Below are 72,089 nucleotides of genomic sequence, written 5' to 3'. Positions count from 1 at the left end.
AGCTTCACCTGTTTCAGGTCCGAACTTGAAAATTCTAGGCTTTACCCGGACTGGACCGGAAACCCGGAATCATGGATTTTAAAGGACCATAACTGAAACTGAATTCACAGGTCCGGTCCAAACAGGTCCAATTCAGGTCGGTTTTCAGGTCCGGGCCAGTTTGTGTACACCCCTAGGCACGAGCGCCGCCGCTTCCCCTACTCTGACGCCGACGCCGGACACTGACCTTGCCTGCTCCCTCCCCCGCGGTCGGCATCGCAAGCTGTCCCTTGGACCGTTGCCCTCTCCCCCTTCCCTCAAACCACCTCGAAACCCTAAAACCAAAATCTAGGGTTTTGATTTTGGGGTTTTAGGGTTTTGGGATGGTGGTTTAAGGGGGGAGAGTGGGTGGAGATGGTAGGGAGATGGGCGAATTAGCTTCGCCGACGCAAGGGTTGGGGTTAGGGCCCCATCGGGAGAGGAGAGAGATGTTTTTCGAGTGGAGGGAGGGGTTTTAAGGTAGGGGAAAGGTGGTTCTGTGAAGGAGAGGGGCGGCGACAAGGGGAGGGAGGGTGGTCGCCAACGCCGAAGAGCGTGTTGGTCGCTGGTGGGGGTGGGGGGCAAGGGGATGAGCTGACGTGGGGGTGGTGGTCCAGAGTGGCTAGGTTTGGTTTTCTTAAAAAAAATTTGTCAAATAAAATAAGAATAAAAATGAACCAATTAGAATATGCCACATGGCATAATTAGCCTTAATGACTAATGGAGTTGACATTCGTTAGTCATTTGGGCATTTGGTGACATTTTTGTGAAAGTCATGAGTATATGGTGAATTTAAAATAAAATCATGGGTATATGGTAAATAAAAAAATTACTCAGGGGTTCATGGTGAAAAATCCAAATTATATATTACCATTTATTTCTTACCTTTTATTTGAACCGACACTGTTTCGGGGTATTTAACCCCATTTTATAGACAAATGAGAGGCCAACAAGTGGCCCGATTATAAGCCAACACGTGGCATCCAACTCAGCTATAAAAGGCCAATATGAGCATGACACGTGGCCTAAAAAAAGACATTAGATAGTGAAGAGCTCAAAACCCATTAAAGGCAGAATACCTAGCATAAAGCATACCCTTAGACACGTGTCTATCACGTATAGGGCAACCAATCTTCCTAGGTTATGAAACCCTAGGAGCATGATCTCCCATATCCCGATAAATACCCCATAATCCTATGGTGGGACAACAAGTTAACATTTTACCAAAGGCACTCTGCCCAAAATATGCTCTCACTTCTCTTGACTTTCTATCTCTAAAATTCTGTTGCCGGTCACTAACTTTATCGTTGGAGGCGAATCTCCAGTTGCCGGTCACTAATTTTGCAGGTGTTCAGGTCGTACGAGTGTAGCATTCTGGATCTATCTCCCGAGGGAATCCATACCCCCCTTCAGGTAATCCCAAAAATCCTTGAAACACACACTATGACCTTTTCACATCTCTTCATTAAAAATAACAGCTGATTTTAAAAATAGCTCTCGATAATTTAATTACAAACAATATTTTAAAACTTTGTGTAACAAAAAGTGTTCAAATTAATGTGAATGTAAGAGTATTTATTGATGTGTGGCCCGTAATCAAATAGAAGAAAATATGTTGATCTATGGGTAAAATCGACAATTCACACATTTAAATATGGGTAATTTTATAATTGCAACTTCAAAATAAGTTAATATTGTTAAAGCTTGTGGAACGACGTGAATGGAGGATCTTGAATTCGAAGAGATTCAATGGAAATTTCAGAAGCTTCAATGGAGAAATTCATGCTCAAGGGCAACTTCAATGGAGAAACACGTTACCCCTACCTTATGAGCTTGACCATGCCCTTTATTTCTCTCTTTTTCTTAGTTAGCGTTTTTCGTTTAATTCAATAGCAAAGCCGTCGAATTGAAAATGGTGGACGGTGCCGGTAGAAGAAAATGGTGGTGGACAGTTTCGGTGGAAGGTGATGGGGATGAAGAGGATGAAGGTGGAGGAAAGCTTGAGCTCCTTCAATGGAGTTATTGCAAGATAAAGCAGATGGAGTTAATGATGTAATTGATAATCAAATCATTATTAGTTATTAAATTATGTTAATTATGTAATTCCTTGATTTACTCTTTAGATTGATAGTCAAAGATATCCCTAAATCTTAGCTAATGTATCTAGACAATGTACCTAGTCATATTTTATTGTTTACTCTTGCACTATATATACTCTTGTATACTCATTAATATAATTTAAGCTTTCCAACATTCTCTTTCTCATAATTAACTCTATCATGGTATCATGAGCTATTGATCCATTCTTTTCCGCTTCCGCTACTACACCGATCCTCTTTATGGCTACACTATCAAAAAACTTTGTTGATATCAACAAATGATGGTGACCATACTTGTGCTCCTTTCCCGGAAAGCTTCAAACACAAATCAAACTTCTACTCAACTCTACTGACAATCCTTAATTTATCTACCAAGTATTGTCAAACATAAATTCACTTCTCCAAACCCTTATGGAGAAACAATCTCTTTCGGCACCCCGTAGTTCATTTACCAAGTGTTTTCAAACATAAACGAATTCTTTCTCCAAAACCATAATGGAGATACATAAAACTCCCTTCTAAACAATGACCATTAGATTTTTCTATCTTTCCTTCAATGGTTGTGAAGGAACCCCTATATACTTTTTTTCTCCCTACGCTGCAAGCACACGCTAGCTAGCAAAACTCTTCATTTAATTTTGCAATCAATGGTTCACATGTCAGAACAATTGTCCATTAAGAAAAAAAAAATTCAATAATCAAGTAACTCTCTCCAAACCATCTCGGAGAATTACGATACAACTCTTCTCACCTACACTTCACTTCCTACATGAGCAAGGTTTGTGATACTATATCCAAGATCGGTTTCTCATTCCGAACATCCGTCTTGCGGGGGCGTGTAAAGGATAATCAAATCATTATTAGTTATTGTGTTAATTGTGTAATCCCTTGAGTTACTCTTTAGGTTGATAGTCAAAGATATTCCTAACTATTAGCTAATGTATCTAGACAAATTTACCTAGTCATATTTTATTGCTTACTCATGCACTATATATAATTTTGTATACTCATTAATATAATTTAAGCTTTTCAACATTCTCTCATAACTCTATCAAATGATGTCGGTGCGTGTCTTATTAATGTTCCGATCCGATCCATTATTAACTTGCAAATTGCGTTTTTCAATGGAGAAATGGAAAACCAATATTTAGTTAACCAAATCACAAGTACAAATATAACATTAGTTATATCGCTTGATTGCTTGCCCCATTACGTAATCTTTAAGCTAATTAAAGATCAAATTAAACTTACATATTAATATGCCAAAATAATAAACAATATACATAGTGTTATAGTACTCATTCACATCAATCTATCAATCCACGTATAATTGGCATCATAATAATGTCAAGATAAGATAGCTTCGTATATTATACTATATGTCTTAGCTATTTGGTGGAGTAGCTACATGTCCATAAAAAAAACAAAGTAACCAAGCATATTACGATTTCTTTGGTATCAAAATTGGACATGTCTAGCAAATAACCAATTTTTTTTTTTCCTTAGAATAATTAGTGAATGTTATGCTAAAATTAGTCTATATTCTTTTCAAAATGAATGTATCCTTTTTAACATTCAATCATTCATTGTTCTTGCTTACAATTACTACTCATTAACAAATCTTGTTTGGTGAAAGCGGCCTTCTCATGGTGTCATCAAGTTAAAAGTTGATGGTTCATGCAATCATTTATCGACAACTAGTGGTGTTATCATGAGAAATAATGATGGAATCTGTCTCATGATGTCCTTTGTCACAATTTAACTTCATAGTCGTTTGCACATAATTTTAGAAAAATTGAGTGGGCGAAGGTTCAACTTTCTGAGAAAACTTTAAAAGATAACGGTTTTTAAAGAGAAAAATAAAGCAAGTTAATTGGAACAACGACCATTTATATTGTGAAACAAAGTTGAAGGACAATGAATGTTAAGAAGAATTGAACCGTCCTATTAATTCAGAATATTTCATAGGTTAACTCAACCCAAATTAGTGGGTGAGGAAGTGTAAGGGGGATCCCCACCCTTAAAAGTGTCCCTAGTAGTAATTGAACCCCTAATCTGTTAAAAAGTTCATTTCATACTAGTAGGTCAACACATTGTTGGTGAGTCGTTATCTATTTATTTTGTATTAACATAGAATACAAAATTATATTGAGCTTAGGTCGATATTGCCCAATAAAAAAGATATTTTCATCTAACTTGGGCCTAAATAATTTAGAAAAGACCTAAAGTAAGGGTTCGTGCATATCTATAGGGATTATGTGTGATTAGCTAACATGGAATTGGATTGCCTATGCTTTTGGTAAAGGGGGGCAAATCAATTTGATGAGAATAGAAATAACTAATTGCTAATAATTGCAAGAAAACAAAGTGAAACAAAAGTTCTACAAAATTACTTCACATCTGATTTCACAAATATGGTATAGATCATGCATGAATCTAGGACTCTAGATCAAGGCATAAACTCTATCTAACCCAACTTTATTTGGTGGACACAACTTTGTGATCTAATCATCTTGGGAGGAATGAAATACTCAATCTCCTAAATTATTCTTAAGTTTTTATGCATGAGCGGCTGTTAGGATCTTACTCATATAGGGGAGGCTGAATACTAAGGTTAGAGAAATCATCCTTCCCTAAAGATGTTTCAAGAAATCTAAGTTAATGAATTAATAGAAAATAAAACCGTACTCATTAAGGCAAGTAACTTTAGCATGAAGCAAGCTAACCAAAACAAGGAAGAACAAAATATACAATTTAAGTTAAGAAACATATATACACAAGTAGTATCAAACATGGTAATAAAATAAAGTGGATTGCTAAACATCGCCCGCAAATCTCCACATAAAGCCCACAAATCTATATTGAATTTACCTTATTGCCCTAAACCTAAAATAAAAAAATCTAACCCATACCCACACTCTAATCACCCGAAAATACGGCAATGTTGAGGCGGCAAGGCAAGGACTTGGCGGCCACAGCGGCGGAGGGAAGGACGGCTCACGGTGGCAGGGTTTTTTTTTTTAAAAAAAAATTTAAAAAAAACCAGAAGAGGTGGGGCGCCTGGCCAGGACGCCCAGCCCCAGGTGGTGGCGTCTGCTCCGGCCGCCGGAACCAGGGGGCTGGCGTCTGACCAGGACGCCTAGCCACGGTTGTGGCGTTTTCCAGAGGCGCCACCGCCGTGGCTGGGCGTCCAGGTCAGACGCCAGCCCCCTGGTCCCGGCGGCCGGAGTAGACGCCACCACCAGGGGCTGGGCGTCCTGGCCAGGCGCCCAACCACTTTTTTTTTTTTTTTTTTTTTTGTCTAATATTTTTTTTTTGGAAAATCAGAATTCTTTTGTTAATGTTTAATATTTTTGTTTTATGTGTTAATGTTTTTATTTCTAATGTATATATTTTTTTTTAAATCAGAATTTTTTGTGTTAATGTTTAATTAAAAAAAACAAAAACTTTAAATAAAATTTAAAAAAATTACAAAAAGTTTAAATAAAATTACAAAAAAAAAAAGAAAAAAAATAAATAAAAAAATTACAAATTACAAAAAAAAAAAAAAAAAAAAAAAAAAAAAAAAAATTACAAAAAGTACGGGTGGCGTCTGGCCAGGACGCCACAGCCATGGTGGCGGCGTCTGGCCAGGACGCCACAGCCATGGTGGCGGCGTCTGGCCAAGACGCCACAGCCATGGTGGCGGCGTCCTGACCAGACGCCACCCCTACTTTTCGTAATTTTTCCCCCGGATTATCTCGTTTTCCGGCGACGATGACGGCTCTTCGGTGTCCCTCGGCGATCCACTCCAGCTCCACATTCTTCGTGAGAGTGAATTACGGTTTCAGTAAAAATTAGAAAAAGGGCAAAAGAGTCAAAGTAAAAATATTTGTGGGGTTTATGTGGAGATTTGCGGGCGACGTTTAACAAATCCCAAAATAAAACAGATAGGGGTGTTTAACAAGTGGGCACACTAAGCCTTGTTTGGTTGACAACATAAAATGAGGAAAGTGGAAATTCATGGGATTTGATAAATTGAGAAGTTGTTTAGTTGACACAAAAAAACAAAAATGAGGGAAGTGGAAATTCATGGGAATTCCACTTCCCACAAAACAAGGGAAGTAAATAACCTAGCCCCCCCTAGGTCAATCAAAATTCAAGGGATTTCTAAATTCCTACATTGCCGACCAAACAAATTTAAGAAATTCTTAGGAATTTCATTAGGGAAATAACTTCCCATGAAATGCAATTTCCTATGAAAAATTAATTCTCATGTCAATCAAACAAGGCCTAAGGAGTTCTTATAAGTTGGGATAATAACTCTCATTCCCACCCAAACTCCCTCCTACCAAATGCCATAAAAGTGAAAAGAAAAGATAGAAGTAAAACACTAATTATGATTTATATTATAAAATTCAATCTACAATCCTTACCTTATAAATTTCCTACAATTTTGTGCAAGATTTATTGTTGTAATTATTGCGAAATAAAGGGAGTATTTTGGCATAATGTTGAAGAATAGTCTTCCTAGAAAACACATATAAGTGTCACATATTGATAATAGTTGAAAGTGTTAAACACTTTATAAGGCTAAAGAACTACTTCTACCTCTTGTTATCATATGAATTTGGGATGGAATCACCTTGGACTTGTGAAGTGGACTTCTTTTTACGACAAGTGCAACCTAGACACGTTTCAATATCGTCATAATGTTCAACTGTTTCATTTTAATGTAACAATCTTAAGTTCTTAACCATTAAACCAAGAGTCCAAGACCTCATTTTATGTTAATATTTGACATTCTGAGTATGAGACAATGTGAGTTTCATATACACGTGTCACCCAACGAATGAAAAAGCAAGTAACTCATTAATGGTCTTCATAACTTTAATAGCATGCATCATACTAACTTTCTAAGCTATGTACTAAAGTGGAAAACAGTTTAAGTATCAAGGCACCAATAAGGAATTTTCCTTTTAATATTGCATTCTTTACCTGAATATTTGCTCCATATTTGTACCAAAAATAAATACTAATTGACTAATTGTAATTTGCACACATATATATTCGGTCGATATCGAAACATTGTCACTTCTAGAGAAAAGTTGATGGTATGATTTATGTCACTTATTCTATTATGCTGATTTGATCGTACACGTGGCATGGCTATCTTGATGTCGACGTAAAAATGACTCCATTATCCTCCATGAGGTTAAATCCAAATAATAAGGAATAGAAAATCAATATTTTTTTTTCAACAATTGGACAATCATGCGAGTATGCGACTAGGAAGTTGGAATATGACTCGAAAATCAATTGAGATTTGGCATATAAGCTTAATTGATGAATTACTTTCGTTAAACAAGCAAGAATTGAATGGGTCAATTTCGATTGGGAATATTTCACAAACTACTTTGAGTTTTGAGATGATTTAAGTTGGAGGTGAAAGCTTGTTTTAAGAGCTTTTCAACAATAGGTTATAAGCTAAATTGTGATAAGAAACGAGGAGCTTATAGCTATTTTATTATGGGGTATCTGTGCTGACATGCATGAAATGTTAAGGGTATATATATCATTTGGTGTTATTTTGTATTTCATTCACAAATTGAGAGCTAGAGTTCCTGAGTTTGTAATCCTTGTGTTTTAGAGTGAAAATTAGTGAGAGATTAGTCTTGTAAACACTAAGTGAAATCAATACAACTATTCTTCATGCTTTGAGTGGGTTTTATAGTCTTCAAGTAATTTGCTTGAAGGATTTTTCCACCTTCCAATTTATTTTGTCTCTTTTACTATCAAATTTCTTAATTGTCTTTTGCTAATTACTTCAATTATCAACCATTTGCTCTAACAAGCTGTTTATTATTATTACTAGATGGAAGCCCGTGCGATGCACAATTTTTTCATCTAAGATTTTTAATTATTTGATTTATTGTATTTAATAACTTCAAACAAAACTACAAAAGTTCAATATTTATTTTTTTAATATAATTTATAATGAATTTATTAAATATAAATAAATTGTAAATATGATATTTTTTTCCGTTATATAAAATCTTTAATGTGAAATGATAAATTTTTAATAATTTAAATCCTAAATCATTATTCATTGTTTTACCATATCTTTTATTTCGATAGAATCACCAACCTCGTCTACAATCAACCTACTACATCAATGGATAAATTGAACCGTGAAATGTTAGCCAAATTGAAATTGATATAAATTAAATCTTTACATTTATATAAAATAAATCAATATATTTACCAATAAATGAAAAATTGTTACGATATAAAATCAAATCTATACATTGGAAGTTTTTCATCATCTCCAAAAATAACCAAAGCCATCCATATATTAAGTATACAACATCTAGTCGTATGTCATTACATAAACAAATAATCGTTAAGTATCCTAAATAAATACAATGTAACTAATAATTACAAATATAAATTTAGACATAAGATTTTAAAAATTACCCGGACATTGATGACCTAAAACTAACACAAAATTAATAACACAAAATTCGCTTGATGGGGCTTTGTATTGATACGAAATTTTATTTGTGTCGTATGATGTGTTAGATCTGCATGTAAAAAAACATTTAGTAAATAAAATATAAACATATAATCGTTGGGTATCCCAATTAATACAATGTAAATAATAATTAGAAATACTAATTTAAACATAGGATTTTAAAAATTAAGCTTAAAATTACCCGGTCATTAATGACCAAAAATTAACACAACATTACTAACACAAAATTCGCTTGATGGGGTTTTTTTTATTGATACGAAATTTTGTTTGTATCATATGATGTGTCAATTTATAATGGTAGGTATCACAAATTTTAATTTAATTATAATTAACGAACAATTTTTATTTCTTATCATAAATACTATTAAAATTTATCTTATAATGATAGGTATCAAACTTTATTATAAGTATTTATCATTTAAATATTTCTTAGTATATTTTTTTTGAATTTCTTATACTCGTAGTATTGAATTAATAAATTAATCTTTTCCTATATTTTTACTTTATTTTTTTCATTAAAATAATTTAATTCATGGATTATAATCTACGTGGCATTAAAATTTTAGATATATCAAATCTTATTCGTTACTTTTATCTAGGTGGCGACATAATTTTTTAATTCAAAAATAGAATACAAATCTTTCTTCTTATTGGTCGAAATAAGTATATTTCTTACGTGGCGCTTCGAATACTCTCCAAAAATGCCTACTTTATTTATATAATAATACTAATACTAATACTAATAATATATATATATATATATATATATATATATATATATATATATATATATATATATATATATATTATGCTAACCATCTATTAGCTGCAAACAATTAGGATGTGTATTTTCTCGATCTATTTACCTAACATTCATTCATTTGAACTTATCTAATCTTATTTAAACTTATTCAAATTTATTTAACTTGTAATTTGAAATTGGGTAATCTTTATCAGAACTTAAATATATTATTCTTGTTTAACAATTAAAACCTTTTTTTTTTTTTTTTTGAAATAAAAACCTCAAATATTTTATTCTTGTACTTCGCATTAGTTTATCTTATTTCTATCAAAAAAAATTGAAACCTTTTTTTAGTTGGTCAAAATTGCGAGTTACATTCATAATTTAACCAAGACACTTTTTCCTTTTTCTTTTTTCCCAAATGTCCTTATTATGAAACAATACCAACATTAGTGGAATAAAATGCAATTTCACGTTTACATTTCTTTAATCTCCTAAAATTAGAAAAAAAAAAAAAAAAAAAAAAAAAAAAAAAAAAAAAAAAAAAAAAAAAAAAACTTTGGTGAAAAAATATATATTTTTTTTAAAAAAAAACCAAAAATAAAGTAAAAATTACAAGACGTACACGTCATTAATTCCCTTCTATCTCACTCACTCTCTCCCCTATATATAAGCAGCAAAAACCTTATAATTTTTGTCATATTTTTTTTTTTCATTCTAATTCTAATTCATATTTTTCACTCCTGCTTCTTCGGAATACTTCACAGAAAAAAAAAAAAAAAAAAAAAAAAAAAACCCACGAAAAAAAAAAATCTTTGGAAATGAGGAGGGCGTTAATAACCACCGTTAAAAATGGCGGAGGACGTCGTTTTGTTGCCTCTCAGGCGGCAGCAACGGCAAAGGTTGACGTCAGCTCGCCGGGAAATGACGTCATATTGCCAAAGATGCCGGCTTTTGATTATTCACCACCGCCGTACACTGGACCTTCCGCCGCTGAGATCCTTCAGAAGCGCAAGGAGTTTCTTAGTCCATCTATGTTCACCTTCTTTAATGATCCTGTAAGTTTTTTTTCTAATTAATTAATTAATTAATTGATACTATTCATTAGAATTATTTTTATTAAATTGATTGTTAGTAATAATTGTTTTTATTAATGCATTCGTGTTATTCTTAATTTTTATAATCATTGATATAGTTTTATTGTACTACGTAGTGTAAATTAAACTTCCTGAAATTTGAGAGTATGTTGTTCGAGTGAATTGTTCATGTAAAATTATTGTTTGATGTAATTTTCGATGATATATTTTTAAAAACCTTGATTATATGATTTGATATTAATATTACTTAAATTAGGAAATATCAAGGTATGCATTTTATTTATAGGAAGCAAATAATTAAATATCATTGGAAAATCATATCAATCCTTTATTATTAGAGAGATTATGAAAGTATGGTAGTGAATACACTGAATAGTGTGAATAATTGGTTGATTATTTGTTATGATTATGAAATAAAATGTTTATCTGTATTCTGTTACGAAAAAAAAAAAAAAAAAGCATATTATTCGTATTAATTTTATTATAGTTAAAAAAAAATTGTCAAAGATGTCGATTGATCATTTATTCAATCATAGGTGTTGTTTGGGCTAAGGTTCACAGTAAGCTTAATATGCACCTGTTCATGGTCAGTACGTGACTATGTGTTCAAGTGACCAATTTTTAAATGGGAATCTTTTTTTTTTTTTTTTTTTTTTTTTGAAACCTTTAAATGGGAATCTCAAAGTATTAAAATATGGACTAGTAACTTATGTACAAGTACAATACGTGTAGATGTTGTGGACCGGGTTTATATGAGATTTTGTATTGAATATAAGGTGACTATGATTTTTGTTTCCAAGTGTATTAATAATAGAATTTGGCAAGTAGTATATTAGGATTTGGGCAGATGTATCTACTACGGAGTATTTTTTTTATTATTATTAATATTTATGTAATTATTTTGTTTTTTGTTGGTGGGTGTGGCAGCTGAACGTGGTAGATGGGAGGATGCAGTATCTGTATGATGACAAAGGAAGGAGATACTTGGATGCATTCGGGGGGATTGCAACTGTGTGTTGCGGTCATTGCCACCCCGATGTGGTTGAGGCCATTGTGAAACAAACACAGCGTTTACAGCACTCTACAATCTTGTACTTGAATTCTGCAGTTGCTGATTTTGCTGAGGCTTTGGCTTCTAAATTGCCGGGTGATCTTAAAGTACGTCATTTCCTTTTCAACTCTATCAATTCTTGTTAGGTGTTACTCCACTTGTTGGTTTTATGCTTTATTTGAGTACTTATGATTATAGAAAAAGAAAGTGACTTTGTGCTTGTCCTATGTTATAGTCTATTCACTAGTTGTTATTTGTATGGGAAACATTTGTTTGTTATTGGACGTGTAAAGCATACAACAAAAAATCTGTCTCTTAGTTTGGTGGAGATCATTTATTTTTGTTGTTGAATTGGGGACTTGGTGCAACTCTTTTTGGTAACGTTTTTTGTTTTCCAATTTTCTTTTTTATTTTGGATGGGGGAAGGGAATGATATGAAAAAAATTGGACTTACAAGAACCAAGGAACATATCACTTGATAGAATGGTATATAGGGAGAGGATCTTAATGACCACAAGAGAGGTGTTTTTGGTTCATGTAGCCGGCCTCATCATTGGGATTAAGGCTCTGATATTGTTGTTGTGTTTGGATGGTGGAGGGGTTGTGACATAGTTTGACTACCATATTATTTTGCTTGAATTTTTGGACTCTGTAATTATTCTTTTATTATTTATGTACTGATTCTAGCATTTCAATTCTCTCACAAGTCTTCCTCATCTTATAGAAGATTAGAATGTCAGCTATTCATCCTTATCCTTATTCCATAGAATTGCAAATGGCTTTTGTTAGAGCCTTGGGATAAAATGAACAAGATAGTGATAGTGATAGTGATAGTGATAGTGAGACTTTTAGTAATAAATATAAAAAATGGACATAATTTGCTTGCCGGCTTCTGCTTGGCATCTTTCTTACAAAGTAGTTTTCATCTCTATTTCCATGTTAGATATTTATAATATATAGGATGTACGAATTTTTCAGGTTTTCCTAAGTTAGAGGGAACTCTTCCATGTTGCTTCTTATTTGTACACTATATGGTTGCTTTTGTAAAGTGTTTTTTGGGTCTTACTCTTTAACTTATGGATTTAATTTACGTGCTGTAGGTTGTGTTCTTCACAAACTCTGGGACAGAAGCAAATGAGTTGGCTTTGATGATGGCAAGGCTGTACACTGGGTGCCAGGATGTTATCTCCGTGAGAAACGCCTACCATGGAAATGCAGCTGGAACTATGGGTGCAACTGCTCAGTCCAATTGGAAGTTCAATGTCACTCAGGTATAAGGCTCCACTGCTACTTTTTTGCAGCTAAAAAGATTGCTCATGTTCAATTTACTGAGTTCTTTAGCTGATTTTTTGTTGAGCTGATTGCACCATGAATCCTGTTCTTGAGTTTTGACTTGCTTGGATCGTAAAAGGGATTTAGTCTGTCCTGTTCCTGAATGATCTTGATAGCACGAGCACTCTGTTATTAGATACCTGTCAGTTTCTAAGGCTGAGAAAAGTGCTCATAATGGCTGCTCTTTTTGTTGAATTCTACTGAAATATTCACAGAAGTTTGAGCTGGTATCTAGGTATAAAGTGAACTCTTTGGAATTCACAGTAGAAGAGCAGAATTCTCAAACTCAATACAATAGATTGCTATCTAGTGGAAGCATTAGTTGTGTATTTTTCTTGCTAGCTTAGCTTAAAATTGCTGGAGTGCTCAACAATCAGTCAGTGAAAAGCATGTGGGAATGTAGCAGAATTTTGTAGCGGAAGGCTTCTTTGCTTTTGAAGTTTTGATAATGTAGCAAAATTTCCAAAGTAATACTTACAAACAGAACTATCTGACTTTAAGCATTTTTTTTTAGCTATTTACTATCTTCCCTGTATTCTGTTTTTGAATGATATAAGCTTTGTTTCTCTGAGAAAGGAAATCAATTTATTATATTCCTAGGATTCTTCAATGGGATGAAAAAGTTTGCTAATAGCTGATTCTGTTACAGAGTGGAGTCCACCATGCCATGAATCCTGATCCTTATAGAGGTCTGTTTGGAGCAGATGGAGAGATGTATGCAAAAGATGTTCAGGATATCATCCAATTTGGTACATCTGGTCATGTCGCAGCTTTCATCTGCGAAGCTATTCAGGTCGGCATTTTCTTCCATAAGAATGCACAGGGTGTTCTTTTGGGCACATTCATCAGCCGTTCTAATTAATAATGTTATTTATGTGGCAGGGAGTTGGAGGAATCATCGAATTGGCTCCTGGCTACCTTTCTTCTGTGTATGACATTGTAAAGAAAGCTGGAGGTCTTTTTATTGCCGATGAAGTACAAGCTGGATTTGCTCGCACTGGAAGCCACTTTTGGGGTTTTGAGTCTCATGGAGTTATCCCTGACATTGTGACAATGGCAAAGGTTGGTGAATTCCTTTTTACTTGATTACAGCACAGTATATGTGATTTATATTGATGAAAGTTTCGTTCTAGCCACTCAACTAATCTATTAGTAGAGTGCTGCCTAGGAAAGTTAGGCTGTTAGGCGCATGCTTAACATATTTGACTGTTTTTCTAAGTTTATACTTTATTGTATAGTCATGTATGCTTTCATTATACTTTGAAGGTTTGAATTATGGCAGAAGTATTTGGAAATTGAATTATTGAACTATTACATTAAGCAGTTTTTGTTGCTACTTAGAAGGAACTGTGAGAGTGAGGAATACGTTAACCCCTGAATATAAGTGAGCAGATTTGGGATCTTTAGAACACCAGGAACTCTCTATCTTGGGTGGTTGTTAATAGTTCTGAAAAAAGTTTTTTTTGATATATTTCTCTGTTTGTGATTTTTCAGGGTATTGGGAATGGTATCCCCCTTGGTGCAGTAGTTACCACCCCTGAGATTGCGAGTGTCTTAACTCGTCGTAGTTATTTCAACACCTTTGGTGGAAATCCTGTATGCACTTCTGCTGGACATGCTGTTCTCAAAGTGATTGAAAAGGAAAAACTTCAGGAAAATGCTCATGTTGTGGGTACTCATCTCAAGACACGGCTCACTGCGCTGATGGAGAAATATGAGTGTAGGTTTCATGCCTTGATTTTTTTCAAAGTTTTTTTTTTCCTAGATGTGCTGATTTTTTTCTACGTTGCTGTTTTTTATTGTAGTGATTGGTGATGTGAGGGGAAGAGGATTGATGCTAGGGGTAGAACTTGTTAAAGATCGAGAAAAGAAAATTCCAGCGAAGGATGAGGTCTTTCATGTGATGGACCAAATGAAAGGTAAATATTGTGGTCCTCTGTTAAGTTTTCTTTTTTACCTGAAACTTTCTCCTTGTATGCCTTAAACCTGTGCTATAAGCTTTCTTTTGACGGAATATATTCATTTACTTTGAAGAAATGGGAGTATTGGTCGGAAAAGGAGGATTTTATGGCAATGTATTCAGAATCACACCTCCCCTCTGCTTCACCAAGGATGATGCTGGTAAACCTTGCTCACCCTTCTTATAATAATATTGTTGTATAACTTAATATCTTTAAATTTAGGTATGAAAAAGGGCTTTGTATGTCGTTCTGTAGTACGAAAGCTCCAATGTGCAGCAGAATGCGTTCTCCTCGTGACTTTTCCAGTCCATTTGCTTTTTTTTATTTCATCACATGATCAAAGGGAGGTTGTAACATTGACTTAAATTAGAGTAAACACTAGTTAGGGTGTTGTCAATTATAGCTTATTTTTAGCATCGCATAATCTACTGTCTATTTAATAACCCGAAATTTGAGCCAAACCAACCCAAACTTGACTTGCTAAACATTGCTTGAAATTGTGCCTGACCCGAGAACCAACCTACCTGGTTGAGAAACACCTGACCAAGTATGATTGTAAATTTCGAAAGCATGCTGGTTAAAAATGCACTTTTCACCTGAAAACTCACCGTCTGTATTTGTCCGACTAACCTGTTTGACACGACTACTTGACACAACTTTGCTTTCAAAGTCTTTGTTTACTTCGTTTATAATTGAAGTTAATCATCGTATTGTATCTCTTTGATTATTTTTTTTCAGACTTCCTGGTTGACGTGATGGATTGTGTAATGGCTAAGATGTGAGGCCGTCTAACATCAAGCAGCAAAAAAGTGATGCATCAGCCTTAATATCATATGTAAAGTTCATTGCATTTGGTAATGTATTGTATCTATTGCTTGCTTCTTGGTAAAAAAATATAAGCATCCAATTACAGCATGAAGTTCTCTTCTTCTGTGGAGGACGAATATGAACAATGATGAGTCAACACCTCGTTGTCTCTCTATTACTGTCATTTCATATGCATGCTTTGGCTTCTGCTTGATACGAAGATGCAAACGTTTCATTTCATGAAGTTCTCTCTTTTCTACTCAAATCTGTATCTGGAACCAACTTATTTTGTTTTTTGTTCTGTTTCTGAACCTTAGATAGTTTTTTCGGTATTATGTCGGTAATTGTTTTTTTTTTTTTTCCATGTTAGTCGCTGTTGCGATAGTATTAGCCTCTAATAGTAAGAAGTAAGATCACACCTCGATCAAAATTATAAAATGAAGCTTATATCTAGAAAGTAACACCATGTCCGCAATGTTAATGCAATCCTAAAAATATTTTCTGTGATGCAATTGTGTTAGCAATGTTATATGTATAATTTGTGTAACCCTCTTATGTTGTAATGTATATAGACTTGCACGTTTCTTTAACCCGTGAAATAGCATGAAACTAGCTTGACTGGCGGTCATAAATTGGCCTAAAGAACGACTTTGTGAACTACGGAGTACAATTTTAAAACTTTAAGAACGTACCACTCTTCTTTAACATCCTCGTATTCACTTTACATGAATTTGGATATTGAATTTATTTCAACATTTTCTTGAACATCAAAGATTCATGAATAGCAAAGATGAAGGTTATGATCTTTGTCGTTAACATTGTCTTTGAAAATTTGATCTCACCCATGGAAATTGATAATCTACTTGGAAAATCTTGGACACTACTCAGGGTTAAGACATATTTACCGATCGAGAACCAAATAGAGCTCCCAATTAAGTGACAAACGCACTCTATCGAATCACCTTGTAGATAGTTGGACGATAATTCCTCTTACAAGATGGGAATGAACCAAATTAGAAGAAAAAGTAGTGAGAAAAATTTCTTGAAAAGGAAATGATGCAAGTAAATTGGGACTGAGGTAGTAACTCTTACTGTAATCATATATCGCACAAGGTATGAACTCTGATTGGCTGAGCTTATGCGTTTATTCTAAGGAGAGTATAACCATATATAAATCTAGTAGAGTTTCATCTTAAAATCAATTGATGATAGATAGAGTAGTCTACTAATATAATATGCTAGTTATTCCCCTCTATCTTGTAAATGTAGGATAACTATTCTCAACTTAGAAATAGATTATTTTTCAAATAGAGAAAATATTTTAAATCTACAGAACAGTATTTGATTAAGTTGGAAAAAAAAAAATGTAAACTCGACCTATTGAATTATAAAAAAACAAAAAAATAAAAAAATAAAAAAATAATAATGAAGGACACACAAGGAAGCATTCTTGTATCCTGGCTAGGCTCTCATTGCTTCTCAAATTTTGTTGGTAAACAGAAATTATTTGACATTGGTGGAAATTTATAATTCAAATTGGCAAGCTAATTATATCTTAATTTTTTAATGAATCTCAAGTTCATATCTAAGCTTTACATGCTCATCAACTCTACCCAATTCTTAGTAAAGTTTCACTGTTTTAACGACTTTGAGCTTTAAAAAGCCTTAATTATCGATAAATATGAACAAATGTTAACATATGTCAAGTTTCTAAAGAAAGGTTAAGCTTAAATATATAGATCTTGGTCATACACTAGCATGAGCAAAATTGGATGAACCATCTACTCTAAGTAAATCTACCATTATACTAACATCAATTTGAATGCGAAAATCTATAGCTGAACCATATTTATTTGGTGTAAAGAGAACTATAAAGGACATAATATAGACGAGATTTAATACAGGTTTTATGTACCACCTCTAAGACTTTATTCAAGTAAGCTAGTTGACCATACACATTGCTAAATCATATGATTATATATTAGTACAATTGTTCCATTCTATTATAGAACAACAAAATATAATAAATCATTTAAAAAATAAAAAAATAAATAAATAAAACAAAACAAAAAATTCTAATAATTACACTAATTAAACAGCCATTAAATTAGATGTCCCAGAAAACCTTACAGTAATGGAAGAATGATGAACAGCAGATCTACTCGACGACGTCGAAAACTGAAGGAGAGAAGAGAAAAGTGAGACCAGATCATAGAAAATTTGAGCAAGTTCTGAAAACATTAAGAGACTTTTTCTACAAATCACACACACTAATATTGGAGCTGGGTAGCTCATATTATAATTCTTGCTAGCTTAACTTGTTTGATCTCTTCTAATAATTGTGATTATGTTAAGCAACTATAATACATCAAAATGTAGAAATAAGAACAAATAGGAGAGAAAATGAGAGAAATGTATGTTATGTTTAGTCTCAAGTGGTTTATAGTAAAGACTTTGTTGTGGCTAACTTATCAAACACTATAATGGTAGGTCCACATGAATCAAATATCAATTAATATATTTTGCTGTATTTTACAAGTAACTGTAACTGAATGCAATAATTATATAAATTTAATATTTCATCGTCTTTTTTAATTGCAATATTTATTTTTTTACACAATTCATATACTCCCTCAGTGAGGTTCTTGAAAGTTCGACTCACTCTGTATAAATTCAAACCCTAAATGTTGTGTGACATGATCGTGATAAAATGATACATGAAGTACCAATTATTCTTACTTTAGAGTTTTCATAAGCAAGATTAGTTTTTGATTAGATAGAAACTGTTTTTTTTTTTTGGATAAATGATTAGATGCAACTTCATTTGAGGTTATTTTGAATTTATGCTCCCTTTTTATTAAAAAAATAATTGCCAAGTAGTGTTTTAAAAGTTATGGCTAGGTTTCGTGATGTTTATAATATACTCCATAAAACTATATAGAATTCTACTTTTAAAAGTATTCACCCATGAAACGTCTAGCTATTAGTCTTTTATTTTAATATGAAATTCAAATGTCTAGTAGCTATTTGATAGGTATTCTCTCACAAAACCTCTTATCTTACAACTCAAAATCTCAAAACACTATTAAGTGAAAATCAAAACGCTTTTCAAATATATTGTGTAAAACGCTATATTTAACATATGTTTTATTTTGACGAGTTTATGTGGAAAAGAGAAAGAAGGGAAAAAATTAGAGGGATTTATTTTCCTTCCTAACAAACAAAACAAATCATAAAGAGTATTTTATGGAAAAATACAAGTCCGCTCTTTCCTTGATTTTTGTCTATGATCGCTAACCAAACACATGGCTTAAATACAACAAAATTAGTACCCACACCAACACCTCTACATCACAAGGAAAACTGTCCATTTCAACATGATACTTTGTATATAAATTTAAATTTCTCTGAGTAATAAACACATCTTTTCAAATCAATGTTAGCAATTGTAAATACTACGAGTACGTATATTAAAATTATTTTATATTTGTTACATATTGTATTGATAAACTTCAAAGAAAAATGTTGCAATTAAAAATAAAATAAAAAGAAAGTAGTTCATAATAATGAAGGAAGAATTAACAATCAAAAGTAATTCTCAAATGTATTGACTAATCATAAAAAACAAAGTCATTAATGAAAAATTGATTGAAGATTTAAAAATGTGCTACCCACCATAGACTAGGTTTGTGTTATTTGTTCCACATCCAACGGTAGAGAATGTAATAACCTAAGATGAGCACATTATGAAGTCATTTAAATGTTTGATACTTCCGTTACTTGCTTGTATAGCCCACAATAGCATGTTTCTTGCTTCCCTGTTAACGAAATAATGTCGTCATTTTTAGATCTTCAAATTCTGATCTTTCTGCTTTATACAAATCTCCAAAAGTTCAAATAGAACCAAATCATATTATTAATTTTGAGTACAATCATATGATTATACTATGAAATTTATAATACTAGATTTCAGAGTATCCAACTATCCAAGATTTAAATGATGGCTGTTATTAGTTTTAAAAAATAGCATGTACTTCTTTTCATAGGTTAACCGTTAACTTCATCTATTGCATGTCTCTTCCCACTCTTGAACTTTGCAAGTATATATATATATATATATATATATATATATATATATATATATATATATATATATATATATATATATATATATATATATATATATATATATATATATATATATATATATATATATATATATATATATATTAGTTTGGTGTTATACTGTTATGGACTGATAGGTAGAGGTGAAAATAAGGTAGTTTTTCTCGGATTCAAATTGAGTATGTAGGTCAAATCAATTCGAATCATGTTCAAGTAAAGAATTATGGATTTATTACATATTAGGTTTGGTTTAGGTCATTTTTATTTTTATTGCCAATTGGTTCGGGGTGTAGGCACGAGGCATGTGGCATGGGACATGGGCATCGTCTTAGCTCAACGAGAATAGAAATCTCATGTATAATCGAAGGGTAAAAGCTCATCTAATTCTAGATTTCAATACGACTATGAATCGTGAATTGATTTAATATTATAACATTATACTATTACATTATATTGGTGGTGTTTTTCATTCATCATCAATCAATCAATGTTGACTTTGGTTTGATTATTTACATACAATTGTTAATTCAAAATGGAATGGATGAGGGGGATGGAATAAAAGCCTTTTTAATTAAAGACGGATAAGTATCCATAGCCTCCATATTGTAACATTCACAAAATGAAGTCCATAAACATATTAGAGGTGATCATCGACGTTTCACCGGATTTGGACAAGCATAAAAGCACATTTTTAGTTCCCGAAAAAAAAAAAAAAAAAAAAAAAACATTTTGGCCCGACAATCCTGGCATTATTTGCGGGTTTGGGCACATGATTTTTCTCAAAGGCCCAGCCCAATTTTGATCCTCTATAATGTATACATATAGTTGTGGTGGCTTGGTATCAATTACCTTTGTTTCAAAAAAAAAGAAAAAAAGTATCAATTACCTTAACTACAAATTCCATTGAAAAGCTACAATAGTTGCAATATTTTAGCCAAGTTCCGTTGAAAATAACTCAAATTTTGTGACATTATTTGAGTAAAATTCAGTGAAAATTAAAGAGGGACAAAATTTTGACAAGGAAGAGAGCTTATTAGAAGACAAGGAATTCTGAAGGATAATGATACACGCTGATTACAATTAAGTGAATCACAATTTCAACAAATTCTATGTACAAGATTAAATGATGGATATCAAGAATCTACCTCTACCACTAGAGCACTCGTTAATCAGCTAATACATGCATAAATATGCACCAACATCCCTCTGTCGCCTAAACCGTTAGGGTCAATCACCCAAATTCAGTGTCTAATATGAACGCTTGCTTGTAATATGCTACAAATTTGAAACAAATGGAAAAGAAAAACATTACAAAACCCCTCCCACTACAGAAATTTATAAAAAAAAAGACATAATAACAAATGGTGAACAAAGACGCAAGGCATTTATATATTTACACTGTCAATACCTATATTGCAAGCTTATTAGCAGAAGCCTCCCTGGAATGAATGGATTCTTTTCCATCTGGCTCGAAATTTACATGGGGGCTACTGAATGTGCAGCAGAAAAACCTAAATCCCAACCTCCACAACTCCATTACACTCGGTATGAGAACGTAGTGACACGACTGGTGCATCATCATTCCCAAAACCTCCCAGAAAACAATTCTCTGGAAAATCCCAAATCATTGTAACTTCAACATAGACCTCAATCATGTCACCATGTTTTGTCTTAAACAATGCCATAGCCTTCGGCTTTGGCTAGTACACATGTTCATCTTGTGGGATTATTGTCATCGGCATATAAGGTAACAAAGGGATCGGCAGCACCAGCAGCAAGTAGCACTTGATAGGGATGGAAAGTGAGGCAACTTACAGGTCCAATCTTCTGAGCCATGAATGTTGGGTGATATCGAATGGTGCCTAGTTGCTCACCTTCTAAACTGAAGACTTTAATAAGCTGCTTTGCAGAACCACTGGCTATAATTGGAGCATGCCGATGAACAGCTAAAGCTGTTAGAGAGCCCCTGTGGGCATCAATTGTGAGGTATGCATCACTGTGATTTCTAATATCTAGGAACTGAATGTCACCAGCCTGAGATGCACTGACAATCTGGAGATAAAAGAGTAAAACAAATATGTGGTTAGGCAGTGCTGTGCAACCCAATTTACAGAGTTATTTTCCCAAAAAAGTCGGATTTACAAGAGCATCTGAACATGTATGACCTCCGTTCCTTTCTGTTCTTTACACTTTTACTTTATACCTGATTTGGCAATGATATTTATTCTAGTATACTTCCTTACCCAACACAAAAACCTCACTTGTTCAATCACTTGTTATTTATAGGCCAAATTTCATGCTATGCCACATGTTGCCCACATCCTCTCTTCTGAACTTAATTTTAGTGCAAATATTTATTGTAAAAAATATTTAAAAATGGAGGTTATACTTGTCATCAATTTTATCTGATTTTTCTATCAAGTGCTGCTGCTATAAGCAATTATTTGGCAAGTACTCACCTTAGCCACATCTAGCCCTGGTTGAAAGCCGATTCCTACAACTCTTTCAATTCTCTGGATATGCGGGCGGGTAGCACAAACAAGCCTAAAGAGAATAAGAACATTCAGAAAAAGTCAAAGATGGTTACAGATATAGTAAGCCCTGAGAAGACTAAAAATCTCACTAAACATATACAGTTTAAAATATCGAGAGCAGAAGTAATGAGAAAACTGTTGTATATTCTCATGCTTGAAAATTATACTTAGCTTTTAATGTAATGTTTCATTTCATCATTCTATCTGATTTAACAGTTGACATCGTAAGGAAAAGCTTTATAATTTATAAAAAAAAAATCGATAACTAGATTATATCCAGCCAGTTCCTTCCATCAGATCTAGCCAATATCCTAAACTTGGATGTACTCGTTTTCTCACTATGAAACTCCTGCAATGTCATTTATACAGACCTTTTTAGTTCTTAACACATGTATTGTGGCAACTTCCCAATGGTAAATAATGGCATTAGTCATAGTAAAAACATTATACTGTTATCCAAACTAAATTCCAACGGCCAATCTGCAAATAGTTTCATTTGAGTCCTTCACAAAGAGCAACATTATTGACATGTCAGTGCAATCAAGAAAATTCAAACCCAAAAAAAGCACCAAGCATGTGACAGGGCAAGCTAGGATGTACAACTTTGACAACATACAATGCAATTCAAAAGTAATAAAAGACAAAAGAAGACCCAAAGTCAGCTCACATTTCAGGTGTTCTAATGTCATAGAGTCTGACAGAACCATCAACAAACCCAGCAGCAAACTGACCTCCATGAACTTGAGAAGCAGCCTAGAAATCCAATTTACAGCGTTAACCAGACACAAAAAGTTGATGAAACAAAGAACAAAAGGATTGCAACTAATCATAAAGAGTAGACCTAGCAAACGGGTCGTGTCGTGTTCGTTTCCGGGTCAATTATTAACGGGTTGGGAATCCCTTAACACGAACACGACTCGTTTAATAAACGGGTCAGAAAGGCAAAACACGAACACGACCTGTTAATTAAACAGGTAACACACACCTAACACGTGTAACCCGTTTAGTTAAATGGGTCGTGTTCGTGTCCAACAAACTTGACCTATTGAGTTAGTTCGTAGTTTAAGCAAAATGAACCCAAAAAAAAATCAACCAAAGTTTACCCACCTTAAGTTTGCTCAAAAATATTATAGACCATATATGAGTAACAAATCTATTAAAAAAAACCATAAAAGAGATTATAATTAAACTATATAACCAAGTTGAAAGAAAGAACAGTTATAAATGATCTTAAAGTGAGAATTGAAAAGAGATTAATGTGAGTTTAGACCTTATCAAGCTACGAAGTACTGACTATGGCTGCTATTTTTATGAGAGTATTATAGAGAAAGAGTGAAGTGAGAGAATGAGAAAGAGTTATTTTTGCTTATATATGACGGCCTAGTGATTCTAGTGAATGAGAATAGGTTAAATATGAAGGGAGTGACTCATTGAAATGACGACTGTAGTATTAATCCGTAGGTTTTGGGCCATTATCATTTTTCGGGCCATAGTGTAATAAAAGATTTTTTATTAAATCTTAAGCAGGTAAATGGATAAACGGGTTAACCTAAACACGACACGCCTATTAAACGGGTTGGGTCGTGTTACTTCCGTGTTACATCAAACAACACTAACCCGACCCGTTTAACTAGTCGTGTCGTGTCGTGTCGACCCATTTAACTAAACGGGTCGAAAACCCTCAACACTAACCCGCCTTTTTCGTGTCCGGTTTGTGTCGTGTTAGCTTTTGCCACTTCTAATAAAGAGTATGATAGCTAATCACAAAGAAGATGTAGCTATGTACTAAACTACTAACAATTAAACTAAAAACAAAGACTGACCCCCTTGGGAATTTATTGCACATGTGTTCACTTAAATTTCCCCTTTAGTGAGGTTCAAGATAGAGTATGGTTCTCACATTAGTTTTTAGGAAGATGTTTGGTGAGGAGGAGCGCAACCTGTTGGTGTTATGTTCAATCGATCATTCCAATTGTCTTCTCGGCATAACTCCCCAGAGTCTTTATTTATCATGAAGATGAGTAGAATTTACTTTTCCAAAGGCCTCCATGTGAGATGGAGATTGAGGAGCCTCCTTTAATTGAGGTTCTCAAACTTCAATTGAATACAGTAAAGGATCCAACATGGGACTCTTTAGGAACTTTTCATGTGTATAAATTCTCTGTTGTTTGACCCAGCCCCCTCAATTTCCACTTATCCTGATAACGAATTTGATTTGAAAGGGCACAAAGTCCCTATAAAGGTGAGAGATTTTTTTGGACGTTAGAATTAGGTAATATTACTTTAAATGACAAGCTTCAAAGGCCTAGGCTGGGGCTAATTCATTCAGATATTTGCTTCCAGTGTCAAAAGTGCTAGCGAGTCATATTCATATGTTTTCCTTCATCATGAAATGGCAAATTAGCATTGATAGAGATTGTTTGCTTTGTAACAAGAAACTTGGGTTTGATGGTTGATTGCTTACAAATTTGTTCTCCAGGGTTTGGTAAGGACAAAGAGAGCACAGTGCATTTTTAAGGCAACTTTGTGGCATTTTTGGTTTGAGAAGGATTCCCAGGAGCTTCTTTATCTTCTGATTAGGTCTGGTACAAATTAACTTATCTTGCGTCTTTTGGGGCTAAGGCTGCAGGGGCATTAAAGGGATATTTGATTGGAGAGGTTCAGAGAAATTACCCATTTTATTCAGCAAATAATTACTCCCTCAATTTCATTTTAATGGACACACTTTCCATATTTGGATGTTTAAAAAATGATTGCACTTTACCTTTTTAACACATCCTTAACTCTTTTGGGTCCACTATTACTTTCTTTTTTACTATTGATTCTCTTTCCAGATTCCATTTTTTTTCATAATTCTCTCATAGTCTTCAGTGATTTCCTTGGTCTAAAAAGCAAGGAATAACCATTAAAATGAGATGGGGGGAGCATAATTTTTTTATCCAAAATAAAAAAAATAAAAAAATCATAAGAGTAAAACATAAATTGAAAAAATAAATGAAACATTAGATACTGGATCTCAAAAATCAACACAAATGCAACAGGTAACTAGATTATTGAGGTAGGGATTAAAAGAGATACCAGTGCTGATATGCTGCTATCGGGGGATGAAGGAATGGAATGCACAAGTTGTTCTTTGTCCAGATCCCAAACCTTGATTGACGGTACATCCCCAGCCACAAACTAAAGTAGAAGGAAATATTTTAGAATAATTTTCAAATTATATGAAGTTCAGATGGCTAACAAAACAAGTGCTGCTTACTAGGCATCCAGATTGTTGTTGCCAATCCACAACAGCATTCAAATTTCGAGTAGTAGGTCCCTGAACAGACAGAGAAGAGAAAGCAGACACAAGCTTCTGTTTCCCCCTTTGCATGTAGTCTTTCCATATCCGAACATTTCCATCACCTTCATGAAGAAAAAAATAAGTTTAATTCACCCTTGGTTCTAATAATTTAGGTATCAATATACGTAGTATTACTTAATGCATGAGAATTCTCACACTCATAGCATAAAATATAAAGAAACATAGACGAGGAAACTTTACCAGAAGCAACAAGAAGTAAACTATCATCAAGTTCATTTAAAAGGCAGAGTTTAGAAATTCCTTTGTCAGGAAATTCATGATTGTCAAAACTATTCAAAAGGGCTGGTTCCTCGTAGTTCCAAACCCTGAGAGAAATACAAAGCACATGAATGTGAGCAACGAAAATTAATATAGTGAAAGTAATAAAGATCAGCTACTGTTGTTCAGCTGATAAAATAATAATAAAAGTGGTACCAAAAAAAATGCAGATATGCAATTAAAACTTGTATCTATACTAAAAAATAAATAATAATAAGCAAAAATAAATAACTGCTGGAATTAACAGGTAATATGATACCTACTTTGTTAAAATGAGCCAAGAATTACCAATTAACTAGTATAATTTGCCTTTTTTGGCTGGCGGTTAGCGAGGGGGATGGGCAAATTATGTAACCCCAATTCAAATTTGCCCACACCCTTCCCAATTTTTCCCCACACCCCAGTTCAAAATTTTTCGCCCAGTTGCCCACACCCCTCCCAAATTTTGCAAAATTTTCCCAAATTATGTAACACAACATGTGCAAGCCACTAAGTCAACTGCATAAACTATGGCCTAAAGATACAAAGTGATACACACACCAATAGTAGAAAAGGAAATTGCCATGAACAAGAGTAGAAAATGTATCGGCTGTTGAAACCTTAATGCTTCAGCTTCTACCTTAAATCACAATACCCAAAAGAATATGTACAATGGTGTATTTGACATCAAAACACCAGATGTAAGCAAAACAGGAACCACTTACAAAACCATTAAGCCAAGTTTCCCACTATGTGCTGTATAAACCCACTAAAGATTATAGCCTATTGAACCCCAACACATCAATCATCAAAATTTAAGCACAAGCCCAAAAAAGGAATTTCAGTAAATAGATAGGCACATTCTGCAAATAAACATCTAGAAATCAATGACGTCATTACTCATATAAGAAAGGTCACTCGCTTACTAAGCTTTCAAATTAAAACATCACATCTGTATTGACAGTATACATACGTGTATACAGAACTACATCATACAGAGAAGGGCAGCAAGGGCCAACAACAAAAGTGCACAAAAAATAATACATCACAATATCCATGAACTTCAATATTGCCAACTCTTTTGTCCATAATCTTCCAGAAAGAAGAGTATCAAATTTTCCAATATCTAGAAGTCCATTTGATGATATGCAGGTGAGAAGCACACCACAAAAAATTTCCCACATAAACCTCTTCAATAATCAATATCATTATGAAAATGGAAACTAATTACAAACTTTTCACATTAAAAAGTCTAACCAATGGCACTTACAACAGATATTTCATTACTAAACATTCTTAATAGCCAGGACTTGACCAAAAATCAAACTAAATGCCAAATTCTACAAATTAATATTCTTCTAGATGCTCATCTTAAGGTTTTTAAAAAGAAACATCATCAGATACTTAATTCTTCAAGAATCAACAAAAATATTGGAAGATAAATAAATTAACGAACGTTTTCTTACCTAATCCTTTCCTTTTCATCTGCTGCAATTACAACAGGAGAGAATGGTTGTAACAAGGTAGTTTTTGTACCAGTCTCAAATCTGGTATCCCAGCTTGCAATCTGATTATTTAGCTTGCTAACAGCTACAAAAACATTTTTAAAAAGATCAGGATACAATAGAAGCATTACAGATAATGATTAACATAAAACAAAGCCAACTTACAATAATGCTGACATTTTACTATGAGGTCCAACGTTGATCTTTCCTTTGCTTCCCTCTTTGCTATTAATTCTTCACTATCATCTGTTGATGTAAGAAGAGGTTTTGAGAAGTGCCCACAACTCCAATTATATATTGTTGATCGTGGAAGAAGACTACGCTCGGTATTAGCATTAGACCCGCCATAACCTAGCAGTGGATCTGCTAACCCTGAATCTGGAGAGCTGAGCAAATGTGGTCGAAACTCCAAGGAAGAAACTCTTCTTATTCCTGTCAAGTAACTCGCTCTGGGAGGACTAACAGGAGGAGTTCTAAATGTCAATGGGAGATGACCTGTTAAACCACCCCAAAATAACATTTCAGCATAGAAATCTTAGCTAAGAATCAACTAAATCTAAATACAGCAACTTGTCTGAGGAAAATACGACATTGTAGCATCAGATAACACAGCCAACGATACAATCAATCAAAAGCACCAATTACTGTAACTAATGCATTAGTTAGATTTATCAGGCTGCTTGTCAGCACATCAGGGAGTCATACCTGAACTCATATCAAACCACGATGATGATCGAGCTAGTCCAGAAAGCCTCGCACCAGCAGAAGTGGTAGGCTCACCTGGCCGAACACTGCCAGTGGAGGGCCTTATGGGTCTTGCAACAACCTGCTCAATTCCAATAATAGAGAGAACTCTCCGCCCAAGTCTTGCAATGCGAGGAGATGGGTCCTTTGCTAATGTACACATGGAAAAAATACAATCCAAATAAAGACTATTATCAAGAGGTCTGGGTCTAGCATGATTAATTATTCCATTGCCAACAGCATCATTTGATGCACCAGAATCAGAATGTTGAGATGAATCATCTGAAAGAGGAGACCCGTGCATTATTCCAGCAGTAGCCAGTGGACTACTCGTGGAGACTCTCCCATCCCGAACAATTGGAGTGCTGTCACCCCCAATCCTTAACAGAGGACCAATGTGTGAAGTAATGATACTTCCCGGAGTACTGAGCCCAGTGTTTGGCTGGGATCTCCAATATGTGGCAGCAACAGATTTGAGATGCTTGTTATGGCCAAAAGCAAACCGAGCTAAAGCTGTTCAAATATCATAAGGAAATTGTTAAAAGCAATCTAAATGAAACGGGATAAAATATTTTATGAGGATGCACAAGTGGCAAGGTAGACACAGATTTCATTAAAATGAATATTCCAGATACATCAAAATATGATTCCATCAATCAGTAGCGTATCAGACTAATTAAATCTTTGAATCTGATCTTATACAATACGGCATAGAACTTTGTGTTCCTATGCCGCACCTAGCTAATGTATTTTCACCTCGCATAACCATGAACTTCAATAAATTAAGAACGTGTAAAACGTTAGCAAAGCAAAAAGATAGAAAATCAGATTCAGTGGTGTTAACATCAACACAAAAATCATTAGTTCACATCTTTGTGAAGCAAATAACTGAACATCCAAACACCATGGACCACGACATTACTCCCCCAAAGTAACATTATTTTAAAGGAAATTCTCAATGATGGCCATTAACTTTTGCACATTACATGCGGTAAAAATTCCTATGGTAGCCTCCATATGCTGTTTTGTACTTAATGTGACCATATTAGTTTGACAGTAATATAGGTTGATTTAGTGTTAAAAATTTAATTACAGTTAAAAGCCCAAGAATAATTGTTCACTACAATATTAACAGGGTTTCCCTCCAACTTTAGCTTATAAAATCAATTCATCCTCTATCCTCTTTCACAGCTCATCTCATCTGTTTGGTTAGTACTATCCTCTTTAATTTAATTATTTTGTTTCTCAAAGGAGCAATGGAAGGGAAGTGGGTCGACCTCAATGCTTGTTGGTATAACTTTTATCCTAGAAAATGAGATGATACATATTTTTCAGTACAAAGAGCAGCCATGGAAGGGCATATTACAAGTGCAACATTTGCAGGTTGTTCATGAGGTTACTAAAGCTGGATACTTTATTGTAGGTTTGAGCAAGAGTAAATTTTTACGACAATTTTCAGAGAAAGACCGATGAACACTTAAGAGAGGGATAGAAAGAAAGTTAAATTGGGTAGAGAACTAGAGATAAATCCTGCGAGGGTAGAACTTAGAGGCGTTTTAGTAAATCTTCCACCAACCCAAAGTTAACCTTGAATATTATAATGACATAATTACTTTTTGATCAAGATTAAAGCCGTGTTAGGGAATAAATTGCAATTAAAGGCTACAATGAGAGTTCCAAAACTTTTAGCTCCTATATATAATGTTCAAAAGTTTAAGGCTGACATTAGAGCTGGAAAAAGTTGACTTGATACAACAAAAGTGACACAAAATGTCGGTAAGTGTAGGGCCTTTATGACCCGTTTACATAAGTGGGTAATCACGAGTTTTACTATATAATAAATGGGTTGGGTTAGTGTAGAAATTTTCAACCAGAAACTAACACGAATTTACCTGCTATTCTCAAGTATACATAAAATTTAAATGATTTAGCACATTTTATGGCAATGAGCTAACACAATCAATCAAAGCTTTAATCCCATAAGTGAGGTCGGCTATATGAACCAAATTTGATTATTCCGTGTAATCATCGACAAAGATCCTCCTCCTCCATCCCTTACGATCCAATGTCTTCTCCTCATGCAAATCCATATACTTCATATCCTTCCTAACTCCTTCCAACCAAGTCATTTTCGGTCTCCCTCTCCCTTGTTTAACCCCTCCACGATCCCACTCCTCCACTCTTCGTGCCAGTGCACCCTGGTCTCCGTCTTACATGCCCAAACCAACGCACACGATTCTCTCTTAGTTTGTCTGCAATGCCTGCCAAACCTACCTTCTTACGAATAACCTCATTTCTGATTCTATCTCTTAGAGTGTTCTCGCACATCCACCTTAACATTCGCATTTTCGTAACCTCTATCTTTTTAATGTGCTCCTTCTTAGAAGCCTAAGATTCTGTACCATAGAGCAACACTGGTCTTATGGCCTGTAGAATTTTCCCTTTAACTGTAAGGAAATGCTTCGGTCACATAACACTCCCGTGGCCGCTCTCCACTTAAGCCACCCTGACTTAATCCTGTGGGCCACATGTTAATCAATGTCACCAATTTTCTGGATGATCGACCCAAAATATTTAAAACATTCGCTCATGGTCAAGTCCTTTCCATCCAAACTCACCACCTCATTGCTTGTCCCCCTCTAAGTACTAAAGCGGCATACCAATATTCAGTCTTACTCCGACTTAGCTTAAACCCTCTAGAATCCAATCTTTGCCTCCATTGCTCCAACTTGGCATTGACCCCATCTTTAGCTTCATCCACCAAAACGATATCATCCGCAAACAGCATACACCATGGGACTTCCCCTTGAATTGGTCTAGTTACTTCATTTAGAACCGTTGCAAAAAGAAAAGGGCTTAATGCAGACCCTTGATGCAATCCAATTGTAATAGGAAAATCTTTTGTTAACCCTCCACATGTCCTCACATTTGTTGACACATCCCGATACATATCCTTAACCAAGTCCACGTACCTTCGTGGGATACCTTTCTTCAATATTGCCCACCAAAATACCTCTCTTGGCACCTTGTCATATGACTTCTCTAAATCAATAAAGACCATATGCACGTCCTTCTACTTTACCCTATAAAATTTCATCATCTGTCTAATCAAATGTATTGCTTCCATAGTGGATTTCCCTGGCATAAAACCAAATTGGTTATCCGAAATGCTTGTGCATGCCCTCAACCTATGTTCAATTACTCTTTCCCACAGCTTCATAGTGTGGCTCATAAGCTTGACCCCTCGATAGCTAAAACAAACTTAAGCGTCTCCTTTGTTTTTATAGACCAGGACCAAGGTGCTCTTCCTCCAATCTTGCGGGATCCTTGTAGCTCTTCATATCTTGTTAAAGAGTTCTGTTAACCAATCAATACCAATCTTACCCAAACACCTCCACACCTCTATTGGTATACCGTCATGCCCAACCGCCTTCTTAGGCTTCATCTTCCGTGCAATCTCCACCTCTACTCTCCTAATCCTCCGCACATACTCCATCTTCTTCTTAACCAATCAATGAGCTGACACACTTTGAATTAAAATTTTCAAATACTTAAAATATTAGCAAATTAAGGGTTAGCTACACATGAGTTTATATAATATAACAAATCAGGCATAAAAATAATTTCTTGTTTTCCATGAAAATTTAACTTAAAAAGGGTTAAATGGGTTCGCACGCCCGAGTAGAAGTGTTTTGTTTAATTAGTTAAATGGGTTAGGTTAGTGTCAAGAAGGATTTTCATCATGTTTATTGACTTGCACAACACAAATTTGGCATGACACAAACTTTTTAAGAATTTGCCAAAATTTATACTTCCTCCGATCTTATATAATTGCACTATTCATCACTTAGACATTTACACTATTCTCACACTCCCTTTGACAATGTTTAGTAAATTATACATAAAGAACTAGCCATGTTAGTTCTTTACAGATTCCTCACTACACATACTACAAATTACAAAATATCTAAAAGGTAATTAAAGGTAGTAGTTTTATAAAGTTGAACTATGGCAAGCATGAAATTCCAAATTGTGTATATTAAAGAGCAGAAAGGTATATGAGAAAGAGTCTCTTACCTACTGCAACCTCAGCCCTGACAAGAGGACTTCCATCTGAAACAACACTTAAAAGATTTTTAATAATACTAATTTCAGCTTTTAGCTTTTCATCATCATCACACTCTTCATCTCCTCCATCTCCTGAAGAGTCAAATCCAACACCAAGCAAAGTTCCCAATGCAAAGACAGCAGAGGCTCTAACCTGAAAAATAGTCATCGTTGTCTTTCTTTATACATGAGTGAAGATAATAATTTTTTTTTAAAGATGACAGCACATCAATTGCTATGATGTATAATAGGCAAACCTCAGGTTGGGGCTCAGACAATAGAGACGCTGATATTACAGCAGCACCTGCCTGTAAACCTACAATCTGAGCCTCCGTAAAATCTTCCCACATCTTTCCTAGACAGAGACAAAGCCATTGGAGAAATAAAGGTTCAGACTGAGCATCACTTGGAATTGAATCTTGAAGGTACTTAAGGCACACATCAAGTAAACCAGCTTCTATACAAGCCTCTTGTCCCCGTTTATGCCCATCTACAATGACGGCTAATACAAATGCAGCCATAGCACGCTGCTCAGGAAAGGCTTCCGAGCTCTCAAGAAATCTAATAAAATATGTATGACCTCCATCCTTCACTAGATCAACCTGACATGACTGACATTCCAGCAAAAAACATCTTTAGAAAGAATCCAATAAATGTATGAAGAGGAAAGAAAATTGAGAGGGGGGGGGGGGGGGGAAGGGGGGGGGGATGTTAGAAAGTTCTTAGATACTATATTTCATAATAACCTTATCAAGAGCAAGAATCTTTGTCCAAATGAAAACAAGAATTTGCCGCAGTTCAGGTGTTGTAGTTTGCAACAGCTTAAGCACATATGGGAATATACCAACAGACAAAGCCTAAAATAAGCACAAACTCATTGTTAATGCCAAAAATGCTGTGAGCATAAGAGGAGCAACAGGTTCCAAAATATGAATCAGTAAAAGGAGATAAAGAAGCAAATATTCTCAATCTCAAATAACTACCAAGTCAACAGCCCAGGGACCCATATCAAGGAATCTCCCAAGAAGCACCAGCGCCCGGAAACGATGACATTGACTAAGTAGGACCTACATCACAAGAGAAAAATAAAAAATAAAATCAGCTATGTAGCATCAATATGGATACATATACAAAAATGAGGACAGGACAGGGACTGAAAATAGCAAAATCAAAACTATAAATAATAAAAATGAAATTACATAATCCTTCCATTTCTGAGAGTTCGACTCATTACTGTAGATTCTTGATTCTAGGCATGCATGGAAAAAGTGAATGGGAGTAAGATAAAAGTGAAAGAAGTACTCCCTCTGTTTTTTTAGTTGACATAGTAGCTTTAGTGCGGAGTTTTAGGAGAAATACATAGGGTGTAAAATAGGGTAATTTGTTGGATATTTCAATACTAGGATGTGAGATGAGAGAAATAATAAAAAATGTAGGAGTGGGGACCATGAGGGAGAAAATCAATTTAGAATGTAGTAGTGGGGACCAAAAAAATAGATATAATTCTAAACAGTAGAATGTTTCTAAAAAGGGAAAGTGTGTCACTTAAAAAGAACGGAGTAAAAGAGAAGGGGAAAAAAGATGGTGTTAGAAAAAGATGGATGAAGTAAAAGAGAGTAAAAACATGTAAATATTATGGGTAGGAGCGATAAGATAGTAAAAAGGGTTTTCCAAAAAAAAAAAAAGAATAAAGTATAAGTGAGTTGAACTTTTTGAAACGGCTCAAAATGGAAAGCAAGTCGAAATTTTGGGAACAAAGGGGGTGTAATATTTCCTTGTTAATAAAAAAAGTAAAATAAGTCGTAGAACAAGTCATAAAGTGGAAGTAATAGAGAATAAAGACCTTTAGAGAGTTTAAACAAAAATATCCATATTTATTAGACTTGTCACATGGGAAATTTAAGGGGGGAAAATGGCTTAAATAAGAGTGAAGAGTATGCTTGCCAGGAGAGAGAGAGAGGGTAACATATTTCTACACCTGAAGAACAATAGGCAACTGCTCTGGTGGCTTCTTTTGCTCAGATCCATGGTCAAGCCATACTTCAAATGCTGTCAATTGCTCAGTAAAGAAGGGGCTAGGCTGACAGAGAAAAAAGAATAAAAAAAAAAAACACATTATTACACATGAAAACAGATCCCCGGAGTCCTTCCAAAAAATTAGGGGCATGGTTCTAAACATTGTTCAACTCAACTTACAGTGAGAAATCCTTATTAAATGGCACAATAAGCATAAAAGGCACACCTGAAACTCTGCAGTTGGATCATTAACGAGTGATGGAAGCTGAGAAAGACAGATTTCAGCAGCCATGTCCCATGCATCCCTATAATCAAAATATTTAAACAAATTGACGCAATGAAATAGAACAGCTCAAGCATGGGTTGCAATTACTTAATAAATGCCAATTCAATTTGTACATTTTTAACATACAAAATTGTTTAAGAAAAAGTAAGCAATAATAGGCAACATCAGTAACAGCTTTTTATGAAAAGATTGCCTTATACTCCCTCTGCTCCTAAAAAATTGCTCCATTTGAATTCTCACGGACTTCAAGCTACATCTTAATTCATCAATATCTCCATAACAAGTTTATATGCTAGAAGTATACTCCCTTTGTTCTTAAAAGATTGTCTTGTTATATTTTGCATGGTTTCCAAAGCAATATAATAATAAAAATATCTCAAGTTATACATTACAAAAATTTATGAAAGTACATGTTTCAAAACTAAAGATTGAGAAGAATCTAACAAGATCCCGCTTGACTATATTTAGAAATATACATTTATCTTATTGGAATCTTTCCAAAGAGAGGAATGTACGAGTACATTGTATTGATCTAACAAGACCCCACTCAACTATAATATTTCTATAGATTAGTGATTTTTTTTTTTAAATTCCCAATTAAAGGATTACATAAATTAGCAAATGAAAAAAGCAAGTGCCAATCAACAATTTAGACTTCACAATAGAGATAGTAGTCCTTTATATACTTAAAACACCATGGCGTTCATTGGTAGGGGGTTTTTGGAAAGAGAGAGAATCAAAAGCCTTAATCCTTGTACTACTTGTTTGGTTTCCGTATGTACCTTTTGCTTTAATGAGTTCCACCCAAATCACCCCCTCTCAATGATTTCAATATCCTCAAACTAATCTACACCTCAAATCCAATACAATCCACCCCTTTACAATCAAAACCATCCTCACCATCCCAAACTCCCAAAGCTATCCGAACCGAATACCAACACATGAATGCTACTACCATTGTTGCAAGCAATACCGTCACGACCCACCAAAATCCAACCATCTCTTTTACCAAGATCGACCACCACCTCACAATTAAAACGCCTCACCCTCCACCATAACTCTCATGGCAACCATCAACCCTCTGGAAACAATCAGCTACCATCATTCCCCCCTTTTCATAAGCTCAAAACACTGAGATGACCATACTTGGCTCTCAAACTAGTCACAACAAATACATTGGAATGAAGTTGAAAGTAGCACTACCTTTTATAAATTTCGTCTAATTAGAATCGATGGCTAATATTGTGTATTTGTGTGATGCTACACAACATGGAAGGGAGTTACGATGCTATAGCTACAATGAAGCTAAACATAGTGGTGGTGTTGGTTAAAGGTGAATTGAAATCCTTTCTTCTCTTTTTGAATCCAAGCACGATGTAAGAGAAATTGTTTCTATTCTATTCTTAAACCATACATTACATTTACACTCCCCCCTTATTTTTTTTTAGCTATATTCCTCTCATTTACCTTTCTTACTTCTTTTCCATTTCCCTTGCGTAAACCAAACATCCCCTAAACCTATATTAAAAGTCTACTCATCTACTCAGTAGCTCTAATAGAGAATCTAAACAAAACTTCTCTAGGTTGTTCAGGAAATGGTAATGGAATCAACAAAGATGATGACCTTAGTTGTTTAATATGTTAATTTAATCATTCCCTTTTCCCACTCAATTACCCCAAAGTCCTCTACACTCGATACCCACCCCCCTTAAGGTTTCATTTACCCTTTCTCTCTCCACTATACCCACACACCCCACCATTCACCTAATCACCAACCGCCTTACGCAAACACTTGAAACCTGCCACCACCACCACAAAAACCACCTATAACCATCAAAACACATCACCACCCATCTAAAACCTACTAAACACCACGAAATAGCCTCCAACCAAAACCAAATCCCACCACCCCGTAAACCACCACCACCATCATGAAAACCACCTCTAACCACCGAAACTCATCCCCATCCACCTAATACTCACACAAACCACTATGGAATCAGCCTTCAAACAACCAAAACCCACCCCACCACCCTTAGAACCACCACTAACCACCCGTTATACTCCACACACACTTAAAACACATGCATCAATTCAACCCAAAATCGGCTCTACAGCCTTACTAACCAAAAGAATCCACCATCATCCACCATAAAAACAACCCAACTACTAGATTTAGAAAAGAAATCTTACTTTGAACAGAAGGGTTTAGCAACAAACAAAGTAAAAGGCAGCGGCAACAGTGGTTTAAGTTAAGAAGGGGGTAGTGTGAAGGGTGGTGGTGGTTATTGTAGAAAAATAGAAGGGGAAGATTGGTTGTGGTTGTGGAAGAGTAGGAGGGAAAGGATAGTATTAAAATATAGAGTGATTTCCTTGGATTTAAAACAAACAAGAAGATATATTAGAAACCTAACCTTTCCTAAATGTTTTCCTTTCCCCTTCGTCACCGAAAAGCCCCCTCAGAAACTTAGCAAAAACAATCCTATTTCTACAGCACCACCTAGAATAGATTGTTAATGTGAAAAGCATTAAGTATAAATCAATATAATATCCTAATATCGTATTCTTTCTGACCAATCTCATTTCTTGCTGAATTTCGGCACCAACTCCCATTATATCCCTACCTTTTGAATAGTGTGAATAGTTTGAGGACAAATATATCCTTAAAATGTTTGTTTACCTATATGCCTCTATTGATATGATGTTAATTGTCACTAAGTTTTTCCTTGTGTGTTTTAATGATTTAAGTATTATGAAGTGTTTTGACAATTATACCCTCTAAAATGTTTATTTACTTATTTGCCCACATTAATGTTAATTGCCTTTTTTAACTCTTAAAAAAAATGTGCGGACGTTATACCCTAAAAATATGTGTTTACATATGTTCCCTCATTAATGTTACCAGCAACAGAACCAGAAATGGCTAGCTATGGTGTGCACGATCCAATTCCTTGGAAGTTTCAACAGTTGCAAACCCTTTCTAAACAGCTTTATAAAATAAGCAATTAATATTTATGGTGAAAGTCTCATCTTCCACTACACATAAGTGGCAAACAGTATTACAGTTAATAATTTGATATGTTGTTTAGACAATCTAGTGGTAGGAAGATGATCTTGTACAACCAACCACAGTATACAAACAAAACACTCCTGGGATTGTCTTGTTGTTACAAATAAGCTTCCTCCAGGGAAATTGTTCATGAAAGCCTCTTTCTATTCACTAGCCAATCCTCCAAATTGATCAATGCAAGTTCTGCATTGCAAAAACCTTCTTTAACACCCAGGAGCAAGTACTTGGGATATTAAAGGGAACCGGATCCCTTCCATTAATGTAGTAAGAGTTAACCGGGTTAGGAAGAATTTGAGGTGGAAAATTTTAAGTTTGACCTTCAACTGCAAAGGGGTAATCTTCTGGGGACATAGTAAATAATGCATATAATATAAGTGTAACATGAAGCCATCAAAAGAATAACACGACACCAAAAAACTCATATTTTCTTCAGCTCTTTAACCTTTGCAGCTTTGTATTTCTTCATAATTTCAAGGAATAATAGGGTTTTAGGAAATTGATTGAACCATTCGGGCAAATTCCTTCTTTTTTCACAATTATCTCATCAAAATTTTCAATGTAACTTCTTATGCATCTGCATCATCCTAGAGACAAAATTATTAAGTACACCGTATAAAAAAGCAACCTCGCCAATGTCTGTCTAGCCAAACTACTCGAAATTGTCATATATATAATTTTGCCAAGATTTAGATGAAAACCTCTGTATCCACTACATACATCAGATGTACACAGGCGGACATGCGGCACTCTGAACCTCCTACAAAGCATATTACCAAACTAATTTTCATGCAAAAAAGTATTTTATGTTCCCTTGTGTATTCCCTGCATCATCTATGTAAAATTTTGCAAACACAAGTCGTGTGCGGTCAGTAGTAATCAATTTTCTACATCAGCTAATCTCCCTTTCTCCTTTTTCTTATAGCATGAACATTTTCAGTATGTGAAGTCATGAATTCCTTATACTGCCCTATCTTAGATCCAGACCAAAGGCTCAACATCTCAACTCATAGTCTATACCCCCTGTTGCTTGGATGAAGATTTGACCTAAGGCAAGCCCATTGGAAAAGTGGGAATCCAATACATGGCTACTACCTCCAATTCTCATGGCATCAACATCAAACACTTCCAGATGACAAATTTCAATTCTGCAAATCCTAAACAAACATGTATTGTTGCAATTCTTAGAGCAATGAGTCAATGACCACTTAGCAAGGTGGCAAGTAACCTCGATAATTTTTTTTTATAAAAGATAATCGAATGTTACTTATTTTATAAAGATAAGTTAGCCTTGCTAAAAGAATAAATGGTAACAACATTGTAACAAATTGAATGAGTAAATTCTACGATAATTGATAGATGCCAGAATGCCACCCCAACACTAAGCCTTTTTGAAGGGATGGTACTATACGAAAGCCATTAAGAGACATTGCTAAAGTTATATGGAGTTGCAACTACAAATAGTCAATGGTTACAGTATCAATAATATTGTAAACTAAGCTAATTAACGTCATCATCAACCATCTAACATTGCTTGGCTTATTGTCTTGTTAAGAAGAGAAACATTCTTGCTAATGTAATGCAAAACATACTGAAAATGAAAGAGAAGCACATAAAAGATGAGTGCTGCTGAAAAATGCGCTCAAGTTTCATACATACCACATATGATGCTGATGGGTTGGCGGCAACATTGGGTACGAAATCGGAGAGCAGTTGGCTGAACGCATTATTCTCTCCGCTAGTAAAAAGTTGCGGAACAGACTGGCAACTAACAGATCTTGTCTGAATAACCTCTGAAAAAGATCTGACACATGGAAAACATATCAAACACCCCAAATTCAAGGAGAACTGTAAGCCAAAGTTCAAAACACGCACACACACACACACACACACATAAAAATAAAATAAAATAAAATAAAAACCAGCTTTACCATGTGGAAGAACATTCCAAGCAATCGTGTCTGTCACTGCTGTAAAAATCCAATTAAGTTCACCAAGAAGTGTTTTACGATCATTTGGACGACCAGGAATTTTGTCTATGAGTGAATGATCAAGAGATTCACGAAGCAAGGACCGTTTGCAGAACCTGATAAATACACTCATACAAAACAAATGAGAAACTATAGAAATGTGACATAACAAGCAAGAATTAGAATATTATTAGGATTAAAGCATGAAACACTCTAGAGGCATCTTTATTATCCCAATTATGAATTATGACCAGAAAATCAATTGGAGATACATATAAACTTATGAAGTTTGTCAGCTCTACATTTAAAAGCACATGAACTTTACATCAGATCATCTAGACACAGACAGCATACAAAATATGAAGTTATGTGCCACCCGTGATCCATCTTCCAATTACTTGCTCCTCCATAAGCAGTCTTTTCTTCACCAGTCTTATTGACGACATTGACACATCTAGCTTTCACAAAGTTTAGTGTAGCAAAATTATTAAAACCTTCACCTTATACCCAGCACTAACGCTGTTCTCACACTGTCACACACATAAGCCACTGACAGAGAAAGTTAAAAAATAAATAAATAAGAGGAAAGGAAATTTTTTTTAAAAAAAAAAAGCCATAAAAAAACTTCAAATAGCATGAAAAGATTTAATGTTCGAAATCATATTCAGGTTTAAGAATCAGACAAGGGAAATTCTATATTTAAGAACACATGGAAACATTTTAAAATGTCCATAATTTTAGATATGAGCTGGAAATGAGAGCAATTTATATTGTTAATAAATTATCTGTTCTAATCCATCGGATTTTACCATATAAATCTTCTTTAAAGTTTATTTAAAAATAATTCTTATTGACAACCTTCTTTCTTATTTAAAGAAAGTAAACAACTAAAGATATTAAAAGAGAAGAAAAGAAAAACAGAAAGTAAGAAACATTTAGTAAAAGTAACTCAGGCCCTTGATAGTCAACCCTCCTCTCTAAAATGTTAAACACCCCTCCCCCATTATTACAACGTATACATATTATGGGTAACACAGCAAAGGAGCAGAGATGCAGAGCTACAGCCACCACCCATCAAATCAATCACCTCTCTGATTGTTCTCAGGCAACCACCCACCATAAGGATACCACGATGAGGTTTGCCTCTCACCAGTGTTTTATACCATTTCCATGCATAATAATGACTCAAGATATAGGACTAAGGCTTTCAATTTCTAATCTGGAAGAATTTGTTAATTTTGCATTTGGCTGAAATCATAATGTTGAAACAGAAAGCACGAAGGAGCTGAATCCTCCCAGATCTCTGTATTACGTGTCCACACAGGTCAAGTTGCACTGTCATACAATGAATCCGAGCAGAGATGCAGACCTACAGCCACCACCCATCAACGATCAACCACTTCTCTGATTGTTATCAGGCAGCCATCCACCAGCAATAAGGACACCAGAATGAGGTTTGCCTCTCACCATTGTTTCATTCCATTTCCATGCATAGTTAAGGCTCAAGATATATGTCTAGGGTTTTAATGTAATTTCTAATCTGGAAGAAATTGTTGATTTTGCATTCAGCTGAAATCATAATGTTGAAACAGAGAACACGGAGGAGCTCAGTACTCCCAGATCTCTGTATTACATGTCCACAGTCCACACCCAGGTGAAGTTGCAAAGAATCACAAAAGGGCAAATTTGGCTTATAGCACTGCAAGCGAGCCCAGTAGGTTGAAATATTCTTTCACACAAATTTAAACATTAGCGAAAAAACCAAGAGGCACTGCCAAGTAAATCATTCTCAAGAAAGCAAATTTGGTGTTTTTTAAGTGAATCAATTTAATCCACAAAAACATGTCTAATGGATAAACAGGCAGCTCGTTGGCAACCTTGACTATATTTCATAATTACTGTCAAAAGGATAGTGGGAGAGATTAAACAGAGGAAAACCCTATTCCGGATACTTGTTTGGAAGAGCAAGTTAAAGGAGCGGACAAATTCCCTATTCCGGATGAAATGATCGATATTGGCAACACTGAATCAGAAGTCAGTTAAAACAGTAGCTGCATCATAAAAATTATTTGTGAAAAAGTAATTATTACCATCTCAAGGCCATCTGGATAGGCGTTGTGAGGCAAGAAGTGAAAACATCAGCAGGAAACTCAGCACTCTGAGGAAGGGTCTCATGAGCTTCACAAGCTGCAAGCAAGATGCAATCCTTTACAGCACCAGAGGAAACAGAAGCATCGATAAGCTGTCAAAAATCAGAACTAACCATATCATCCACCACCATATTATCCATAGGGTCATAGGAAAAGGGGCTTTTAAGCACCAGCAAAAAAGGTCTATACCTCTATGAAAGCATTAAGTATATTTCCGGCAGCAGAACAATCAAACACATAGATTGACGGTGATTTTAGCCAGGAATCCAACTCAGTGACTGGCAAGGGGATATACTGTGTATAACTCTGCATAAGCGCATATTGAAGCAAACAGTCAGCTCCATGAGGTAATACTAAAAGGGAAGTGATATAGTTTAAAAAGCAACTTACCCTATTAAAAAGCCAGATTTCACCATTGGTTGTTGGTTTTGGTACTCCATGTCCATTGTAGTGAAATAAAACTCTCTCTGTCTTTGCAAATCTACGACAAGTATTACATAATCTCTTCACTTCTTCTACAGTTGGATCAAGCTGGTACTTATACCGAGCCTGTGAAGATACCAAAAAACTAATAAGGAGCAACACCATTTCGAGAACCAGCCAAACGAGGGAATATGAACATGATGAAAAACAGAAGTGTGTTACAGAAAGGATAAAAGTAGTCACCTTGGGTTGCCATCTTTCATACTGCAAACTAAGGGCCTTTCCAATTGCTTCCAGTGCTTTTTGAGGTGCCATGGCCAATGGGTCTGACACCATGGAGCACAGCTAAGGATAAGTACAAGTGCTATACTTATAACCAAGCAGGCAACCAAGCAACAGTAACAGAAAGGGTATAGAAGCTTCAAAATAATGCAGCTAAAGATCACACTAAAGAACATAAAAGAGATCAGGATGAATATGAAAGAACCTACTCAAGGAATAAATTCGTCAAGAAAAAATAACCCATCCACTAAAAACACCCCCAACAACCTTCCAAAAAAGAAACAAGGAGAGAAAAACAAGAGCTAGCAGAAACAAAAATAAAGAAAAAAAAAAGTGAAAAAAAATGATGATGATGAAAATACAATAAAAGAAGCCCCCTTCCCCCACAAAAAAAAATAAAAAATAAAAAAAAAAAATCTGAAAATGCTGGTCAAACCATTGCTATTAACTCATTTTTTTTAATGCTGTAAATAACTCCTTGGCAAGCAGTTTTGGTGAAAAGAATAGGTAAGCAAATGGACAACTTTTTCTTTAAAAAAAAAAAAAAAAAAAAAAAAAAAAAAAAAAAAAAAAAAAAAAGATATAAAACTTGATAACCCAATCATTCCCTCTTAGTCTCTTACCAGTGTTTTAAGTAATTTTATTTTTATTGGTTTACGTTCTCTAATTTTCATAAATGTGCCAAGGGCTACGCTGAAAAAATATTAACAAAAGTAAATCATTAGTTTTGCCGTCTCTATTTCATCATACATTAGTTATGCCCACCACATATTTCTACAACATCAAAATTCTCCACTATTAGGTATGTCCAAAAGGCAGAATTTGAGATCAGACAAAACATCTGTCATAGACCCATTCATTGTTTTTGAAGATTCTCCTTCCCCCATCGTTAAGCACCATATATTAGTAAAATGACCTTTTCAAAGTTTCATTGCTTTCACAAATGGTATCGTGTTGGTTCAGCCACTTCAACAGCTTAACATCAATCAAACTTTTCAGACATCTTTTTTCTAACTATTGTCTATTTAAATTCATCAATTGTTTCAATGGATATATTCATACTGCCATTATTGTTTAAAACCCACAATTAATAAATCAATACTGTGTCATCATCAATGTCACCTTTTCAGAGGTTGCTAACCAATTTACATCTACATAGTAATTATTTCTCACATTAAAATTAAAATACATAAAAAATTACCATAGAGATACTAAACAAGCTTGCTTGACCCTAAAGGCGATCCAAAAACTTTTCATCTCACAACTTGCTCTTTCATGTTATTATGAGAAGATATTTAGCGATCATACTTTCTTAACCCTAAAGGGCTCTTTAACAAAATTATAAGAAACAAGTTTATTTTCCAGCACAACAGCAATGAGAGTAGTTCTCTTGCCAAAAAATATGAAAGTAATGGACAACTTAAAACACAAACATTAGGAACATCTCATCTCTAACTCAGTTGAATCTTCATCATTAAAAAAGGGAACCCATTAACTTGAACCATCAGTTGTTACAATCCACGTTATTGTGACTCTTTATTTCACCTTAAGTACCCATATTGGATATCCAACAATCAGACATTGGTATGAAACTTAGATACTTCATTTTAAGCAAATTTGCAAAACTCTTATAGCATTATCGATTTGACACTTGGACACATACTTTTGTCTCACACTTCTACCCAAGTCTAAGCAACATAGGTCACAATTAAATGAACAAAAAAGAAGTCGGACGAACCTATCCAGCACTCCAACCGCGCACAAGGAGATATTTTAATAACATCAGGTGGGTCACAACTGATATTTAAACACAGAACAAGAGCTACCATTCCTGTCTTCATCTGCAAAAATATATCTTGGGTTAGAAGTGACGGTTCTAGCTTAGTGGTAAGCATTAAAAACAACCTAACTCATAGTGAAACAATAGAAGGAAAAATGACAGCAGTGCACATCAAAAGCCCAAATATATGTGTATCCGATTCGAATCAATTTCTAAGAAAATTCTGCACATCATAATTTTTTTTTCAAAAAAAAGGTAATTTCTTTAGTTAACATTTAACAGCCTACCCGGTAATTGACAACTATGATCAATTCAAAGTAATTAACTAGCTGAATGTGTATTATGGTGGAATAAACTTCTATTTCAATACTTCAAGAATCACATAATATCTAAGCCATCTTAGAACAAGCCAAACCCCTTGTCCCTAAAAATCTTAGTCAGTAATTAAGGTCAGCCATCCTTATCCTGCCTCTTCCTTTACTTCTATCCATAAAAGCCATATGCATATAAACTCAAAAGCTAGCTTTTTCATTAAAATTTCCCCCTAAATGATTTCTGCTTTCCAGAAGATATCTCCCAAAAAGGCCAAAGCACCAGCGAAACACCTATTCTCCAAATCTTCACCCAATCTCTCAAGTCCTTGGTTTTAAAAAGCGCAAGGCGCACCGTGGCGCAAAGGGTCTTTGGAGCCTAGGCGCAAGGTGAAAGCGACCGCCCTTTGTATACGAGGCACAGCTATATTATCTTGAAGGCAAAAAAGGCAATTCTTTCCAACCCATGGAACCAATTATCCTAGGAAACTACTAAGCAAGGACGAATGAGCTACTGCTCCCATAATCTTGTAAACAAACAGTTCCAGAGTGCAATTCCAAAGCTGATTTGAGCCTAAACAACAGGAGAGCTCAAAGAGTTTTCTGACTAGTAAATACTTTGGAGTATTTCAAATCTCTTTCTACACAAAAGTATCACTTTCTAATGTCTTAACAAACCTTGTAAACAACAAAATATAGACACCTAAGTAACTATTGTGTCGATATCATTTGACAATCTGTTGGTTTAAGAAGAGTTCTATCTCTCTATTGGTTAATACCATTAGTCAAACTAGCTTGTAGAGCATTGTAGAATTCCCCAGCATTGCATTGCATCCTCAACAAAGTAATATGGAATAAAAGATAATCTCAGCACAAGTAAGGTTCACCCTTCATAAATATGATACATGGACTCCTAACAGTATCACACACAAGAGTACATCTTGTAGTCCTCTATTTCAGAAAATTAGCACAATCGCAGCCTAACCTGAACAACATATACCTAAAACCCAAAAGAAATATACTCAAATTCTTCCCAGCTATTAAAATAAAATCAGCATAAGAAAACTTATAGATTTTTCATACATTACACATTTCCCAAGTCCATATATAGTTCTATTAACACAATATGAAACAACAACAACCAAAACAAAGCTACTTCAAGAATAAAAAGGAATCTTACTCGATCCCTAGGCCGCCATTTCGACACCAACCCGCTCTCAGCAGGCCCAGTGGGAACAGAATCCTCAAAACCCTCGTGACGGAGCTCACAAAACACAATAGTTTGGGGGAAATACATCGTACTTGTAGTAGTAGAAGTATTTCCTGCAGCAGTAGACACCACAGTGATAGCATTTTCGAAGACATTGCCACCACCGCCACTCGTGCTGGCAGTCTCAATAACCTCCCGGGCACGATACAACTCGACATCATCACGATTCACATACTCATCCAAGCAAGCCCGTCCCTGAGCCAAGGAATGAGGGGCGGCCACCCTAGGCCCAGGGAGTAAAGGTCCATTTTCATAGTTCCCTCCTAACATTAAAGGGTTGTACTTGTATAAACAAAATCCTGCAACACATTAACAACCAAATTTGATTCAATCATCAAAATAAGCTCAAAAAATCACATTAAATTATTCTCCGGTAAACACTATGAATATCAAAATCCCAGCAACAAAATCGCTCATTATAATCATTCACAACTTCAATAATTACAACCAATAGTTCAATAATCTACCTAAGAAGAACCCTAAATTGAATATAGTGAAATTAAATTAACGATTAACACTAGATTGTGAAATTGATATTCGATTATTTATACAAAAATAAAAAGCAAAAAAACATCTTTACCTCAGAAGGTGCTTCAATGGAGGAGAGAAAGCCGAGAAGCTGCTTCAATGGAGAATTAAGAGTAGGCTTCAATGGAGGAGAGAGAGAAGAAGAGAAGCAGCGTAAACGTGAAAAAGCTCCAAAGGGGAAAAAAATTAACATAGGAGAAAATGGGAAAAGCTCTAAGATTTGTTGGCCAATTAATCTTATTGGTGTAAAAATTAAAAATAAATTAATTAAATAAATTAAATTAAAAACGTGTTTAGTTATTGGTATAAAATTTTTTTATATATAATTTTTAGTTATTACAATAAAAAATCATGATTATTGATACACTAATTTTCATAGTGAATACTATGAGTAAACGGAGTAAGTAACAAAATAGCATAAAATTTAGGTTTGTGTGAGACAAGTGTATAAATTTTATGTTCGTGTGAAAAATAAATAAAACAAAAATTAAAAAATTAATTTTTTAAGGGAAGAAAATTAAGTTAATCTCTAACTAAGAGACAATTGACTCATTCTTGTAAATAATTAAAGAAAAACATTAATCTACAATTTAATTAAAGCAAAAGATTAGGTTTGTTATCATGCCCTCATTTCTTAGCTATTCACTTGCATTTTTTAGCTCTTAAGATGTATTTGACTTTTGTAGGAATCTAGAAGTTTTCGATCATTTTCTCCTTAAAAAAGAGGTCATGAGAGATTGCATAAGTCAGTGAATGAAAGTTCTCGTCCAACAAAGTTTTAATTTGGACATGATCAAGCGAGGTTTGGGAAGCCATATGGAAGTAATACTTTTATATCCAACCTCCACCGTGTCGATTGAGTGGGTTGCGTGGGTATCTAGACGTAGGATGCAGACATGCAGTGGAGCATTAGAGTTTTATCATCAACACATTGCATGCCCGTCCGATCTAAAGCCAATTTCCTTTGGCACAACAACTTTTAAAATACTTTCAACCCTCTTCTCGCATGTGAGGTTGCGTGGTCTCTGGAGTGAGGTTTTGCAATCTATTTTCTTAGTTTATGGATTTCAAGTTCTTAGACTATAAGTACTTTTTGTAAAGCTCAACTAAGCATTACTTAGATAATTATGATTAGTTTTCTAATTTGCTTACTAGAACCCTAATTTTTTTATTTTTTTTAATTAATTACTTCAAGTTCAAGCTTTCCTCTTCATAGGCACTTTGACACATTGTTCCATCAAATCAGCTTGCTTTTACTTGCTTCTTTGAATATTTTGTTCTTCAAAGATATTCAAAGGAGGTATTGTATTCCTCGATTATGTGAGGATTTTTAAAGGGATCATTTATAATAAGAATAATTAGATTGTCACTTTTCAATGGAACTTGATTCATATTTTCCAATTCATTGGGATTCTATTGTGAAGAGTTATTGACATTGCAAAAAAGGAGTCAACCTCAAAAGTATTGCATGCAAGAAGAGTCAAGTTTACCTTAATCCCATCAAATGAATCCAATAATAACCAAGTCATTCTTAAATAAGCCATCGAATTTAGTAAAGTATTGAGGAAACGAATTCTAAAATTAAAGATCAATATTTGAGTGCCTTTACGACAGGATATGATTTGACATTTAATGACATCGCCAAGGTACCTCTTACATGTTAATGGAGTTTTATGATGTAACACATTATAATATCTAGTAAGAGTAAGTTGACCATTGTGAAAAAAAAAGAAGATATAATTATGTGTTATACATAAAATAATAAAAAATCAAATGAATTATTCGAACACTCAAATGCACTTTCAAGCTATTTGCAAATTAGATGGTGCACTCAAGAGTTTTATGCTCATGATACACTTGGTTAAAATGACAATCTATGTTCTTGATTTTTAGTAGATTAAACGTGCTATTTCAGGTTTGAAAAATACATTTTATAATTAATTTTTGTTTTTGGTTTTTAATGTATATGTTCAATGAAGTATATTTATTATATCTTACATCCTTCTATGTGTTCTTTAGTCCATGTTCTTTAGAATTTGCCCTTTTATTTTGTGAGTAAGACCTTGCTTGGTGGTAGCGTTTGAAGTAGCGATTACTGTTTTGACCAAATTAAGAGTGTTTTGTAAGGTAGTGGTTTGATAGAGGTTAGCGTTAGAGGTAAATGTTTTGGTAAGTTTTCTCAAATGTTAAAATAGTAGCGTTTCAAAGATAGCAGGTAGCGTTTGTCAAATTTTGGTTACTTTTTAAAACAATACTTTAATTAGTATTTCAACTGCTACATTTGCCAAACACTCACACCGCTAGTTGGAGGTTACCTTACTACTCCATATGTCTCTTTTTTTTTTTGCCCCATTGGACTTTGCACAGTCTCTGAAACACGTCTTGTAATGTAAATAACTTTATTTCTTTACGCGTAAAAATAATAAAAACTTGATAATAGAATATACAATGAGATGAATCCAACAAGACCTCACATGACTTTATTACCTCTTAGGGAGTACTTACTATTAACTGATAGCTACTCGTTATATTACTTGGTTGCTAAAAGTTACCGCTACCGCAAGTTACGCCGAACAGGGCCATAGTTAGAGGTGTGTCGATTCAGATAACCGGATGGAGTATGGGTTGATCCATGACAAGTCGGGTCTGTTCGGGTTGGGTATATTCGGTTCACAATTACCCTTTTGACTTGGTCGGATCGGGTCGAGTCACTTTTAGGTCGGGTCAAATTTGGGTCAAGATCTGTCGGGTCCTGACTGGGTTTGGGTCGGGTCAACTTTAGATTGATTCATATTCAGTTCGGATAAATTCTGATCGGGTTCAAAACGAGTTTGACTGGGTTGCGGGTCGGATGACTTAGGATCGGGTTGGTTCCGATTCGGTTGATTTCGGTTCTGTTAAATTCAGTTTGATTAACAAGGTTGATTCAGTATTTGGTCCATTATGATACAAATACTTTTTGTGTTTGGCTGAATTTTGGTTGGGTTGATCAAATTTAATATCCAAATAAGTACATTTTTAAAACTAGAGTATTTATTGAGTTTTTTTTTTTTTCATCTTTTATTTGGTCGATATCAAGTCATTCATGTGTCACTTTTCCTGCCCTAATTGTGTCATTAATATATGTTTAAGTAAAAAAAAAGGTAAATAATGGGTTGGGTTTAAAATTATGGTTAGTTTGAAATCATGTCTAGTCAAAATCAATTCGGGTTAAAATCGGGTCGGGTTAATATCAGTTCGGATTAAAAACAGATCGGATTGAATCGAGTATTTGTTGGGTCAATTTCGGTTCGGATTGAGTTCAGGTCGAGTCAAATCGGTTCAGTTTGAGTTCAAGTCGGGTCAAATCGGTTTCAGGTTGAGTTCAAGTCGGATAAAATCGGTGTCGGGTTAAGTTCAAATCGGGTCAAATTCGGATTCAGGTTGAGTTAAGTTCGGTTACAGATCGAATTTGAGTCTTGAATTTCTCTGATCAAATCGGATCGATTACAGTTCGAAACGGATGGTTTTTTTTCGAATCGGTTCGGTTTTGACACCTCTAGCCGTATAGTAGTGTGACTATGCACGTTTAATGTTGCGGAGTAATTGTGGCTGCATAAACAGGCATTTTGTACATGTCCAAAGTAAACAACCGTCGGTCCGTCGCTAGTCCCCCTTCTCTTTGCTGTGAACCACCAGTTCGACAGTTCTCATTAAAGGCAGCACATCAACAACAAAAGAGGGATTAGGGGTTTCAAGAAGGTGTAATGTCGATGAATCCTTCAAATTCCAACTTCTTGATTCCTCTCAATGTCTACATTGCGATGTTCTTCCTTCCAAAGATATGGTAAACATAAATATTAATAATAAAAAAACAGTTTAATTCTTTTTCGGTTTGTTTTTTTTATCAAATAATTACTTGTATTAGTTTTCACTTTTCAATTGAATTTTTTTGGGAAAAATACAGTAAACTAGCCGTTGGATTGTACCCTGTATTGCTTTCAAAATATAGACATGCACATTACTTTCAAAATTTTAATTAAATATTTTTAAAATTTCCTTTATTTAGTAATTGATTCTTTTAATTTTAGCTTTATCTTTGAATTTAATTAAATGGTTCAATATCTGCCTTAATTTTGTAAATAATTTCACTATTTCAGGTTGATCTGCTGTTGGTGGCACAACAAGTGCGTTATGCATTAATTATGGTAAAATGCCTTTGCTTTATTTTAATTTGCTTGAATTTTGATGTTTGTTATGTGATGATGTAACTGAAAATGAACATGTATTGACTAAAATATGAATTTGTTATATTGGTATGGATTTTTTGCTCTGAAACTGAAAATGTAGCTCCAATTGAACATTCATTATTGACAAAGACTAAAGGATGGTATGATTGATTTGGGTTATAAAATATACGAAGTAAATGAGATCACTTAAAGTTTATTAACTTGAAATTGTCTGTTTGCTGGTCAGAAGTACAAATAAATTGACCTGGAATTTTAAGTTTCGAGCTTCAGCTTATGACACACATGATCCAAACCAATCAAATTGTCCTGTTTATAGGTCTAACCGCAATTTCTTTTTGTTTTTTGTATTGGGAATATGGAGTTGGGTGCTTTGCATTTTGTGATATAAAGGCAAAGAGGCTGAATACTAGTGGGCTTTAGGCAGCATGCTATACTTAATTTTTTGTTTTGTCGGGCTGTTATTGTATGTTTCCAAGAATGACAACTTTTTATGTAGGGGTGTTTGTGTGAATGCCAGTCTTGTTAGACTTTCAAAGTGATACTTTTTTTTGTTGCTAACCCAATTAGCTAAACCATAGGTTAATAACCCTCTTCCGAGTATCAATGGCTTCCCTAATGTGCAATCACACCTAATATCATGAACTCAATGAACTTCTTAGAATGGGTTGGAATTCATTTAGAATCCATTCCATGGTTTCATTTGTTTGGTTGGGCTATTTAAGTATGGAATCTCATGCTTGGGGGGTTCTAACTCCATCTCATTCCCTTGGAATCTCATACCCACCTCCCAAGGATTCATAATCCATACTACCACTCAAGTATGAGAATCTATTCCATGATTAAACCAAACAACTTTAGATTGGTATGGGATATAGAATCTATACCACTTTAGTATGAGAATCCATACCAATCTTTTCCAGCTTAGTGAACCAACGACCCCTAAGATTTTAAGTATAGCACTTTATTTTTCTTTCAATCTACTTTGCTGTTTTCTTATTTCCACAGGGGTTGTTTGTTTAGGGAGATAAGGGATGAGAGTTAAGGATAAGGAAGTGGTAAAAGAATAAGGCCTTGGTATTTTGGACTTATTTTTTAATTTTCTTTTCTTTTTCAGTTCAATTCAATCTAGTCTAGTTAGTTTTCTATTTGAAATTTAATTCCATTCAGTTAAATTCAAATTCATCCTGTTCAAAAGAATAAGGCCTAAGTGTTTGTGTTATATTATGGAGGGTGGGAATTATAGAGGATAGGGTTAGGGATAAAACCTCCTCTTATACCTAGGGAGGGGGGTGCTATAAGGGGAAGAAGTATAAAAAGGCAATGTTATTAAGGGTATATTTATGAAAAGGAAGGAAGAAAGAGAGATGGGTAGTGTTATTAAGGATATATTTATAATCTTGTTACTTATCCATCCTTATTACCAACTTATACAATCAAAGGAAAACACTTATTGTATCATTCAATCTATCAATTTCCTATCCTTATCACTCGTTTGCATCCCTGTTAGCCCCTTCTGTCATACCCAATGCCCCGAAAGATGTGTGTGTGTGTGTGTGTGTGTGTGTGTGTGTGTGTTTGTGTGTGTGTGTGCGTATACAGTATATATAATATATACATACATATATATATATATATATATTATAATTCAACACATTCCATCTAGATACAATTCTTATTTTAATATAGACATAAAGATTCATTTCCATATTAATTATATCCAATCTAGTATTCAAAATACAAACAATTTAAATAAGCAGGAACATTAAATCTAATAAATTTATATATTCAGTAATTCATGCAATTAAATCAATAGTTAGGGTTAGCCAAACCCTAGATTAATAAATCACTCTAGCATAGTTAAAGATGTTAAACAAGGCGTAAAAGTAAACATCATAAAAATAAAGCAAGAAAAGAGAGAGAGAGAGAGAGAATAACAAATTTAGTTAATTGTAGAGTATCTTAAAGAACAAATAAATCATCCAAATTCAGTCCCAAAACTTAAGCATAAAGTATTAAATGAGAAGGAAAATTTAACGGTTGTCCTCTAAAATTGGGTAAGGAAGTATTTACAGGTCTTTAGAATGTATATACCAACTTAGCAATGCTGTAAACAAGGATTGAGTTCGGCACGTATGGCACAGTTGTGCAAGGTGGTCTGGATGCAACTAGGAAATGCATGGTTGTTCACGTTGCCCATAACTTTTGAATTAAAGCTTTGTTTGAGACGCTTAGACTAAAGTTTATCATTGGAAAGCTGTTAAGCTAAACTTTTCACCCTAATTGGCCTTACAGCAAGATCATTTGTAATTATAAAGATAGGGACAAAATAGTGTAACATTTGTAGTTTCTGTTTATCTTTTGTTACCACTTTATTCCTTGATTTTAACGTGTTTTGGGTCTATTATATGTCATGTGAAAAGTGCCAAGTACCGTGATTCTTGTATTCATCTATAGGTGCTTAAAAATATCTAGATCACAGAATAATCTATGAAAGTGACATTGTACACAAGTAAGAATCAAACTATATGAGATTCAAGTGATTGCTCTAATATTACATGCAATTGCATCTCAATATTCAACTAAATGATGTTAAATTATGGGCTAATCAAAAGGCGTTGAAGGATCTTGATTGCCTCAGTGCACCTCAAGCCTTTTGATACGTCAGACAAACCCAAATAAAAAAACCAAGTAGAGTGTTTTCTCTGCTGCTTTCCCTTTGATAATTCTAATTGCCATTTTCCATTTACTCTCCTAGCTATAGGCTAGCCCTGAAATCCCGATCCAGTGCAATATCTTACACCAGATTCCTTCAACAAAACAACATACTAAAAACTACAAGTAGTAATCATGCACTTGAGGAAAAGAAGACAAAGATATAAAATAGTAGTTCTGCACTTGATAAAAAGGATTCAATTCGGACCTTTTCTAGATTTTGTTGCAAGTTGAAAACACACATTGGAAGTTGGTTGATAATTTGCTTGTAATTTAGCTGATTTGAGTGCCATATGACAGTTGTATTATTCTGAATCTTGTTGGTATGCTCAGCCCTTGCCCTTTTGATAATGGTTGTATTGATTTCTGGTGGCTGGTGGCTGGTGGCTGGTGGCTGGTGATTAGTGGCTTTAGGTTCATACCTGCTTTGTCCTAACATATTAAACCTTGGTAACTTGGTTATGCAATTGGTTGTTTTTCTGTTTGTGTTCATCCTTGAGTTGTTACTCTTGCACTTGGTGCCTTCATTTGTCTTTAATTTTTTCCTTAATCTTAACTTGAGAAACTTTGATTTTCCATTTACTAGGCGGTGCAGTTCCAGCCTTGGCTTAGCTTGGGTCTTCCATCATATAATGTCGCAGGTTATTTTCATCACATTCTTCTCAGGGTGACTGGTAGACACAATTCTTGGACATCCTCAACTTATTAATGTACAGATGGTAGATAAAAAGGTATAAGTTTGATGCTATTGCCAATTGGGGACTGAACATGTGATTGTGTACCAAGACTTCATGATCTTGCTCAAGTCAAATTATGGGTTATGCTCATTTTAGTAGGGTTCTCTATCATGCTTCATTGCTTTACTAATGAGTCACTTTCCTTACCATATGTATACGCATAATTGATATCTTGAGGGCCTAAGTCCACAAAGAGGGCCTGCTATTCCTCTATTTGTTTTCTTTGGCAAAGAAATTCCTTCACTTTGTGCCCCAGACTGTTCAAACAAGGAAAAAGATCACTCAACTATCTCTTCCCATTGCTCAGTGTCACAATCCCGTTCTTAAGTCTTTTGCTGTTGTTCGGTCTGCAGATACCGTTGCCTGCTTGGAAGGTAGGTATCATTGATTCATTTCTTTCCATTTCCTTAGTTACCAATCTACACACTTTCTGCTTCACATTTGGAGTGGCTGCAGGAAATAGAGAGTAAGGTTGCCATCATGGTTTGTCTTGGAGAAGTCTTTCTTGTAGAAGTTTTGATTTGATATTATACGTAATATGTACAAAACTTTCATGGAAGCTGGAAACACTAGGGAAGGGAAGACTGAAATGCTTAGAAAGAAAGACAAAGTGGACATGTAGAGAGACCCTTTGATAGATCATAAAAAGAATGTAAATTCCTATATTTGGTTTGAGTAGTGCGCCAAAGCAATTGAGCCTGTGTATCAGAAATTCATTGCCATTGAACTCAAACTCACATACTTGTGACCTTGACAATACATGCTTGTCACTTGGCTAGGTCCTCTGTGTGTATTAGGACTTAGGAGTGATGCTGAATCAAATCAACTTGTTTTTTTATTTTTATTTTTAAAGGTATTTGATTCAATAAATAGAGTAATTAATCCCGTCATTAGCATGCAGCCAGCTTAAATGCTTGACAATCACAATTGTCGACTATGATATATTGAGAGGCTTATGCATTCTAGCATTATTCCCCTGAGCCTTTTTTTTCCCTTCTTCCTGGCTGAAAAATGGACAAGTTGGTCAGCAGCACATAATATCTGCTTCGCATTACTTAGAAATAAAACACTCAGCATTGTATGTAGGTGTATGCTAAGACTCAATATTATAGCAGCTGATAAGCCACACTTTGTCTTGTTTTGTTGACAGGAGAAGTGTATTGAGAAATAGTTAACAAGCTCTTTGATCCATGTCAATCGATTTTAGTTTTGTAAGCATAAGAAAATTCTGAGATTGAATGGTTATATTCACCTTCAGTGCTAATATATAACCACGAAATCTAGCTAGGTGCGGCGAAAATTTAAAGACTTACAAAATTCTTAAAAGTTTCAAAAAACTATTTTTTCCGGGTGTAGAAATATCTTACATACCTCTGAGCTGAGGTTGCTGGTTGAAGGCAGCGATATACCATGCCTATTAAGAGCGTACGTCATCAAGTTTAGACTCCATTTATACCCAACATCGCTATGCATATGTTGAACATGAGCACTTTGTGCTAGCAAAATCTGGCAAATTTGTGTTTTATAGCTCTGATTTAATTCTATCAGAATCGCAGCATCCAAATGATGCGTACTATCTGCAGTAATCAGTTATAATCATATATGTAGGATTTTCTTTCCTTCTGATCTTGACCTGTAGATTGATACTGTTAGTAGGGACTTGTTTGGTCAATGATATTGTCATTTAGCACTAATGTTGAGATTAAGATGTTTATTAACCATTATGCCAGTATCGACGATCACCATCTGATATGACAAGTTGGTTAGTAGGAAAGTGTCAAGAACATCAGCTAGGAACTGTCTGTTACATGGATTTGAGATGACATTTCATGGCTACATACGGTCTCTTTCCCGAGTGTCTTAGTAGTGTTGGACCTGTTGGTATGTAGTGTATTTGACAGTAAAAATTTTCGTAGAGTAAAACTGCTATTCTAATTGTATTCTTTCTGACTTGAGTAAAACTAGATTGCAGAAATCTGAAAGTTGGGGTTATCAATCAGAACTAAAAGGATGTAAATTTGTGTTCTGATGATAATATCCATACCTTCATATATAGGACCTAACTTCTATCATTATATATGGTGTTATCAGTTTATAAAATTGAAATAGATATATGTCCCTTATACATCAGTTTATTGCAGCAACTGGATTTTATGCTCCATGCCATTACTGCACTCTTAGTGTTTGATGGACAGCCTATGTTATTCATTATTTTTCAGAGATAACGATCAAATCTTAGTGTCATACTACAGATCTAGGAGCAGCTTCTGTTTTTGCTGTAAATTGGAGTTCCCAAATATCAAAATGTATGCCAAATTTGTAAAGGTTAGAGCTTGGCCTCCTATCTTCTTCATGCTTGAAATCTGAATTGTTTGTGTCAGATCTATTTCAGGAACAAGTGGGTTTCAGAACTGTTTGAACTTTTCTTAACAGGATTAAGCATAAGGACTAAAACTTTTAAACCTTTCAACGAGTTGAAAAATGAAACTAACTTGGATGACAACTTTCTTAGTTGATGGAATTGAAGGTGGACAGAAATTAGGTCTGTCTACATCATTGTCCTTTACGGCTCTTTAGCTGATTCCCTAGACACCCAAAGAATGACAACCAACAACTTTAGTCCTCTAATTTTAAAAAGGCTCATGTTCTTGCGTGCAATAACAGGAAGATTGCTTTTGAACAACACATTTTGCATATAGGTGTATTTGCAATTTTGCATGCATTACATGTGTCATTTCGGGTTTTATAAAGTCGTCAGTTTGTAGAGTTGACTTTTATGTGATTTGAATTACTAAGTTGGTTGTATGTAAATTTTCTGGATCCATTCAACTTAATTGAATTTCTCTTACCTACTGTAGGCAAGGCAAGTTTATCAAGATCAACACACAAATCCACAACCCAATTCCTCCTCATTGAACCATATCAAACAGCTGATGGCTCAAAGAATGGTTAGTCTCATTCCTTATTGCAATGAGTCACACTGAATTTCTCGAAGGATCACTTTTTTATTTTCCGACATTTTGACCATTTCAAAAATTCAAGATCACATAAAACACGAGTCATACATTATGAAGTATTCCGTATTATCAACACAGTATAATTATATGTACAAAATTCATACTCTCCTCTGTCTCACATTTATCTTTACACTTTGACTTTAATGTCAAAGATCCTCCGTCTCATATTTTCCTTTACACATTGACTTCAATGTCAAAGACAGGTTTGACTATTACCTACGATACTATAAGAAAAAACGTTTACATACAAGATCTTATAGATTTGTAATTCTCTCAATAAGTACGATTGAATTATTAATAAGTTTTAATAACAATAATTCAAACATACAAGTACATAATAATGGCCAAATAAATGTAGGGCCAAAATGATTTGAGGATTTTTTTGGTGATTAATTAGTTCACAATCTCTCCAGTAAAGCAGCAATGACACTGAAAATAATTGCTTAATATCATTCTAAAGAAAAAAAAACAGGTAAATTTTATGCCTAAATTTGTGTACCCTCAACTATTTACTTGACCAATAAATAAGCGTACTAACTCCAGCAATATGGGGGTACATCATCTTTCGTAAACATCTTCATCATTAGTTGTAAAATTGAAGAAGATGATAACAGTTGGAACAAGTATTACTCTCTTTAATTCTTTGGACAACTATCAGCTAGTTGCCCACACTGTCTTAATATGTCCAACCTGTACCCATAAAATCATATGCCCCCACCAAACGAGTAAAACCCTCTATGTGACATTACAAGGGGATCAGGGGATGAATCCCGAAATTCCGAAATATTGACAGGATAGGTTACAATCAAATTTGACTTACTCTGTACTTTTTATCTTTTACAGATTATAGTTTTTTAGTTGCAACGGTTTGACTTTTACTTTATTTAAGCTTTTTTATTGTACAAAATAATGATTTTCAAAACTTGATCATTATAGAAAAAAAATATTATCTAAAGCGTGTTCTATTATCTTGAATTTCATTAACCTGAACTAATCTAAACTTATTTAGCCTGACATACCCTATTTTAGTTGTAATTGAGCTTGTGTAGCCCTTATTGACCTCTAATCTCTATTAAAACTTGTTTTTCCTAAAGTTATTAATTCTGAACTTATCTTAACTTGTTACTCTGTAATTTTTATTTGGAACTTATTTTTTCTAAAAACTAGTGAAAGTAAGTAAAGAGAACAGAGCCTTAGAGAGCAGTTTTTTTTTTTTTTTTTTTTTAAAAAAAAAAACAGCCATTTTTGAGAGATAAATGTGAGTATGTGACATCCTAACTAGTTAATCCAACATGTGTCACAGTTATTGTAATAAAATCCACTGATAGTAAAAGTTTGAGAAAAAAACAAAAAAAAAAAGCGCGATTTGTTGGAGTAGGAATACCCTAGTGTGAACTCAATAATGTTAAAAAGGTCAAGACACACAAGAGTGTAAAATTTGATTCATCACTAAGACGTGTTGTAAATTAAATTTGCCAGTCAAAAAATAATGGCTCAATCATCATAAATTATGCAATTGGAGAAAATAAAAACAAACTTGTATAATATTAATTGCATAAAACCTGCCATTTCCCTGCTGAACGCCTACCCAAATTAAATTAAATTGTTTGTTACATAATTTCCCATCTCATGCCATAAACCAAAGAATTATTTAAAGGCGCGCATTCAATTAAAAGTTCGTTGGGGTAGTTGGTATAGTTGTATCCATCACTCTTAATAACCTCATCTTTTCTCTTTTTTCCCACGTTATATTCTCTTTTTCGTTGGTCTACTTTGTATCTTCTTACATACTTTCTTTTCCCTATAAATTACCTTACTCTTTTGCCTCTTTCCCTCCATCCCAAAATTTTTGGAAGTTTTTATTCTTTTACATAACATTCTCTCAAAAAATGGCACAAGAAATGAGTCCAAACACGGAAGCCAATGGTGCTAGGGGTGACAAGATGAGTGGTAACGATAATAATCATAACAATTATAAGCTTCCGAACTTCAATCAATCGGTCCGATTGAAGTATGTTAAGCTAGGGTATCATTATTTAATCTCGAATTTCTTGTATCTAATGTTAGTGCCTCTAATGCTTACGGTCTTAAGTAGTGTACACGTTTCAGTACATTCGCTCCAAGGGTTGGTTCAGTTGTCACTAGACCTTGTTAAGTATAATATGGTCACGGTGTTTATGTGCATGGCCTTGTTGGTCTTTCTTGGTACTCTATACTTCATGAGTCGACCTAGAAAGATATACTTGGTTAACTTCGCGTGTTACAAGCCCGATCCATCTAGGAAAGTTAGTAGGGAAATTTTCATGGATCGTACCTATAGAGTCGGGGCTTTCACACAAGAAAACATAGATTTTCAAAAGAAGATCTTAGAAAGGTCGGGTTTAGGTCAAGATACGTACTTCCCCGACGCTTTGATCAACGTTCCACACAACCCGTGCATGGACTTGGCTCGAAAGGAGGCCGAGTTAGTGATGTTTGGAGCCATTGATGAATTGTTGGCTAAGACTAAGGTGAAGGCTAAAGATATAGGGATTTTGGTTGTGAATTGTAGTTTGTTTAACCCGACACCGTCTTTGTCCGCTATGATTGTCAACCATTACAAGCTTAGAGGCAACATTTTGAGCTACAATCTTGGTGGTATGGGTTGCAGTGCTGGCCTCATTTCCATTGATCTTGCCAAGGAACTTCTACAGGTATTTATTTATTTATTTTAAATATATGATCATATCATTAACATAATAACATGCTTAATTAATCTAAATCAAAATTCTAAACAATAATGTTCTTGATATATAGGAATATGACACTACCCTTGATTTTGTTGGTGAGAATCATTAAGTATTGTAGAATAATGTAGCACAAATTTGGGCAGTTTCTTGTGAAGTGATTAGGATTCCCTTAAAAGTGAGGAATAAAATTGCTCACTTTTTTTGTTGTCATTTAAAAAATGTCCCCTTTTTCATAAGTCTTTCTAACTTTCTATATATGTCAAAAGCTACTAAAATTTTATAAGATAGACTAAAAGATAAATCACAATATTACTCTTTTATCATTTCTTTTTCCTCGTGTAAATAATGGTAAAATGGATGTTTACATACAACCAGAGTAATAAATACATGAATTACACATGTTTGACTTTTAAGGACATTTTTGGAATTTTGAATTATATGCCAGCATAATTTAGATTCTAGGATTCACTCTCTAAGATCCGTATAGTTTCCGCTTTAAATTTACGTGTAGTGATAACTTGTTACACTTTGGATAAAGAAATGTCTGTAATAAGATCATTAAATTAAGTGTGCAGCTGTTAATATTGATAACAAGAAAGCATGAAGGGTAGGTCAGTTAGGTCAAGTACAACGACAACTACTACTATATCTTATTCTTTAATTAATAATTTAATTCCATTGTTCTTATTGGACGTACATACATATATGTATGTCCAATTGTCCATGAATAAAATTATACTAGTCCTTAAATCCTATGTTGATTATGATTTCTCTAAGAAAGTTGTTAAATTAATTATTTTATAGCGATATTCATTGCTTAATTTTTTTTTTCCTTAGAAGATTTAGTAATTAATTACTCTTTGTACGCAAATGTAGGTACATGGCAACACCTATGCTTTGGTAGTGAGCACGGAGAACATCACACAAAATTGGTACAAGGGAAATGATCGATCGATGTTGTTATCAAATTGCCTCTTCCGTAAGGGAGGAGCTGCCATCCTTCTCTCGAATCGACCAACTGATCGACGTCGTTCTAAGTACCAACTTGTACACACAGTTCGTACCCATAAGGGTGCCGATGACAAAAGTTACTCTTGTGTATACCAAAAAGAAGACGAAGATATGAAAATTGGAGTTTCTCTCTCTAAAGACCTAATGGCCGTAGCAGGGGAAGCGTTAAAGGCTAACATTACAACCCTAGGGCCATTAGTCCTTCCCGTGTCTGAACAACTATTATTTTTTGTCACATTAGTCGCGAGGAAAGCATTCAAAATGAAAATTAAGCCGTACATTCCCGATTTTAAGTTGGCTATTGAGCATTTTTGCATTCATGCTGGTGGAAGGGCGGTGTTGGACGAGTTAGAGAAGAATCTCGATCTTTCATCGTGGCATATGGAGCCGTCTAGGATGACACTTTATAGGTTCGGTAACACGTCTAGTAGCTCATTGTGGTACGAATTGGCTTACGCCGAAGCTAAGGGAAGGATCAAGAAAGGCCATAGGACATGGCAAATTGCATTTGGGTCAGGATTCAAGTGTAATAGCGCGGTTTGGCAAGCATTGAAGACCATTAATCCAGCTAAGGAGCAAAACCCTTGGATTGATGAGATTGATAATTTCCCAGTTCATGTTCCAAGATTATCTCCTGTTAATACTTCCTAATTATTCTCATTATTATTCTTATTAATTTGTCGCTTTCTTTTCTAGTAAATGTGAAATATAAGTATTAGTTCATCTTATATTCCACAAGAAACTTGAACAGATATCTTATTTAAGCTATATTATGTAGTTTGATTGTTGTAGTTCACAGAAAAAAAGAGCTTTGGAAGAGATTAAATTTGTAATATTTTTTGTTAATTCTTTTGTTACGAATGCGAGCTAATGATAATCAAAGTGTGATTTTAATCTTGTATCCACCAATTTCGTATCGTTGTCCTTATGTTTTATTTAATGTATGATAACCACAAAGAGCACTGATGTAGACTATAAAAACGTGTTCCCAAGTAGTGAGAACTTTGCAACTCGAATTTTCTTTACAACTAAGTTGTACTCTTGTACATACGTTCGAACTCTGCGAAGTGGTGTGTGTGGTAGCAAGCATATGAGGTGCACACTCCTCTATCTTTTGGTGTACGATCAAATAATTCATTAAATACAACCGTCAATTAAACTTTGATTTTCACATCTTATGTTAAATTATAGTAACAACGTGTTGAGTAATCACAAAACCCTTCAATGAACTATCATAATTAATATTAAAAGACGTTGTAACCACTAGGCACTAGGTTGGCGTGACAACAAAAAATACGACGTCTTTTTCTCTTTGCGCTCTCCCAAATACAAAACCCTATACTCTTTCACACATAAGTACAAAACCAGAACCACCCCAGTTACTTGATCGAGCTTGATTCAACAGTTGTCACCGCCATTTTGCAACACCTCTAGATCAACTCTTTCCCTCGACAAAGAAGTTGATGAGCTAGAATTCAACACTCCTTTGATTTGCTCCGCTACTTAGAGTCGTTCTTCTATAAATTGAGTGCAGTGATAGGGTATATAAACCGATCCTGAGCTTCAACCACCAACTTAAATTTTTATTTGAGATGATTCTCTAACATAGTATTAAGAGCCAACATGACACAAAAGTCATGGGTTTGAATCTCATCCACCACTCCTTTAAAAGTGGAATATTAAGTGCCAGAATTGGTTTATATACTCTATCACGCCTCCTCCCATGAGAGCCCGTTAGGATTGAAATGTTGATGCAGCATGGGCCCCTCCATACCCAACGCATAATATTGCAAAGGAAAATTTAACAAGAATAATCCAACATTTGTTCCATTCTCCCAAAATGCACCAATCTTTAAATTGCCCAAAATAAGCCTAAGTTTGTATTTTTTTCTCTGTTAGTAAACCCAAATGACCTGTGACCTGAACAACTGGTTATTTTTTTTATTTTTCTTTGATTATCTTTTTAAAATTAAATTAAAAAATTAAAAAAAAAACTTAAACCACCCCCACTGCTAGCGGCCCCTCCTCCCTCCCCTTACCGGCGGCCGGCGCCCAACCCACCCCCGACGCTGCCGACACCACCCTTCCCCCCTACCGGATACAACCCTCCTTCTCTTGCCCACCCAAAATCGTTGCCTCGAACCCAAAACCACCCTAAATGGGTAAAAAGAAACCCTAAAACCCATTTTGATGGTTTTCAGGGTGATTATTTAGGGCTAGAAGCGGTGTTTTTGAGTGGGGGAACGGGGAGGAAGGGTCAATTTGAGGTGGGGGAAGGGGAGGGGGTCGATTCGAGGTAGGGGAAGGGGGGGTCGATTCGAGGTGGGGAAGGGGAGGGTGCCGTTTTTCGGTTGGGGGAAAGGGGGGGTGGTGTCGGGGGCAGCGGGATTGCGGAAAGGGGAAAGGTGGGCTGGGCTGCCGTGGGTGGGGGAAAGGGAGGGGGTGGGGTCGCCGGTGTCGGGGGAATGGGTTGGGCGCCGGCCGCCGGCAAGGAGGGGGCCTGACAGTGGTGGGGAAAAGGGAGGGTTTTTTTTTTTTTTTTTTTAAATTATCAGAATTTTAAAATAAAAATAAATATTTTTTTTATTATCAGAATTTTTAAAAATAAAAATAAATTAATAAAAAAATTAATCAATGAGGACATGACACATAGATTGCAACCTGGTATTAAATTATAGGTCAAGTGACTTGCTAGGGTTGCTACGGGAGAAAAATTACAAATTTAGGTTTATTTTGGACAGATTTAAAGGTTGGTGCATTTTGGGAGAATGGAGCAAAAATTAAATTATTCTTGTTAAATTTTACTTTTCCAAAAGCTTTTGGTATGAGAGGTTAGTTTCACATCAGTAAATTCTACAGTTTTTTCCATAGTCCGCTAAAATGCTCGTACAACAAATTAAGGATTAAAATGTAGCCTACAAATCAAATACCTTAAACAGTTGACAATTTGACATATATACCGGCTGGTAATTGAAGTCTTTAACCATGTTTTTTAATGGATGTATCAAAGTATCTATAACTCCCTAGAAATTCCTTTCTTTTAAAATACCTATTTTGCTCTTTTTAAAATACGAAATAGGAAAATTTAAAACATTACTGTCACCGTGAAAACGGCTAAGGCAATTATTAAAGACACACAACGGAAGACTCACTTTAAAAACCATTCAAAACAAGTCAACTTAAAAAGTCAAACCAAACGAAAGTAAAGTCAAACCGAAATCAAACGAAGTCGATCAAATAAAGTCAACCTACAACTTGGAACCATTGTAGGCCCTTATTAAAACCCAAAACAAATATTAAAACCTTTGTGTTAGTCTCACAAGCAAATATATAATAATCAAAGCAAATAAAACACATCATATTCTTATGGAAACTAAACAGGATTCGTTCTTCACTCATGCTCATCATGAATATGCTTCATCACCTAAAAAGCTTCTCTTTACTTTGTCCCCACTACTCGCCATAAGAAATGGGTCGTCGTAGGGCCAAGATAAAGACAAGGCCAAACAAACATACAAACACCCAATCAGCAATGTTGAGTACATAAAGGTAAACAATACACACTAACATGCTTTCATCCTATCAACACACCACTTACCTTGTTGCACCTGTTTACAAGCATACAAAAAACAACACAATCAACCAATAAAATAAATAGATTGCTTATTTAGCTTGATTAAGCATCAAACGGGTTTCCCCCTAACTTGCCTCAATAAAGGGGTACTAACACGGGAGCTAACCGTGCCAGTATAAAAGAACCATTCGTAAGTAGTGGCGGAATTTTTGCGCATAATAAAAAAGGAAAATACAACGTCATGTGTTCCCAGAATTTATGGTCAAATATAAAGTCTCATAACCCCCCCATATGTTCGTACTCGAGCACTACTAGAAATAGGTCGATTTTTGACGGACAGTTTTCGACGGACACGTATTTCCGTCGAAAATATCAGAAATTCCGACGGATTTTTTTCTGTAGGAATTCCGTAGGAAATTTCCGACGGAATATAAATCCGTGGGAAAATATAGGTTTTTCGACGGAATTTTCCGTCGGAACATTAAACTTCCAACGGATATAAAATCCGTCGGAAAGCCTGTATTTTCCGACGGATTTTATTTCGTCGGAAATTTCCGACGAAATTCATGGGCATTCCGACGGATTTCAAGTATTAAAAAAAAAAAAGAAAAGAAAAAAATCCCATATAATTTCAGAACCCTACCCCTCTCCTTCATTTCTCTTTTCTCTCTCCTCTCTGCCGCCCCTCTTCTCTTCTATTCTCTTTCTCTCTCCTCTCCTCTTTCCTCTCATTTTTCCCCTTCTCCTTCCTTTTCCTTTTCCTTCTCATTCTCCTTCCTTCTCCTTCGTCCTTCCTTTTCTTTCGTCCTTTCTCTTCCTTTTCCTTCTCTTCGACACAACCACCACCAAGTATCAAATCCAGCTTCTTCTTCACGTTTTCTGGATAACAATGGAGAATTTTCATCAGGGATTTGCTTCGATTTCTTTGGGTGTTTCACTGTTCAAAACTTCGATTTACTTATAAAAAGAAACAACTTCGATTTTGATTATTTCAAAGGTTAATTAGGCCAAATTCGATCAATAAAAGCCTAGATCTAGGCCTTTCATGGCCGAATTTGGCCTTGTTAAACCGTTTTCGTGGTGAAATTCGAAGCCCATTTCAATTCAAGATCTGTTTATTTTTTAATTTTTTGGTTTTTTTTCTTTTTTTTTTTGAAATTTTTGAGCCTATGAGTTGTAGTGTGTGTGTATGACGTGTGGGCTGGTGGTGGGTGGCGATGTGGGAAATTTTGGGTGGTTTGGTGGGGTTTGGTGGCGTGGGTTAGGGTTAGTTAGGGTTGTGGGTGGTTTCATGGGTTTGGTGGCGTGGTTGTGGGTTTGGTACGGTGGTGTGAGTCTGGGTTATGATGGTCGTGGTGGGTTAGGGGGTGGGTTAAGGGTGTGTGGTGGGGTTACGGTGGTGGGGTTAGGGGGTGGGGGTGAGGTGGGTTGGGGTTAAGGTTGTGGGTTGGGGTTAAGGTTGTGGGTGGGGTTAAGGGTGTGGGTGGATTACGGTGGTGGGGGTTGGTTAATGTGGGCAGTGGTGGGTGGTGGGTTAGGGGGTGGGCAGTGGGTTAGGGGTAGGCGGGGCAGTGGGTTAGGGGTAGGTGGGGCTTTTTATTTATTTTTTATTTTTTTTATTAAACTTTCCGACGGAAATTCCGTCGGAAGCATAGTTGTTTCCGTCGGAAGGTTGTAATACGACGGAATTCAGTTCGTCCGAATGTTGCGACGGACTTCCCAATTAAGTCAAACTTGACTTCGACAAAACAAAATCCGTCGGAATAGACCTTTCCGACGGAATTTCCCTCAAATATCGCGAAATTCCTACAAACAGTAATGCGACGACGCCTTCCGACGGAATTATGGGCATTTCCGACGGATTAATTCCGTCGTTGATTGGCTGTTTTCTAGTAGTGGAGGTATATACGTTCCAAGAGTTTTGGTGCGTAATCTCTTTCACTTTACGTAGTTTACATATTTTTAGACTTGGTGATGACTCTCAATCCACAACACAAACAATCATCATAAATCATTCAAGCAATCAACCATACCAATTTATTTAATTCTTGAATAATTAATGACCACATTTAATTTAATGTTGAATCCTTTTGAAACTATCTCGACGTTAAATAACACCTTAAGCGCATAATGCACCACAAATCCTATCTCTCGGTGTTTAAAACACCTTAAGTGCACTTAGGTACGAAAATATATAAATTAATGCTCGTGTACATAGACACTTAAATAGCTCCTTTCCCATACTTATAGCATCAATAAAAATTATATGAACTATACTAAAATTCCCTTTCAATATTCCAAACCAAATTAAACATTTAGTTCAATTAAACATGCTCTCAATCATGTCAATAATAAAAGTGTGGTTCATAATCAACATGCCAACGTAATCAATTCCAATCAATAATTCACCTCAAATAATTTATACTTCACAAATCAACCACCAAAGTCAATCCAATCAACAATTCCAACCAATACCCATCAAGATACGACCTTGGAATTAATTAAACAAAGCCTAGCATGCTACTACACACTTAAATAATTACCTAGTACGCGAACGTACCTCGAATATAATCTTAAAATTGCCACGGCTACAAAAAATCACTCACTTGAAAATCTCCTACAGCCCAAAATTACAAAGAGACATTAATACATATTCATAATAAATTTCAAGCAATATATACACCATTTAAAACACTTTTAAACCTTCTAAAACAAGCTGAAAATTAATTTAAACCACCTACTTTAATTTTATTCCCAATTAATGGGTAATTAAAAATCCTATCAAGAAATATAATTCTAGCGTTTATATAAAAATTCCAGCATTACAAAAACTTATAAACTTGCTGTAATTTTGTTTAAAAACATTAATTTAGAAACCTAGGGTTTTCAATTTGAGGCTTGTAAATTCAAAAACCAAATCTGAAAATTATATACATATTAATCATGATTTAAACATCATAAAATCATCACACACACCCAAAATCAATAATTAAGTAAAGTTGGATTAATTTAAAACAAAAGAGAGAGAAATTTTTTTTTTAATTAACACAACCGCACGCACGGGGAGGGGCTGCTGCTGCCCTCCACGCTAGCGGCTGCTGCTGCTGATTGTTGCTAGCGGTGGTGGCCGGCCGGTGGGAAGTGGTGGTGGTGGCGGCTGGCCACCTTGGTGTGCGTGTGTGTGAGTGTTTGTGAGGGAGAGGGGAAAATTAAGGAGAGAGAGAAAATAAGAGGAGAGAGAAAGAGAATTTACCTTTGGATATTCTCCACCTTGGGCAAAGTCTAATTTGTTCATAAGATGGATATTTATACCCTCTCTCAAAACCCTCCTAACTTAAATTCCCTTTCTACCCTTAATGACTCCTTCTCCTATTCAAAATAGTTATTGACTTTCTTTAACACTCCATTGACCTTAAAACTTCCTTTTATAAAATAATTATACCCCAAAGTTTACAAATAATAAAATAAATATTTTCAAAGCAATTAAATAAATAAAAATGGACTTTTAATTAAAATAAACCTTTTTAAATTATTAAAATACCATAAATTATTCATTTCGAATTATTTAATTAAATGCTTCATAAAATAAAGTTTTAAATTAATATACATATAAAAATACGAGGTATTACAGTATCATCCCATCTCAACTATTAGGTAATGAGTCTCATATTTTGGTTCTTAGAATTTGGGTGACGTGTCTCGAATTTTGGGCACCAATTAAGTTTTAACTTTTAAATCTCAATATTTAAGGCACTCTGATTTTGAATCTCACATTACAAATTATAAACACATGGTGAACCCTTTTCACCCAATACTTTTACTTCACGTTAATTCATTGTCATTGTGCTGTGAACAACTTAAAATTAGCTTCAAAATCTAAGCAACTTAAGCTGAGTATACTTCAACAATGCCTAACATAATACAATCACAAGGATTTTTTAAGTAGTTTTAATTTGTTTTTTTTGAAAGAAATTTATAAGTACTTAGAGGTTAGAAATAGAAAACAACATTTATTGGTAAGGTGTGGGTCGTACTCAAATGCTCAAAAGTAGCCAGAAGCTGATGAATATACCACAAAATATTGCTGACGCTCAAGGATAAACCTGGGCACGGGCCGGGTTGGCCCGCGTGCCGCCTGGCACGGCCCGCCGTTCAACCGGCACGGCCCGAACTCCAGCACGGCACGTAAGTTGAACTTCGTGCCACGGGTCGTGCCACGGACAGGGTTATGAATTCCCAGGAACGGCCCGGCACGAGCACGGCCAGGGCCCTCCGTGCTGGCACGCAGGCACGGCCCGCAGGCACGACCCGCAGGCACGGCCCGGCACGGCCTGCGGGCCAAGGGTCATATAACCGTTTAAAAGCAACGGCTAGTTGCATAATTAGCCAAAAAAACGGCTACTTAACGGCTATATTTTTGCCAATTTGCTCCCCAAAAATTCTATAAATACCCACCTCCATTTCATTCCCAAATCACAAAATCACAATCTCTTCTTCTTATCTCTTATATTCTCTAAATCTCTAATAATCCTTATTTTCTTAAATTCTCTTAAATTCTCTAATTATTTTCCTAATATCGGAAAAAATTAAAAAGTTCGTAATCGTAATTAGTGGAGCGTTGAAGCACGGTTGTAAGATCTAAACTAATCTTAAATTTATTATTGTTTTATTGTTATTATTAGAATAATCTTGTTTAATTATTATTGTTGTTAATTGTTATTATTGTTGTTATAATTGTTGTTATTAATTATTATTATTGTTACAATTGTTGTTATTATTTATTTTTGTTGTTATTGTTATTGTTATAGTTGTTGTTATTAATTATTATTATTGATGTTTTTATTGTTAAAATTGTTGTTATTAATTATTATTATTATAGTTAACCACTTTTTATTAAAAAATTAATTGTTAATTATGGCATCGAACAACCCATCATCTAGGTCTAGGGCGAAAGACCGACTTACCCGTAGTAGTAGTTCTAGGGAACCACCAAATACAACGAGCCCCCAAATTTCGAGTCAAACCAATGACCCCATTTACTTCCCCCCGGGCTATGAGCCATAAAATATGTCGGGATTTCCAGCACCACCACTAAACCAATTTCCACCACCACCAAACCAATTTCCACCACCACCACCACCAAACCAATTTCCACCATCAAACCAATATCAAAATCCACAACAATTCCCACAATTCGGTGAATTCCCACCTAATTATATCGGTGATCAACAAAACTATTGTTCTAGCCAAGGTAGCCAAGAAAGTACCCGAATTCCCTCCGGTTCTACCCCTTCTACTGCCACTACTAACGCAGACACACATCATGAATGGTTAACCGAAAGTGAGATGGTACTTTTGAAAAATCGAAGGAGTGAGGTATGGCGTTATTTTGTCCTAGATAAAGAGGGTCAATAATATGCAAAATGTAAAACATGTAATGGTGTATTCACGACATTTACCAAAAACGGGACGGGACACTTAACTAGACACATGAAAGCTTGTGCAAAACCAGCTAGTGATCCAACCCAGCCCAAAATTTCCCAATTCCATCCATACGGCTTTACATACAACTATGAGGGGGATAGGGATGAACTAGGAAAAATGATAGTACACGCCGAACAACCTTTTCTTTACTCGGAAAGTGACGCATTCAACACCTACATTAACAAAGCACTACAACCCCAACATACAAGAATCTCTAGGAAAACCGTTCGTTCCGCCGCAATGAAAAATTTCCTAGAGTACAAAGTCCGGTTACAAGCCGAATTGAGTAACCTTAACTGTAGAGTATCTTTAACAGCCGATTCTTGGGATAGTGGTTATAAATATCACTATTTATGTGTGACTTGCCATTGGGTAAATGATCAATGGTTGTTACAAAAAAGAATAATACATTTCAAAATGCTGGAATACCCACACACCGGCATTAACATTGCTCACCATTTAATGCAAGCAATAGACGAATACAACCTTCGAGATAAAATGATGTCTATGACTTTTGATAATGAAACCTCTATGACATACACAGCTAATCTTATCAAACAAAACTTAACCGATGTACTATTAGACGGTGAAGCTCTTCATACTAGATGTGTTTGCCATGTACTTAACTTATGTGTACAGGATGGAGTTCGGGCAATTGGCCCATACTACAGCAAAATCAGAGATGCTATTATGTCTATTAATAGCTCTAACATGAGATACCAAGAATGGAAGAGTTTTTTAAAACAACAAAAGATAAGGGTAATAAAAATTAGAACTGATTGCCCAACTAGGTGGAATTCCACCTATGACATGTTAACAAAGGCAATTGAGTACAAGGGCCCGTTAACATTATTTTACAACCAAAAATTTCCACAAAATGCTTTGTATGATGATGATTGGAATAACTGTGAAAGATATATGCAATTTTTACAGTTATTATATAACATGACGTATTGTTTTTCTACTGTTTACAATCCTTGTGCTCAAAACTTTCTTTCTAATGCATGCTTACTCGCCCAACTTTTCGCTGATCATCGCCATCAAAGTGATTATGATCAGTATCTTCCAGCAATGGAAACAAAGAGGCGTAAATATTATAGTGAAATTCCTTTGATTTATATTTTTGCTTCCATATTAGATCCAAGGTAAAAGTATGAAAACACATTTATGTTAGTTGACATTTACTTTCAATGCATGTTTCTTGACGATGATGTAGAAAACTATAAGACTAATGTGAAGGATCAGTTTTTTGCTTTATATAGAGTCTATGAAGCCAAATATGGCACCGTTCCTCGCTCAAGGCCTTCCCAACCATCCAAAAACGTACGTAAGAAGGCCAAACATTTATTTTCACAAGCTACTAACTTGATTTCAAGGTTTTCAGGTGATTCATCAATCAGGAGAACGCAAAGAGACGTCTCGGAGTTGCAGATGTACATGAGTTACGACTTCACCAAAGGCATGGACGACGATGAGATAAACAGCCTCGACCTCCTTGCATGGTGGAAACAACAAAGCTCGAAGCATCCAGCTTTTAGCGCATCCGGAAGGGTTTTAGACGATAGAAGAACAAGTCTAAAACCCGAAACACTAGAAATGTGCGTGTGTTTCAAAGATTGGTTGGATGCGGAAAATCGCTCACAAGACCGTTCTTACGACCACAACGACAACGAAGAAGGAACCTCCGCTTCCGGTTCGGGTTCGGCTAGTTCCCAATCTATGCAACTAGCCGATGACCTTGAAAGCGGAGGCGAAGACGAAGACGAAGACGAGCAAGAAGAAGGAGAAGAAGAATAGACAATTATTGTATATTGTACGATTTTAATCATTATCAAATATCAATTTTATCATTTTCCAATTTTTGTTTAATACCATCATTGTATGATTTTTATCATTGTTATCATTGTACAATTTTCTCAACTCAAGTAATAATAATATAAAGTACGTATTATTCACATCCAAAGTCCAATTTGCCTTTTTTCCCCATTTTGTTACAATTTGTAAATTCATATTAAAAAAAATAAAATTATACCAATTACTAATACAAAATTATATTTAATAAATCATAAACATTAAATTTTAAAGTAATAGTATAAAGTAAATATATAAATATAAATATTGAATATAAAAAATTATAAAACATAAATATTCAACTTATAATTATAAAATTCATAACTTAATAACTTATAAGTTATAAACTTATAAGTTATAACCTTATAAAACTTATAATTATAATTTTATAACTTATATACATTATAAACTTATAATGTTGTCAC

At 34.9% G+C, this 72,089-nt stretch overlaps 3 protein-coding genes and 1 long non-coding RNA gene across 6 annotated transcripts; 3 read left to right on the top strand and 1 right to left on the bottom strand.

Moving 5' to 3' along the window:
- The first annotated feature begins 10,194 nt into the window (after positions 1 to 10,194).
- On the top strand, positions 10,195 to 16,128 carry LOC110730754 (alanine--glyoxylate aminotransferase 2 homolog 3, mitochondrial-like). Its single transcript, XM_021910583.1, has 9 exons — positions 10,195 to 10,431; positions 11,398 to 11,628; positions 12,622 to 12,792; positions 13,503 to 13,646; positions 13,736 to 13,915; positions 14,348 to 14,573; positions 14,659 to 14,772; positions 14,888 to 14,974; positions 15,553 to 16,128. The coding sequence occupies exons 1-9, from the start codon at positions 10,195 to 10,197 to the stop codon at positions 15,594 to 15,596; spliced, it is 1,434 nt and encodes a 477-aa protein (XP_021766275.1). The 3' UTR covers positions 15,597 to 16,128.
- Positions 16,129 to 20,782: 4,654 nt separating this feature from the next.
- Positions 20,783 to 46,526, bottom strand: LOC110730739 (regulatory-associated protein of TOR 1-like). 3 transcript variants are annotated; one of them, XM_021910562.1, is made up of 24 exons: positions 46,373 to 46,526; positions 45,703 to 46,091; positions 44,170 to 44,272; positions 42,393 to 42,475; positions 42,117 to 42,275; positions 41,916 to 42,032; positions 41,667 to 41,818; positions 39,538 to 39,692; positions 39,266 to 39,410; positions 34,480 to 34,558; positions 34,216 to 34,317; positions 33,221 to 33,304; positions 32,984 to 33,094; positions 32,495 to 32,848; positions 32,208 to 32,391; positions 28,092 to 28,643; positions 27,552 to 27,881; positions 27,348 to 27,471; positions 25,825 to 25,949; positions 25,540 to 25,685; positions 25,359 to 25,460; positions 22,948 to 23,033; positions 22,206 to 22,290; positions 20,783 to 21,798 (listed from the first exon to the last, which is right to left on the bottom strand). In XM_021910562.1, the coding sequence occupies exons 2-24, from the start codon at positions 46,060 to 46,062 to the stop codon at positions 21,460 to 21,462; spliced, it is 4,077 nt and encodes a 1,358-aa protein (XP_021766254.1). In that variant the 5' UTR covers positions 46,063 to 46,091; positions 46,373 to 46,526; the 3' UTR covers positions 20,783 to 21,459. The 3 variants fall into 3 exon arrangements, with proteins under 3 accessions (XP_021766254.1, XP_021766264.1, XP_021766267.1); XM_021910572.1 differs by having other exon boundaries at positions 27,564 to 27,881; XM_021910575.1 differs by lacking the exon at positions 22,948 to 23,033 and having other exon boundaries at positions 21,664 to 21,798.
- A 3,418-nt stretch (positions 46,527 to 49,944) lies between these two features.
- LOC110730733 lies at positions 49,945 to 54,898 on the top strand. The gene is made up of 3 exons (XR_002513148.1): positions 49,945 to 50,146; positions 50,460 to 50,507; positions 53,848 to 54,898. It is a non-coding gene; the product is annotated as an uncharacterized LOC110730733 (long non-coding RNA).
- Positions 54,899 to 58,743: 3,845 nt separating this feature from the next.
- LOC110730726 (3-ketoacyl-CoA synthase 11-like) lies at positions 58,744 to 61,660 on the top strand. Its single transcript, XM_021910550.1, has 2 exons — positions 58,744 to 59,708; positions 60,621 to 61,660. Exons 1-2 carry the CDS (start codon positions 58,905 to 58,907, stop codon positions 61,404 to 61,406), a joined length of 1,590 nt encoding a protein of 529 aa, XP_021766242.1. The 5' UTR covers positions 58,744 to 58,904; the 3' UTR covers positions 61,407 to 61,660.
- The last annotated feature ends 10,429 nt before the right edge of the window (positions 61,661 to 72,089 follow it).

This window comes from Chenopodium quinoa, unplaced genomic scaffold (genome assembly GCF_001683475.1).
Source record: "Chenopodium quinoa cultivar QQ74 unplaced genomic scaffold, ASM168347v1, whole genome shotgun sequence".
Classification (NCBI taxonomy): Eukaryota; Viridiplantae; Streptophyta; class Magnoliopsida; order Caryophyllales; family Amaranthaceae; genus Chenopodium; species Chenopodium quinoa.
The sequence above is the reverse complement of the archived record's forward strand: the minus strand, read 5'-3'. Positions and strand labels throughout refer to the sequence as shown.

Excerpts from the sequence above, each read along its gene's own strand:
- LOC110730739 (XM_021910562.1), bottom strand. The coding sequence starts at position 46,062 with ATGTTAGGAGGGAACTATGAAAATGGACCTTTACTCCCTGGGCCTAGG. Across the intron at positions 34,318-34,479 it reads ATCCAACTGCAGAGTTTCAG|CCTAGCCCCTTCTTTACTGA; the intron begins GTGTGCCTTTTA and ends TTTCTCTGTCAG. Across the intron at positions 27,882-28,091 it reads GTGGTTTGATATGAGTTCAG|GTCATCTCCCATTGACATTT; the intron begins GTATGACTCCCT and ends GTGGTTTAACAG.
- LOC110730754 (XM_021910583.1), top strand. The coding sequence starts at position 10,195 with ATGAGGAGGGCGTTAATAACCACCGTTAAAAATGGCGGAGGACGTCGT. Across the intron at positions 11,629-12,621 it reads AATTGCCGGGTGATCTTAAA|GTTGTGTTCTTCACAAACTC; the intron begins GTACGTCATTTC and ends TACGTGCTGTAG. Across the intron at positions 14,975-15,552 it reads CTTCACCAAGGATGATGCTG|ACTTCCTGGTTGACGTGATG; the intron begins GTAAACCTTGCT and ends ATTTTTTTTCAG.
- LOC110730726 (XM_021910550.1), top strand. The coding sequence starts at position 58,905 with ATGGCACAAGAAATGAGTCCAAACACGGAAGCCAATGGTGCTAGGGGT. Across the intron at positions 59,709-60,620 it reads TTGCCAAGGAACTTCTACAG|GTACATGGCAACACCTATGC; the intron begins GTATTTATTTAT and ends ACGCAAATGTAG.